Source organism: Amphiprion ocellaris, chromosome 4 (assembly GCF_022539595.1).
Source record: "Amphiprion ocellaris isolate individual 3 ecotype Okinawa chromosome 4, ASM2253959v1, whole genome shotgun sequence".
Classification (NCBI taxonomy): Eukaryota; Metazoa; Chordata; class Actinopteri; family Pomacentridae; genus Amphiprion; species Amphiprion ocellaris.
Genome location: NC_072769.1, coordinates 6,150,475 through 6,201,377, shown reverse-complemented (window position 1 = coordinate 6,201,377; position 50,903 = coordinate 6,150,475). Strand labels below are relative to the sequence as shown.

The 50,903-nt window shown below is 39.6% G+C and overlaps 5 protein-coding genes across 10 annotated transcripts; 4 read left to right on the top strand and 1 right to left on the bottom strand.

The window, feature by feature from the left end:
• Positions 1-396: 396 nt before the first annotated feature.
• On the top strand, positions 397-11,643 carry LOC111581967 (B-cell receptor CD22-like). Of its 2 annotated transcripts, none has more exons than XM_055009780.1 (10): positions 397-515; positions 614-640; positions 2,311-2,592; positions 2,724-2,972; positions 5,103-5,375; positions 5,475-5,804; positions 8,040-8,150; positions 8,258-8,282; positions 8,362-8,443; positions 11,067-11,643. In XM_055009780.1, the coding sequence occupies exons 1-9, from the start codon at positions 476-478 to the stop codon at positions 8,441-8,443; spliced, it is 1,419 nt and encodes a 472-aa protein (XP_054865755.1). In that variant the 5' UTR covers positions 397-475; the 3' UTR covers positions 11,067-11,643. The 2 variants fall into 2 exon arrangements, with proteins under 2 accessions (XP_054865755.1, XP_054865754.1); XM_055009779.1 differs by having other exon boundaries at positions 2,676-2,972.
• si:dkey-93h22.7 (Fc receptor-like protein 5) lies at positions 11,564-18,146 on the top strand. 2 transcript variants are annotated; one of them, XM_023290396.3, is made up of 13 exons: positions 11,564-11,675; positions 11,766-11,792; positions 11,890-12,016; positions 12,098-12,273; positions 12,814-12,997; positions 14,157-14,263; positions 14,362-14,634; positions 14,736-15,041; positions 15,129-15,230; positions 15,313-15,340; positions 17,713-17,761; positions 17,863-17,928; positions 17,998-18,146. In XM_023290396.3, the coding sequence occupies exons 1-13, from the start codon at positions 11,645-11,647 to the stop codon at positions 18,070-18,072; spliced, it is 1,551 nt and encodes a 516-aa protein (XP_023146164.2). In that variant the 5' UTR covers positions 11,564-11,644; the 3' UTR covers positions 18,073-18,146. The 2 variants fall into 2 exon arrangements, with proteins under 2 accessions (XP_023146164.2, XP_035813203.2); XM_035957310.2 differs by having other exon boundaries at positions 17,863-18,146.
• Positions 18,147-18,279: 133 nt separating this feature from the next.
• syngr2b (synaptogyrin 2b) lies at positions 18,280-32,065 on the top strand. Its single transcript, XM_023290399.3, has 4 exons — positions 18,280-18,518; positions 22,422-22,659; positions 27,063-27,199; positions 29,902-32,065. Exons 1-4 carry the CDS (start codon positions 18,408-18,410, stop codon positions 30,160-30,162), a joined length of 747 nt encoding a protein of 248 aa, XP_023146167.1. The 5' UTR covers positions 18,280-18,407; the 3' UTR covers positions 30,163-32,065.
• A 374-nt stretch (positions 32,066-32,439) lies between these two features.
• On the bottom strand, positions 32,440-37,161 carry tk1 (thymidine kinase 1, soluble). The gene is made up of 7 exons (XM_023290406.3): positions 36,956-37,161; positions 36,755-36,786; positions 36,247-36,360; positions 35,200-35,293; positions 34,928-35,017; positions 34,558-34,677; positions 32,440-33,085 (listed from the first exon to the last, which is right to left on the bottom strand). The coding sequence occupies exons 1-7, from the start codon at positions 37,019-37,021 to the stop codon at positions 32,906-32,908; spliced, it is 696 nt and encodes a 231-aa protein (XP_023146174.1). The 5' UTR covers positions 37,022-37,161; the 3' UTR covers positions 32,440-32,905.
• Positions 37,162-39,041: 1,880 nt separating this feature from the next.
• Positions 39,042-50,568, top strand: afmid (arylformamidase). 4 transcript variants are annotated; one of them, XM_055009786.1, is made up of 12 exons: positions 39,042-39,172; positions 39,409-40,585; positions 41,512-41,602; positions 44,099-44,203; positions 44,287-44,335; positions 44,411-44,496; positions 44,602-44,674; positions 44,809-44,906; positions 46,053-46,131; positions 47,882-48,017; positions 48,177-48,281; positions 49,672-50,568. In XM_055009786.1, the coding sequence occupies exons 3-12, from the start codon at positions 41,554-41,556 to the stop codon at positions 49,699-49,701; spliced, it is 810 nt and encodes a 269-aa protein (XP_054865761.1). In that variant the 5' UTR covers positions 39,042-39,172; positions 39,409-40,585; positions 41,512-41,553; the 3' UTR covers positions 49,702-50,568. The 4 variants fall into 4 exon arrangements, with proteins under 4 accessions (XP_054865761.1, XP_023146171.1, XP_023146170.1 ...); XM_023290403.3 differs by lacking the exon at positions 39,409-40,585 and having other exon boundaries at positions 39,104-39,172; XM_023290402.3 differs by lacking the exons at positions 39,042-39,172; positions 39,409-40,585 and adding an exon at positions 39,179-39,361.
• The last annotated feature ends 335 nt before the right edge of the window (positions 50,569-50,903 follow it).

The following is a 50,903-nucleotide window of genomic DNA, read 5'->3' as shown; positions in this document are numbered from 1 at the left end:
AATACAACTGTGAACCTTTCCTGCAAAGGTCACATAAGTCTTCATGTAAACTAAATAGAGAGTTTTTGTGTGTGTGATGAATAGTCATTTTATGTCCTTTTGAGTGTGTTCAGCTTGATCTATTCAGTTTAGAGACAACGTATGACATGAATGGATGCAAATGAACAGTCATTTCATATGCAGACATAATAATCTCAATATTGTTTCAAAATGTCACTTCAGCTGACAGTGAATGTTTTTCAGATGCGATGCTCATTGGAACCTTTTCATTTTCTGCATGTTTGTAATCTTCATTTGTATGTGACATCACACTGTTAGTTAAATTGAAGGAAAACATGCAGCCAACATGTTATCTACTTGCAACATATGTGTAACACCCCTTTGCGTTGACGTGTACACACATGCATGCACAACGAGACACATACGTGCAACAGAGCTACAGAAACCATGCCCTAGATACGTGCATAGCACTGCAATGAAGAAACACCAAGGTCTTGATTTTTGGCCAATTTTGGGTAAGTTGGATGTATTTGTTTAAAATAATAAATTAAATAAGTTATTTAATGGACTAATATTCTTACTGCAATGTATTGTTGCTGTTTTTTAATTTCAGCTACCGCAAGTTTGCTCATCAAGATAAGTAAGTGTCTTAAAGCAGTACTTAAGATATGAAGCTCAGTTTTAGATCATGTCAGAGAGCATTAGTTCAGGAATTTGATATTCTTAGGTTTAATAAAATGTGCAGAAATGATCTAAAAATAATTTGGTGGGCCATTCTTATTGGTACATTTCAGGGATTCAAGCACAATTACAGTGTCTATTATAAGTTTTAACCCTCTTAGAAGTTTTACCCTTTTATTGCCTTTCAGTATTAAATCGTGGTCAATATATTTTTGGCTTTTTTGACAAGAATTTACCAAAAAAACCTATTTCATGTCAAAGTGAAAACATTTCTACAAGGTAATGTCAAAAAATGTAAAATATAATATGCAAAATTAGCAATTTCATCAGTATTCTCCCCTTTAAATATATTCACCTGATTCAACACAGGTGAAGCCAGTTGGTGCTACAAGTCACGTTTAGTGAAAGAGATCATCTGAGTGCAGCAAACGTGTCTAAAGTGATAACAGGATCAAGATCCAGTCACTGGTGAATCAGTACTCCTGGATGTAACTACACCATGAGCACTCCAAGCAACTTTATGAAAACATTGAAAAGCACACGTCAGGGATGGATACAAGTACATTTTCAAGTCATTGGATATCTTTTGGAGTGCAGTTTAATCCATCATTAAGACATTAAATGAACATGGCACATGTATAAATCTGGCTAGAGCAGGCAATCCTCGCAACCTGAGTAACTGTGCAAAAAAGACACCAGTGAATGAGGCCACCACGACACCTATAACTTCTGAAGGAGTTACAAGGTTCAGCGACTGAGATGGGAGAGATTGTTCATATAGCAAATGTCGATATTTTTTATCAGTCAAAACTTTATGGGAAAGTGGCAAAGAGAAAGCCACTGTTGAAAAAGCAGACATTAAATCTCCATTCGAATTCACCAGAAGGAATGTGGGAGACTCGCAGGTCAACTAGAAAGAGGTACGTTGGTCTAATGTGACTAAAATTGAGCTTTTTGGCTATCAGACTGGACACTATATTTTCAGGACACCAAACATTGCAAATCATCGCAAACACACCATGCCCATTGCGAAGCATGGTGGTGGCAGCATCATGATGTGGGGATGCCTTTCTGAGGCAGGATCTTGAAGGTTTTTAAATGTAGAGGGTACAATTAATGCCGCAAATTATAGGGAAATCTTGGAGGACAACTTGGTGCTGGGTGCAAAAGAACTGCAACTTGGTAGAAGATTTGTTTTGGGGCAAAACAATTACCCAAAGCAAACAACCAAAGCTACAAAGAAATGGTTACAGACAACAGAGTGAATGTCCTGGTGTGGCCGAGTCAATGCCCAGGCCGAACAGGGTCAAATAGCACCATCCAAATGTTCAGGCCGACTGAGATCTGTCTGCACAGGCTTATTGCTATAATTGCATCCAAAAGTGGATCTACTAAATACTGCCTTGTTTTATTCACCTGTTTTACATTTTACATTTTAATTAATTGACATGCCTTTGTAGAAATCTGTTTTCAATTTTGTCAAAAATGAGTCTTTTTCTGTAAATTCTTGTCAAAAAAGTAAAATGGACCAAGATTCAATATTTAAAAGCAATTCAAAGAACTTTCAAGGGGGGTGAATACTTTCAATAAGAGCTGCTTTTATTTCCACTGTTTTATTTCATTCTTTAGGTGGATCAATTCCTCTTCGTCCAGTGTTGACTGGTCCTGATAAGGCTTACCTAAACTCAAGGGTGGCTTTCCGATGTATTGCGCCTGACTCCCCTCCACCTGTCACCTATGAGCTGTTGAAGGACAGCGATGTGCTGGTTGGCAGAGATATCGATCCCATAGGGGGCCAATCTGTAGCATTCTTCCTGAAAGTCTCTGCAGCATCAGACGGGTCTTACCATTGTAGGGCGACAGCTGGAGGAAATACAGGAGTCAGCAACAGCATCCAGCTGAGTGTTGTCAGTGAGTATTAACTGCTGGGTATTTCAATGAACACTAGCAAACTAGAACTCCTCCCCAAACCTCTGTCATTCCCTCTTTACCAGCTCCAGCATCAAACACCAGAGTGACCTCTGACCCCTTCCCCCCGGTAGCGTATGAAGGGTCACGCCTTGTCCTGAGCTGTGATGTCCAAACAGGATCCCACCTTTCCTACACCTGGTTGTTCAATAAGAAGGAAGTAACATCGTCTGCCTTGGCCTTCTTCCACCTCGCTGGGAACAAGCTAGTGATGGAGAGCGTGACCCCAGAGCATGCTGGAGATTATTCTTGCATGGCTTGGTCCATGGTGAAGGACATCAGGAGGTTTTCTGGCAGCCAAGAGGTTCAGGTGACAATCAAAGGTATCTATCAACAAACAAACAAAACAAAGCAGAGTACACTGAAGACATAAAGGTCCCATATTAAACTAATTTTCTCAGCTCAAAATACTGTATGAAGATCTTTGATTCTGCCATGCCATTAATAAGTTACTAGCCAGTATTCATCTTTCCCAGAGGATTAATCCTACTACTTTCTACTAGTGCCACTGTAAGATTGACATTTTTGGTTTTGTCTAAAATCAGTTTTTGTGAGATTGCCATGAATTAAGAACAAATATTCACTTGTCTTTCAACATGATTCATTCACTTTTCATCAAGGGCTTTGATTCACAAAATTTGACTTAATTTGACCAAATCGCTGTAGACTATTGACATTCCTTTAAGCCTGTGGCTTAAATTTTGTACTACTTACCAAATATTAACACGACTGCTCTAAACTAGGGCTGCAACTAATGATTATTTTGATTATTGATTAATCTTGTATTCATTTTCTCATAAAACAGTTAAAAATATTCATCACAATTTCTGAGAGCACAAGGCAGCGTCGCTAAATGTGTTGTCTCCAATCAACTGTTTAAAACCCCCAAATATTTGCTGCACTATATAATGTAAGACAAATAAATGCACCAAATTGTCTCATTTGAAAACATGGATCCTTCCAATGTTTTGCTTTTTTGCTATAAAAAATACTTAAATGATTAATCAGTTATTAAAATAGTTGGCAACTGCATCCCAAGTGTAAGTACTGGCAGCTACTGGTGTGAGTTAAACCAGCAGAGGGTGACAGATAGATGGTTCACCTAATATTATTTCTTAATGACTATCATTTTCCACACAGTTTCCAAGGATGACTTATTAGATGGTTCTGTGGAATAAACCATCTAGTATGTCATGTTATGGCTTTTCCAGGGGTTGAGGTCTGAGCTTTGTGCAGACTAGTGTTATGACCTGAATGAACGAGCCCCTGTTTGTTATGACCTGGCTCAAAATAGCCACAACAAAATAAGAGACAAACCAACTATTAACTTAAATCCAACCAAATTAAGGTCAAAAGAGCACGGGGTTGTGAGAATCAGAAGAGTCTATGGTGTCTGTGTGTGTGATGCGTGTATGAATAATGTGTATGCAGGTGTTGTAAATGCAAAACCAAATCCTAAAGGAAGAACTAAAACACCATAACCAGACCTGGGTGTGTGGCACCTGCAGAGGGAAGCAGAGAGAATGATTAGACTGCAGCCAGCACTCAAGTAACCCAGAAACACACTGGGGCCCGCAGGCGCTCATCATTTCATTAAGCAGCAACAGGCAGAACCAATAGAAACAAACGATTAGAGGCACCCTCAAGATGACTTAAGGGGTCATCACACTAGTCACTACACTCATTTGGGGAAGCATTTTTATGGACCTGGGTTTGTGACTGGTAACACTGTAACTGTAGGTTCCAGTTAGAAAAGCTGGCAATGAACATTCCTCTACCTACAAACCACATCCGCGAAAGAATCCACTGGGCCACTCAAGAAAGTTAAACAGTTTACTTAAAATCACACACAACAAAAATACAGTGTACAAGATAGTTGTTCCTTTTCCAAAATGTTAATAATATTCCAAGACAATTAAAAGTAACAAACAGGTCCAAAAGCTGTGTCGCTCTCAATGCCCGACAGCTGAACTGGTTAACCACACCCCCTATTCCTGGAACTCAACAAACAATTAAAGGTGCATGCTAGATGACAGATGAATGAAGTTGTAACACTCTAAATCAGTCACATACCTTGAGTTCAAAAAATAAAGTCATCTAACTACTATTCAAATAAATGTAAATAACTCTTGATTTATCATGAACTCAAATTATTGCATTTTAATTGTTACACATTGAGTTAAACGCATCTAGGTGCCTACAGTCACATCCAAACATGACAGCACCTTCCCTGGAACAAACTATAGTTTAACATATCATGTATGCTGTGGCATTAATATCTTCATAACTGGGAATAAAGGTCCAACTTAAAACTATTAAAACATCCCAAGATAAAGACACACAGTCCTTGTTCTCATTCTTTTGGCCATATAAACTTGACTCAGGCACCTGATTTGTTTCAGTTTTACTAAACTGTATCATCTCTCCCCACCTTCTTCTCTCCTCTCCACCAGTCTATGTTTCGAAACCGAGGATCTCCTTCTTCATTTTCAAAGAAGGAGACAGTTACCGTGGCAACGTAACCTGCTGGTCTTCCAGAGGGAGTCCTCCGGTGAACTTCTCTCTTCTGGTAGACGACAAGGAGGTGGGATCTATCACAGCAACAGACTCCCTCGCTGCCTGGTTCCAGGTCGCCGTGGTACCCGGACTGGACATGGGTGTGGCACGATGTCGGGTAAAATCTGAGCTACAGGAACTGATAAGTGAACCGGTGAACCTGGAAGTAGGTATGAGCCACTGACATGTGAATGGCATGACGTATCTTTCTGTAATTTCCAACCTTTAAATCTTCTTTTCTGATGCTCTCTTTGCCTCTGTCTGTCCAGTGCCAGTTGGGGGTGATGTGAAAGTGGAGGTGGAACATCTGTACACAGCTGAATCCAAACTGGCCGCCGCCAGGCTGAGCTGTCATGTCAGCAGAGGAACTTTTCCTTACTTCTCCTGGCTCTTAAATGACACCATCCTTCCCATGTCACATGAGGATTCCCACATTCAGACCACCCTGCCTCACTTTGCCCTCGCTGACCAAAGACGAACCCTAGTCCTCACTAAGCTCAGCCCAGAGGAGTCTGGGTATTACCGCTGCAGGGCCAGGGACCAATACGATGACTCTGGGCCTTGGGTGGAGAGTGCCGCTGAGCTGGTCCAAGTTACAGGTGAAAAGATGAGGAGTAGGCAAATAATAATAATCTCAACACTCTAATTCCCAAAACCAACTGGTGGGTTTGAAAGGCAAGTTATCTTTAAAAAAATCACCAAAATTACACCATTTTTTACATCATTCAGAGCCAGAAACCAAAAAACAGAAAGAATCGTTGGATTTTCAATTTTCCAAATGTCCTTGAAATACTCACCAATGACGTGTTTCCATCAGAAAACATAAGCAAATTTACGCTCAAAATTGTTGAATTTTACTCTGCATGTCTCATTTAAAATTTTGCTAAAAATTCTTGCATTTGTTCCAAGTCCAGAAAAAAAGGAAAAAGTCCTGCTTTCCTCATTGCAACCATTAAGCCATTTTTCACTCAGTTGTGAAAAATAGTCACTTGGCAGAAATTCTGAGACTTTTTGGATGAACTGGACTAACTGCAGGTTGTGTTTTTACAGCGTAAGTATGAAAACAAATACAGAAAGAAAATGTAAATAGTAAAAAATCTGTAGTATGTAGAGCCAGAGTTTATTTCAGTACTTGCAACACCTGTGAGTGCTTGGAAAAATGTGGTACATTTATGCCAAGTTTTTAAATTTTTTGTAAAATATATTGAGTTCCGTACTTTTCACCTCTTTGCTCTGTGTAAACACACACAGCAGTTAACTGAAGAGTCCCTACACTCTAAAACATGTTTGGAGAAAATAAAAATACAAAAACTGTAATAGTAAATACAGCAACAGTATGAACTTATGAAGAAATTTATTTGGTGTTTGGCATCCCAAAGTCTGGTGTCCATGCCTTGTACAATACTTTCTGCTATTCCCCAAATCTGTAGTTTAAAGATTAAAAAAAAAACTACTGTTGTGCAACTCAACAGCTTGTGGTGGTGTTGCAAAATTATGTCTCATGAATGTCTGAAATCTTTATATATTTCTCACTGTTTGTAAACTAGACAGTAAAATATTTAGTGAATAGAAGATGAGTGAATGAGGGAGTGATTTCATGCACAAAGACTCCAAGACAGTTTGACTCAACTTCTTGTAAAACGACACATCGCTGTTTTTACACTTAAGTTTTTGGTCAGTTTAAACAAACACCATGCACACTGTTAATCAATGAGCCCTAAAGGAACTAGTAGGTGGACTCTGGTAACTTTTATGCAAATAGAAGTGACAGTCTTCAGATGTGAAAAGTGGATTGAAACAACACAACCATGACTAGAAGTAAAGAGAACTCAAAAGTGTGTTTTGTGCAGAACAACAAAGTGACAACAAAATCTAATTTGTAATGTTTTTCCATACTTGTCTCCTATCTGCTTTATGTAGACACGGTCTACGGTTTAGCCACAAAGTCCCTCAATATTTGTTGTGTGGTTTTTCATTTTAGTTGAGTCTCTAATGGATTCTTGGTTGTGGAAAGGTGCACAGAATTTTTATTTTTTTAATATAATCTGGTTAATGCAAAAGATTTATTATTTAAAAGAGACACAAAGAATAAAGTGATTCTGATGAAATATCACGATTTTAAGCGTAAATTCTATTTAGTTTTCTGGAGGACGGGCACATCACAGATGAGTAGTTCAAGGACCACGACAAAGTTAAAAACGTGATGACAAATGAAGAAAGGTGAAGAAAATGTGATGTAATTATTTCATAAGAATGATTTTCAGATCTATGTTGAAAATGATCATTTTTGCACCTCCAAACTTCTAGTATAGTAGTATAGTATATATAGCTTCTTTACGGGCTTCTTTTAGGCCTCTATATTGCTGGCCTCAATTTAAGAGGGACATTGAATGTAATGGTGACATTACATTCCAAAGTGTACAGCTTAAAATCACAAAGTTTTTCAGCTCAAAACATTGCAAAGATGGTTCATTTCACCATGACTGTATGAACCCTTGTTTCAAGTTTGTTCTACATAGATGGCTTGACATTTTTTCCAGTTTCTGGTTCTGATAAATGCTGTAGCTCTAGTGATTTTTTTTATAGATAACATGCCTTTCAGACCCACCAGTGGGTTTTGGGATTTAGAGGGCTCATCGTAAAATTGTTCATATTCTTTTTTTTTTTTTTTTTTAATCTGCTCTTTGTGTAAAATCAGACAGTCAGAAGTATTAACTACATGCAACATCCTCTACTGAAACTCCACCAAGTAAAAACACCATATTGTATATTTAATTGACTTACATGCTACATCTACAGTATGATCAACTGACCTTGCCTCTTCTCTTCCATAGAGGTTTTCTTGACCACCATTGAGGTGATCACTGTTGCATTCTGTTGCTTCCTTCTCCTGGCGCTGGCTGCGGGTTCAGCCTGTGTATACAAGATGTTTGACCACAACCAAGGTATGTTTTTCTTTGTTGTGCATGCATATGTTTCAAGGAATTCACAGAAATCATGTAGCTCAATTTATAGTAAATATTCTTATGTCTCCGCCTGACTCTGTCCACAGCTCATGCCCACATTTCTCCAGCAAAGTAAGTTTTATCTCATCGATGCTTAGACAATTTAACTCAAATCAACCTGCTGAACAAAGTCTGTATCCTCTTATCCCAGGTCTGAGGCTCTTCCTCTGTCCGAACTGACGTCAGGAAAGCTGACTGATAAGTCCTCTACAGATTGTGATGTCTTGAATTAGGTAGTTTGGATCAGTAAGATACAGCCTACTGTGTAATTATACTGTCATTTACAGGTCACTTAGTTTCCTCTAAATAATAAATACACAAATGTAACTTTGTGGTAGGTTTCCTTTGAAGGACTGTATAATTTCACACTAATTATATTGAAAATAGGTTCAGTGTTTTGGGTAGAAATCACAATATTTCTAAAGCACAGCTGTAATACAGTTGAACACTATGTCAGTTTTCCTGTTGTTAGTGCAAATTTACAAAAGCTTCTGAGAGAAAACACACACACACACACACACACACACACACACACACACACACACACACACACACACACACACACACACACACACACACACACACACACACACACACACAAAGTGTGAACAAATTAAAAGATTTTTTCCTAAGTAAAGGCAAAAACACTTTGAGATAGGCAATAAACCCAGAAGGCTCCTCAGCAGCAACTCAGAGGCGTCTAGGCCTCAAGGTCAATTCACTGCATCAAATCAAAATTAGGCTCACTGCTGACTGACCCCAAAGACATCAACAACTGCTTTAAAAATTTTTACAGCGAGCTTTACAGCTCCAAATCCTGCCCTTCACGCTCAAATCTAAGCAACTTTTTTGACTCCTTTACACTACCTAAGCTTGACGATATGGCCGGGAAAGACTTAGATTCTGATTTCACTTTGGATGAGATAAAGTCTGATAAATTTCCATCAGGCAAAGCAGCTTGGCCAGACGACTTTGGCTGCAAATTTTATAAAAGATTCTTTGATAACCTCGCCTCACTCCTTCTCAGGATGAAAACCAGCTCTAAGAATGATGACGCCCTAACTAAAATGTTATACAAAGCGAACATATCATTGATCTTAAAGAAAAGCAGAGATGAGACAGACCCAGGTAGCTATAAACCCATCGCACTCCATAGCTTTGATAGAAAGTAATTACTAAACTGCTGGCTCAACAAACATCTATCATCTATCATTCACCCTGATCAAACAGGTTTATCCCAGGCAAATTTTCCTTTTCCAATGTAAGGCGCTTCCTTAATGCTATCTTCACTGGTCACAGCGGTACCAGTAGAGCAGCTATTCTTTCCCTAGGCAAAAGGCCTTTGACCCTATATATTTGAGTCATTACATAGGTCTGGATTTGGCGATTCATTCGTATCCTGGGTAAAACTAATACATGCAAGCCCAGTGTGCTCTATTCTAACGAATGGTGACAAATCAGCTTCGTTCTCTCTTCACCGCTCCGTCAAACAAGGCTGCCCCTCTTACCGGTCCTTTTTGCAATTGTGCTTGAGCCCTTTGCTCACAGAAGAGGAAGAAGAAGTCACCCAAACATTGTTTGATTAAAAGTGGGTCGCGTGGAAACCCTTTGTCGTGGACCAAGCAGTCAAGCACAAAAACCCAGGTTTAAAGTTCCAAAAAAAGATGGATTTATTTTCCAAGGAAAAAGTACCTTTTACAAAACAAATAACTGAAGACAATGAAATCTAAGTTACTGGGCTCTTAAAAGAAGTCAACCAAATATAACTACTGAAAATAAGGTTAACAAAACCTAGATACAACTCAACTGACAGACCTGCCAGAATGAGACATTGGGGCAACATATATAGTGGCTGATCAGGCCACATTTAACACACAGGGGGAAAACTATATACAGAATATTTAAAACTAACAGAATGAAACCCTGATCCCCCCTACAATGTAAACGCACTTGGTTTGGTCTGTGGGAGGGAATTCATCGTAAAGTCATGCTCCGCCCTCAGCAGTCTTTTGTCTGTCCCCAAGCAGGAAATGCTACACAGCAGCCAGGTAACTCAAAGAAAGGAGAAATGAATTAATACAAACAAATAGCAAAATGACAAACAATGTAAACTAAATGCATGTGCTCCACCCAGAAAACAGTGTGTTGTCAAAGTGCTAATAAACCAATTTTAAACAAAACAAACTGTGTGTTGTATGTAATTTAAGTGACTGCAATTCAAAGTAACTAAACATGTAATGGTGTTTGTGAGTGTGTAAATGCTACAACATTTTGTGTGGCTGTGGGCATGGCCGTCACACCCTTATCAGCTTGTATGCAGACGACTTCATACTGTACTTGCAAAATTCTGAGGAATCAGTCCCCTACCACCTCGACTCAATCACTCTTTTTGGCAGACTATCAGGTTACACCATAAACTGGACAAAAAGTGAATTTATGCCTCTCTCCAATAACTTCTCACAAGGCTTTTTGAAAAGTACCCCATTCAAGATAGTTAAAGATCACCTCAACTACCTCGGCCTGACCATACCCAAAATTCCCATATCAATCGTTAAACTGAATTTCGGCTAATTTAAAACAGTGCATAGAGAAATGGAAAGCCTTACCGCTGTCAAATATCTGCCTTATAAATTAAATCAAGATGGTCTCCCTCCCTAGATTCCTTTATCTTTGTCAAAATCTGCCCATCTTTCTTATACCAGCAGAACTTTTACGGAAATTCGTGAGGAAAATGGCAACTGCCCAGCACAAATAGCTATGGGCTGTCCTAAAAAAATGTATTTTTTAAGACATGAATTAACCAGTTATAAACAAAAACACATTATGACCATGACTTTCTCTCTCTCTCTTTTTCAGGTCATGGACGTACAGTGTGATCCTGCACCTCTTTTGTCATTTTTTGAATTTAAAAACAAACTATCTGTTGCTGTTCTTGAATTGCCAAATTGTTTCAAAGACATCTTTGCAACATTTAGTTATAAAGAGTAGGTAATTGTGCAGGCCAACTGCTGTATGCTGTTTCTTTGCAAAAATAAAAATGAATATAGATAGATAGATAGATAGATAGATAGATAGATAGATAGATAGATAGATAGATAGATAGATAGATAGATAGATAGATAGATAGATAGATAGATAGATAGATAGATAGATAGATAGTAGTGCTGTTTCTGACTTGTGTTTCTGTAATATTCTTGTACTGTACTGTACTTTATGGCTGTTAGAGCATGAACAAACCAGTGTGATACTACAGAGGGAGGGGGCAGCAGGGAGGTGTAGTTCAACACTATCAGTTACTTGCACATGTCTCTGTGTGTGCATGCTTTTTGCACATACAGTGCTTCAGCCCTTAATTTGAAACGGTCAGGACTCATCTGCCCTGTTTTACACAGCTTACCATGTTGTTGCATTAAAGCCTTTTATTTTACAGCAAGATGTTTGCTTCTGTCTTTGTGGTCATACTGGGTAAGCTGATCAAGACAAACTGCACGACAATACAAGTAATATTTCACAGTTTTAAACTCTTGTAAACTAATTTCTTCTTCATTGCTTCAGGCTTGTTCTACTGCAGCAAAGAAAGCAGTAAGTTGACTTCATGATATGCATGTGTGTAGTAAGTTTATATAATTTCGCAGCTGACGATTGTTTGTGGTAAATCTTTTTGTTTATTTTCTAACAGGTCAGTCATTTCTGGGGCGTCCACAGCTGTATGGCCCCTCGGAGGCTTTAGCTAAAAAAGCTGTAGAATTTGAATGTGAAGTGCTGGACTACCCAGAAGATGAGCTCATCTTGTTGCAATTATTCAAGTGAGCATGTTAAATATGATCACGGTGTCAAAATGCATGAAGAAATGATAGCAAATTCCTTTAATTATCAACCTTTTCTAGGGTGGGTGACCATAATTGGTTGTTGGGTGAATCCACCTCACTGGACGGGGAGGTTGCAGTCATTCCCATGATAATCAAAACATCTCATGAGGGATACCTGGAGTGTGTTGCCAGTGCACAGAACAACTCAGAGATAACGCCCACTGTGAGCCACCCACACTACCTGAAGGTTGTTGGTGAGTCTCTTGCATGTACATAGCATCCCTGTAACAGTAACATAAAGCATTTTACATATTTATTCTTGTCTAAGTTTTATGCTGTCTGTTGTATTTATTCACTGCTTTTACTGTAAGCTGATTTTTGGCCAAGTCTCTTTTAAAAAATAGAGCTTTTACCATGTCAAATAGAAACAAGCCAGAGCATGGTTAACCCTAAAAGATATTTTTCATAAAATTACCCAGTGTTAAGCTGGCCTGCAACTGACGTCAAAATATGTGGTTTCATCAACCTGTAGCTTGATGATGAACAGTCAAGTCAGGATGATGCTCTGTGGGCCAGTATGTCAGACTTAAAGTGCTCACGTTAATAAAAAACTGCTCACCTACTTCCTAGTATTTGGGTCCGTGTTGCGTAGCCCACATCATGAAAATAAAACCGCATGTCCACTAGGGGTCCAAATTTAGAAAACTGGGAATCTTCACTGCCCAAACAAAAAGACTTCTTCTTGTTTTGAAGTAGGATAAGGATATCAGCCTGTTATGGTGTCTCTCCTGCAGAGCCAGTGGAAGGTGCAGAGATCATCCATTCAGGTCCAGTGGAGCTCTATGAGGGGAATCCACTGAAGCTACGGTGTGAACTCAGTGCCGGAACTCACGTTTCCTACAAGTGGCTGCTCAATGGTCAGCCCGTCTCGCAGTCTCCAGTCCGCTATGTTGCAGATGACCGCCTCATGATCTACAGGTCAGAGGAATATTATTGAGACAATCCAGCAGGTGCTACAGTTCCAGTTTTTTTGTGAGCATGTGTAAATCTACGGTGGTGCCAGCTGGTTGCTAAGTGGTTGATGGAGTGTTGCCAGGTGGTTGCTATGGTGTTTCTGGTGGATGTAACGGTGCATTCATTTAACATTTTTAAGGGAAGAATGTCCTTGGCCTTTTTCCTTGAGTTACATTGAAAATTGATACCAGTCTGAGATCTCTGTGTTTTTAAAGTTTCAGTGTTTGGAGGGGGGATTTTTCTCTTCCTTCACTAAATTACATAGATTATTCCTTTGCGCCTATAAAAGTTCTACATATTTACTATACAAACCCCAAGTCCACATCAGAGGAAATGTTTCCCCCATAGAAAATACTGCCTGAAACACCTCTTTTTAAGACTTTTCTTCTGTTACTTTTTTGCGACATTATTTTATAATGTATTTGCATACTGCCTACTTAGTGAAGAATGAGCAGCTTCCTTGCAATCCGCCATTATTTCATACCAGAGTTATTGTACATAGTCATGTTGTTTTCCTTTTGTCAAGCCTGTTAATCAGTTAGAGCAGAATGGAAAAGGGATTCTCAAAGAGACAGGAGACAAAACAAATCTTTTCAAACTAAGGATTAAAAGAAGTGTGGTAGCAATGCACAGTCTGATAAAAAAAAAGTGTTTCTGGAACATTGAAGCATGCAGACATATTCTAGTTGACAACAAAATAAAATAACAAACCTGTAAACGTGTGTACTATGGGCTTTTTAAGTTCTAAGTAGCTTAGCTTAGCATAAACATACAGGTGGAAATAGCTAGCCTCACTCTGACCAAAGGAAAAAAGATACAGTTACCACCTCTTAAACTCACTATATATTTTATCTCATTTGTTCAATATATAGATAAGCAGAAATGTTAAAATAACTTTTTATTTAAGGAGTTACATGTCATGTACCAATGAGCAAAAACACATAAAGAACTGTAAAGCTGAACTTTTTATGAAGAAATAGTACTTACAAACATAACATAAACTAGTCATTGGCATGACATAAGTACTACAGTGACACAGGTTAAAGAACTACAAATCTATCCAACACTGCCCAAGTAAAAAGTCACAAGTGCTCTACGAATAAAAATCCTTGTCACCCATCAGAACTTCTTCTGGAGATAGCGGCTCCTACGTGTGTGTGGCGACCAACACTTTCAACAAAACAAGGGTCTTCAGCTCCAACAGCTCTAAAGTTGTATTCACAGTTAAAGGTTAGCTGTCATCAGTGGTAAACTTTCTTGGCATCCATTTTTAATAAATTTATTTCAAATATAGCAAAATAACATCCTTCTACTTCCCATCCCTTCAGATTTGGTGTCAAACCCAAGCATCACGTTCACTGTGTTAAAGGAGGATTCCCAAAATTATTCTGCTGTGGTCACCTGTGAGTCAACAAGAGGAACTCCACCCATCACCTTTTCCCTCTACAACAGGACAGAACTGGTGTCAAATATGACAACTGATGATAGGCAAGCTACATTTAAGGTTCCACTGGTCTTGGACCGCCACTTGGGATGGCTCCAGTGCCAAGCAAACAACAGCGACCGAATTGCATACAGTGATTGGTTGCCTTTAGAAGTTGGTATGTGGCTTGTTCAAAAGTAACATTGCAGCAGGCATTACTTTTTGAACAATAGTCCATTTTTCACCATATCTCTTTTCAATCCACAATGTGTCCAACAGTTCCAGTTGGTGGGCCGGTGACGATGCATTACGATTTTGACCTTGGAGAAAACTATGCTATTGTAAGTCTGAGGTTCTACTGCAAGGTAAAGAAGGGATCTCATCCACGGTACCAGTGGTTCCTCAACAAAACACTTCTACAAGACCGAGGAAGCTTCTACTATGTGGCCAATGAGCCTCCAAAACAATCTATACTGCTGCTGTCTGTAGGGAGGAGCAGCACTGGGACGTACCGCTGTGAAGTATCCGACAGCTTTGACAACACCACTGCCATAAGCAGCAAGAAGCACTATTTGGATAAAGACGGTACAGTTGATCTGCTCCTGTTGGTCTGAGTAAAACATCCTTGTTACAGCTGGTCTCAGTTTTCCTTTCATCTTTCTGCCCCTCTAGTGCTGAATCGCCTTCCCATCTTGCTGGTGGCGGTTGTCTTTGGATGCTTCACGACCCTGATTCTCCTGGTGTCCATTTGTTGCTGCATTGGAGTGATGTTCAGTGAGTTGAGAGCCTGTTTTTGCCTGATGTTACTCCTCTTCATTTTGGCACTGAGAAATAACACGATTTGCTCCTCTTTCAGGGCGGAGGCAGTATGGGGAGAAGTCTCTGTGAGTTATTTCTTTGCTTACTTCCGATACCTTAAAATGATGACCACATCCAAGAAGCTTCAGTAGAAGGCAACTGAACTTCTCTTTTTGGTTCTTGAAAGATGTTTCACGTCTCACCCAAGAGGTTTCCTTCGTTTTAATTGACTGATGGAGAGTCCCAGATACACAGTATATGTGACCCCCAAAATCATATTGGTTGTGAAACTACCAGATAAGGGATGACTCAAGGACTTAATGGTGGTGAAACTTTTTAAGGAGAGGTCTCAAGACTGCTTTATAACTGATGAGTGATAAGTGGTGCTGTAGACCTCCCTCCTCTGTTTAGAGATCGCTGTTTTAGTTTAGCAAAGATGGCCACCTGCAGTCCTCCCTCAAACCATCAGTCTTCCAGAAACTAAGCATTGCCATCCTCAGAGGAGTGGCCCTTGTCTTTTAGATGCAGGTGGATTTCTGAGTCTTGTGGGTTATAGGCCTGTGCACTGCTTTATACAATGCTGATTAGCTTGTGTTTGGGTGTTTCAACCTTAGGATGAACTCAGAGTGGCTCTCTTCAGTTAGAGGTGAGATGTCATCAAGAACCTAAATACAACCAAAAACTTTCTAGAATCAAGAAAGAAAAATCCTGTTGCCTTCCGCTGAACCTCCTGGACGACTGAGACCTGGATGAATCTGCACAGACATGATGACCACATTTCATATGAAGTTTCTACCTTCTCTTGCAAAGAGAGCTGTGCTGCTTGATTCTCAGTCAGGTTTTCTTTTTCTCAGGAAAAATAACATGTTAGCAGTCAATGGGCCTTTGAGAAAAACAATGGTCACTGCTGTAAGTGACAAAGTGCAGTGGCCCTTTTCCTGTTTTCCTTGTCAACATAGTGGCTTTCATACAAAAGCCCACAGCAACGAATGACATAAAATATGGGTCAGAGGTCTACTTTGTTATCACATGTAGATAAATATGAATGTAGTCAACTATACTGTGTGTTAAAATGCTGCAGATTAGAGCTCTAAGTCTATGTCTCTACTCTTACAATCCAAAACATTAACAGTTGGCGGGAAGGACATGTTTTAATATTGTTTATGCCATGCCTGCCTTCATTAGACAGCATGAAACCTTAAGTGGGGACCTACAAGGTCAGCAGGTCACATATCTTTGAGCCTAAATATCTTTAATGACAAAGTAACTGTTAGTGGTTAGTGATGCAGCGTACTGTCACATTTTACACAACTTATTTTTTTGGCCTTATTGTCACATTTTTATGATAAAAATAAATAGAGACTGCAGAAATCCACCTGTCTCATCAAAAGAGTATACAAAACAAGACATTTAATGATTTTGTGGGTAGTGTTCACATGACAAAACCAAAATGTAGAAACAGGAGATACCTGGAAAGTGTGTTGGAATCTGAGAAATTTGAGAAAATAATCTTATTTCTCAGTTGATTTCCCTCCTCAGTAAACATTTTCTGAATGAATTTATGGTCTCAATTGCTAGTTTCATATCTTTTTCAATACAGCATGATGTTCACTTTATAAATTATGGTCTAATTTAGAGTAAAATGAACATTAAATCAGTGTGTGCTTTAGGGTGGGGATACTTTGTGACTGACAGGTCACTACTGTAGTGTGGCAGTCAAAATGATGGTCAAATTACAAACTCAAAAATTTAGAGTGGCAGTCCACAAACCAGTGGGTGACGTCACGGTTGCTCCATCCATTTTTATATACAATCTGTGATTTTCTTAAACAATCTTTACATAGACATTTTCATTTACAGGCTGTTGTAGTAAACCAAGTAAGCTGGGAAAAGTCAAATTTTTTAGGTTACAATCAGTTTGCGCATTAGAAATTAAAATAATACATGCAAACTGCTTCTTATGTCAACTTTAATACGTCTGTCTATTTTGACTTGAATATAAGGATTCAATTGTCAAATAGCACTGTTCTGTCAGTAAGCAGCTAAAAATGTGAATGAATAGAGTTTATAGTATAAAAAAGTTTATCATTAAAAGAATTTTAGCTCAGAAAATGATTCTTCTCCCACATTTTATTTGTTTAACTGTTTAGTTTACAAACTTGCTAACAATGACGCAAACATAATTTAAATTTTGTGGAACAAACATTATGTTCCTTTCACTTTATTGAATTTGATATTTTTGCCAGAGGTCATCAAATTAAAATATAAATAATCAACAGAAATCTATAAATCACCCCCCGAAAAAATGTTTTATTTGAGTGTCATTGTGGATCATACACTCCTCTTCAGCTTGCTCATTATTTCCAGAATCAACAGTGATTTTGGTGTCATCAGTGGTAGTTGTTACATTCCTTTCATGCTGACTATGAGTATAAAACTTGACTTGTTTTCCTCTCAGGTTGAACCTGGAGATGGAGAGGATGACCGTTGCATATGAGGGCGACCTGGTTAGTCTTCAATCTTTCATCCACTGACAGAAGCCAGTGTACATTATTTCACCATATTTGTCCTGAGACAGTAAGTGTACTTAAATAATCTTCTCTTGTAGGACTTGTCAATGTACAATGAGGACCCTGATGTGGTCAACACAGCCAGAGGAGATGAATTTGATCAGGTGAGATTAGATGGGTTTATTATTGGTTACAAACAGCCAGTCAAACTCTTGTGTTTGTGTCCTCCTCAGACATCTGAAGCTTCTTTGGATGAATGGCTCCACATTGAAGAAGAGAAGACGACGTTGGAAGATGAACATGTTTAAAGTGCCACGGGGACGTTTGCTCTGCAAACACAGGCTGTTGTGGTTAAATAAACATCTGATGCTCTGTCGTGTCATTTCAGTGTGAACATGAGTGTTATTTATCTCTAAAAATACATTGCTGGAGAGGTTAAGTAATGATAACAACCGCACATGTTTGTCTCTCTCGTTGAGCTCCGCCCCTTTTACGCACGGCCTTTTGCGCAGCTCCTCGGAGTGGCTCCGGTGAAGCAGCGCAGCAGGAGGTGGCAGTAGTTTCCAGTTTAAGTTTAGTTAGCAGGAAGGCTGAGCTGTCAGATCGGTCCGAGCCGCACGGAGAGCCCCAAAGGATCCGAGAGATGGAGGAGACGGGCGGCGGTAGTGCTTATGGGGCTGCGCTCGCAGGAGGAGGCTTCGACTTCTTGAAGTTCGTCCGACAACCGCAGACAATCGTGCGGCTGCTTAGCTGGGTGAGTGCACCGATCAGGCTGGGTTTTATGCTTTAAAGTCGCTGTAAAGTCTCCGATGAGGCTCAAGGAGTGTTCGGCCTGGTGTGTGAACAGGTGCGTCTGGCCCGGAGCCCCTGAACTGCCCATGCGGAGCGGTTTAAGGATATATTTTTATTTCGGCTTTAAGGCAGCGTGTCCACCGGGAGTCGCGTTACATGCAGCTGCTCGGTGACAGCAGCTCGGTGACAGCTCAGGTCAACACTGCTGCTGTCAGAGGACAAAGACACAAAACTGTCGCAAACACACAGAGGTTCTCACTTCCTGAAACACAACGCCAACCACATATAGACTGCGTGATCCGCTTCGGTCGCGTTTTAGCATGTGGTGTTGGTAGTTTCATTCTGAGGAGGTCACACAGACACGTTTGCACAGAGAGGGGAAGTCAGGCACCTGGGAAAGTTGTGGGAAGTTGTCGCACACCCCTGATCACATGTTGCTAGGCAAATTTTATGGCCCAGATTTGTTTTTGTGATTAGGATACTGACTTGCAAAGTTCAAAATGACTTGATGCAGTGAAATGCACAGTGAGAGCAGAGACTTGAGTTTGTCCTTGACTTCAACTTCTTGGTAAAAATGAAATGTCTCCTCGCAGCAGCTACATGTGCTTTATTGCCATCTGCTTGGCTTGAACTCCACAGTTTATTTTCTACTGTCTAATTTTTACCCTGCAAGGGCAATTTTTCACCTCAGTTTTTCATAAACCTTTGTGTCTATAGAAGAGAACTCAAACATGCTTTCTGTGCAGTATGACATTAATCATAAAAAAGCTGAAAACAAAAGTTGCATTTGTTTATTTATTTTACAAACATAAAAAACCCATGATATCAATATGCACATTATTTGTCCAAGTGCCCACAGGTGATACAGTACTGGTGGGAAAATACTGACTCTACATACAATAGATGTTTTCTTGGTTATATTTTTCATTTGTTTCCATACTTGTCTCCTGTCTGCTCTGTGTAAACATAAACACTGGCTGCAGTTCAACTGAAAAATCACAGAATTTTTGCCAGGTGACAGCTGGTTGCAGCCGAGTCACCCAGAATATTTGCCTTTTTATAGAATTTGGTTGGAATAAACGGTTCGTCTTAGGTGATTTTTTAAAAAATGTGACATGTATAGGGCCGAGTAATTTTGATGAAATGCGGTTGTTTTTCCCAACGAAATCGCAAGTCACATAATTTAAGGACAATTTTTGGCTCTGTTAAGTGGTGTCATTTTGGAAATTTCATTAAGATAACAACCTTTTCAAATTTGCTAATGTCTTTTGGGCTACACAAGGGTAACTAACTATAAACAATTTGTCCGTCTTGCTGCTAATATGCACATATTGTGAGCACAAATGGAAACAAGACACACAGCTTAACCCAGCTAGTGTATCCAGTGTGGCAGATGAGGCCTCAGGACAGAATGTGTCCTTGGTTGTAACTGGTGTTTGGGAAACTGTGCAAGAGAGATTATGTGTGTGTTGCTGGTAAACAGCGACTGATGGGCAGGTAAGGTGATACCTGCTTTTCCTCAGCTGACCCTCACTCTTAATCTTAGTCAATGCATCTCAGTGATCTGCCTGTCAGCTGTGCTCAACTCATCTCAGATTCATTCCGGCTAGACCATCGTGTATCTCTGGTGATTTTAATCCTGCTTCTGTAAGCCAAAACCTGTGGCGCAAGAGTGGATTGTTCGCCCTGCAGCCCTGCCTACAGCTCCCATTATGCACCACACCTGCTCTTGTACCAAGGAAAAATCTGCGCACTGAAAATGTGTCAAGTCAGAGTTATTTCTGCTGTTTAGTAAGCCAAGCAACATGCACTCAAAGAAAAAACATACATATAAAGTCTGTCCCTCGGCGCACCAATGCTTTCTCTGTGCTTATTTACAGAAACATCCATTTGCTCCTGTGAAAGTCCCTATCTCACTTCTGTCTCATATTTAGGAAGTCCCCTTGTATTTGCTTCCTTAATGTCTCCGGCTCATTTTCTGTCGTTGGGCTCATCCCACCGGCAGGACCGCGGCCTCTCTTCCTTCCCACCGGTTAAACAGTCCCTCTCTGTCCTGCTCCCAGATCTCATTATGAGTGTTGTTAGGGAGCTGGTGGCATCTCTGGAATCACATGGCAGGCAGCTGTACTCAGAAGTAGGTCACATGGTTAGGTGGGTAATCAGAGCAGATATCAGCGGCCGACCACGGGACAGTCAAAGGAACCTGTTAGCAAGACGAGCACAAGAGCAGGAGAATATTTTAGGAGTAACTAATAAGAAAACACATTTTTTTTGTGATGTTATACAATGATGCAGTTTAACCAGTTTGTAACAGTAGAATTGGATACAGCTTCATGATTTAAATGGTAAAGGTCCCAAGTTGTGCCACTTATCTGCAAATTAATGAAAGTCTCACATGTCCCCAGAATGTATCTTTAGATTTTTTTTTTTTTGCCTCAAAATACTTCAAAGATGATCCATTTTACAATGACCGTATTACTATATTTAGCCCTGTTCTAAACAGGCTGTTTCAGTGTGTGTAGCTTCAGATACAGCTGAGTTGTTGCTGTCCACGCCCCTTTCAGGAAGAAGACTCTCCCTGTGTCTGTGATTGACAGCGCAGAGCAAAACAATTAACACAGATGTGAATGTCTTTATAATACCAGGACTGTATATCTCTTCTAACTTTCTCTCTGAGCGATCATTTGACGTGTAAGTATCACTAAATTCACTGTACAGCGTTTGTTTTTAAACTCCTGTATTTAGACACTGTTGTGGTGATAAAATCAGCAGTTCAGAGCAGCAGCTTGAAAAATGGCTCTGATGTGACTGCTGGTTAACATGTAGTCTGTTTCATTTGTTTTGTTGTCTGACAACAGAAAAGTAAGAGAAATGATATCAGCTTTCTTGGGAATTTGACTCTATTAAAATACAGTATATGTGAGCACAGAGAGCAGGAGAGAAGTAAACAGATACAACTACCTGAATTTAGGTTGAACTGAAGCAAAATAAGCAACATTGAAATGAAAAATAATTTTCAAAAGAAATAAAAAAATTTATTTCACCATTTCTGAATGTCTTTGAGTTCTCCAACTTCAACAAAGCTCTGACCTGTGGACACACGATCAAAGCAAATGGTATTCTTAGCCACATTAGCCGTGCAACATGCTAACACATGCTAACACCAGGACTTACCTGTTGTTGTGGGCACATTGGCATCTATAATAAAAGAAATCCACTGGGTGTTCAGTTCATTTGATGCAGGCAGTGCATGAAGACTCTTGTGGCCAACAGCGAAACATTTGGTGAGCTTTGCTGGTGGCTGAGATCTTTCAGAGTTAACAGAAGCAGCTCTAGAAAGTAAACAAACCTGGTGGACTGGTAGACGCTGGTGAGCATCTTGATATTCTCACATTTTTTTTATCTTCATTTTTCTAAATTTATTTGATGTTGACCAGGGTTTTTATTTCTTTCTTTGAATGTTTTTTTTTTGACTGCAGGGCACTGGAGCCAGTGTAAATACCAGATGTACAAGTTACTGCACCACGAAGGAATAGTTTCATAAAGCATAGCACCTCTTAACTGAAAATATCAACCAAAATGTAAAGTACGTGTTACGCCTACTAGTGGGTTTTCAAAGAGTGCTTTTATGAACTGAAACCAGACACTGTCTGGAAGTCAGTAGGTTGTTCTGAAAATGTTTAGCTTTGCTTTTGAAAAAGGTTGACAGTTATGTAAAGTATGCAATTTTTAGTTAATGGGTGAACTTGAAAAGCCTTTTTAACTAGATGTTCTCTTGCGTGTTTGCAAATCAGTAAAGGTTAAAAACACTGTTCCTTAACTTGTCCTTCATGGCTGCTTTCTTCTTTTCTCTGTTTCACTGCAGATTTTTGCTGTTGTGGTGTTTGCCTGTATCACGACAGAGGGATACATCAACCCCGTCCACAGTGCTGAAGCTAAATGCATCTTCAACCAGAATGACTCTGCATGTCAATACGCTGTGGGCATCGGGGTGATTGCATTCCTGGCATGTGTGGCCTTCCTGGTGTTGGATATTTACCTGCCTTTCATGAGCAACGCACAGGAGAGGAAGTATGCTGTCATGGCTGACTTGGCATTTTCAGGTGAGCAGGATTCATACTTCATAAGGGCTTTATTATATTAACAGTGGCACATGTGTAATTTGAAAAAATGTCATTCACTAACCTACAGAAAATTATCACCAGACTTTGCTGTTCCTCACAAGTCTGTGTTTTAGCTTCTTTCAGCTCACTGTTTTGATTTTATAGCTTGCAGCTTTAATGCTCTGAACTCCAAAACCTGACAGGAGGTTTAAAAGCATGTTTTCTTCAAAGAAATTGGCAAAATTATACTATTTATCAGAGCCCTAAACTGTAAAACTAGAATCGTGGATTTTCAGCTTTCTGATTGTCCTTGAACTCCTCTGCAGGGTGCCGTTTAGTCAGCAAAATGATAAAGTCTAAGCTTAAAACCACATAAATGTACATGTGTCAGCGAATGTGCCAAAAATAACTAACTACATTCTGTAGAAAACTAAAAATTCTGTGCTCCTCTACACAGCTGGGAAGTAAGTAATGATTCAGCTGCGACCAACAGCTGTAGGTAACTGAAAAATGCTGGACAAGCTGACTCCGTGGTTACTCAAAATAAATAATCAAAGAAGTTCGACTTTTGTTTCTGTTTTTGAAAAAGCTAAGATAAAAAGTGCTCATGTTGGCATTAGTGTGGTATCATACTATGCAACAAACACTTCTGAGTTCTCTATAGTTCTGTGCTGTTTCCATAAAGGTGAAGATGCAGTCCACAGTGAGTAAAAAATGCGACAGGATTTTAAAAAACAAACAATTCAATTCAATTCAATTAAATTTTATTTATATAGCGCCAATTACAATCAAATTGTCTCAACACGCTTTACAGAACCCATATGCCTGACCCCCAGAGCAAGCCAAAAGGCGACAGTGGCAAGGAAAACACCCTTTTAACAGGGAAAAAAACCTCGAGCAGAACCCGGCTCTAATGTGGGGGGACCCATCTGCCTGCTGGCCGGGCGGGTTGAGAGGGACAGAAGAGGTAGAGAGGTAGAGATAGAGGGATGGAGGTAGAGGGGAAGAGGTAGAGGGATAGAGATGGAGGGGTAGAGGTAGAGATAGAGAGGTGGGGGGGGGGGGGGGGGACACAAGGACCATAAAACACACAGTATAATACATGCATGATAAGACAGATGATACATGCAAAGTACAACTAACATGGAAACTAATTGTAGTTTACTGCTATGGTGTACAGCTCTGGCATTAAATATACTACATATATAGCTGGTGGTAAATTCAAAAATATGTAGATGAGCAAATCAAGTATAGTAAGAGCAATGCAGAGTAGATCGGTGGAAATGGGCAGCTGGAGGTGGGAGAACAACCACACATCTGAAGCATCCAGCTCTGGGACCAGGGACACTCAGAGAAAGGACACAGAAAGAAACAGAGTGAATGTAATGCAATAATGGTATATATAGTAAATACATAGGTAGTTAGAGAAGGGCTCAGTGCATCAAGAGAGGTTCCCCAGCAGCCTAGGCCTATAGCAGCATAACTAGGGGCAAACTAAAGGGACGTCAAGAGGGGAAGTCAGTTGTGCAAATGAAAACACCAGCTCACCCCGTCAGGGTCCCCCAGTCAGCCCTAACTATAAGCTTTGTCAAAAAGGAAGATTTTAAGCCTGGTCTTAAAAATAGAGAGGGTGTCCGCCTCCCGAACCCAAACTGGGAGCTGGTTCCACAGGAGAGGAGCTGATAACTGAAGGCTCTGCCTCCCATTCTACTTTTAGAGATTCTAGGAACAACAAGTAAGCCTGCAGTCTGAGAGCGAAGAGTTCTGCTAGGATAATATGGTACTATCAGGTCTTTAAGATATGATGGAGATTGGTTGTTAAGAGCTTTATATGTCAGAAGAAGGATTTTGAATTCTATTCTAGATTTAACAGGAAGCCAATGAAGAGAAACCAATATAGGAGAAATATGATCTCTCTTGCTAACTCCCGTCAGTACTCTGGCTGCAGCATTTTGGATCAGCTGTAGATGTTTCAGAGAGCTATTGGGACAACCTGATAATAAGGAATTACAGTAGTCAAGCCTAGAAGTAACAAATGCATGGACTAGTTTTTCTACATCACTCTGAGACAGGATATTCCTGATTTTCACAATATTTCTCAGGTGGAAAAAGGAAGTCCTACAGATTTGTTTTATGTGTGAGTTAAAGAACATGTCCTGGTCAAAGATAACACCGAGGTTCCTCACAGTAGTACTGGAGGCCAATGTAATGCCATCCAGAGTAACTATATGCTTTGAAAGCAATTCTCTAAGATGTTTGGGGCCAAATACAATGACTTCAGTCTTGTCTGAATTTAGTAGTAAGAAATTATAGGTCGGGGCTGCACAGTGGCATAGTGGTTAGCACTTTCGCCTTGCAGCAAGAAGGTCCCTGGTTCGCGTCCCGGCTTTCCCGGGATCTTTCTGCATGGAGTTTGCATGTTCTCCCTGTGCATGCGTGGGTTTTCTCCGGGTACTCCGGCTTCCTCCCACAGTCCAAAAATATGCTGAGGTTAATTGATTATTCTAAATTGCCCGTAGGTGTGAATGTGAGAGTGCTTGTTTGTCTTTGTATGTGGCCCTGCGACAGACTGGCGACCTGTCCAGGGTGTCCCCTGCCTTCGCCCGAGTCAGCTGGGATAGACTCCAGCCCCCCCCCCGCGACCCTAGTGAGGATTAAGCGGTGTATAGATAATGGATGGATGGATGGAAATTATAGGTCATCCAGGTCTTTATGTCCTTAAGACAATCTTGCAGTCTAGCTAGCTGATTAGTTTCATTTGGCTTCATAGATAAATACAACTGAGTGTCGTCAGCATAACAATGGAAATTAATACAGTGCTTCCTAATAATATTGCCTAAAGGAAGCATGTATAATGTGAACAGTATTGGTCCTAAAACAGAACCCTGAGGAACTCCATGATTAACCCTAGTATGCTCAGAAGAGTCATTGTTGACATGCACAAACTGGAACCTGTCTGATAAGTAGGATTTAAAGCAGTCCAGTGCTGTCCCTTTAATGCCAATAGAATGTTCTAGTCGCAAACAACAAAATAAAAAAAAAAAAACATAAGAAACTGTTCAGGGTTCAGAAGGCTGATGTTTTGTTTCACTCTTACTGTTCTCATCAACCTCCTCTCCAACTCTGCACCTGTTTCTAGTGAAAAAATAACTCTGAACTCTCACTTCTTTATCTGTACTTTATACTGTACAGTCATGGCAACGAAATCATTTGACACAATTTATTGCTTTTGGAAACGTGTACATTTAACTTAGATTAGGGGTTGAACAAGTATTGCATTGATGATCTCATCTATTTTATTTTCTGTTTTCACTGATTCCCAATAAAATAAATTCCCTTAAAATGTGCTGCTTTGGCTTTCATGCAATCGCCTCTCAGTTTGTAGTCACTCTGTGGTCTCAAGCAATTTATCACCCAAAGAGCTATTTCATTGGCCAAACTTCCCTGGTAATGGCCTATCAGCACTGCAAGATAAATGTTTAAATGTGTCAAAAAAGACATTACAACAAAGTTTTAAAAGTAATGTTTGTGCACATTCTGAATTTCATCTTTAATATTTTTATTTTTACTTCGTCACGGCTATATCAAGTCCAAACTTTGGTTATTGGTGTCTTTGATTACTAAAAACTGATATCAACCCTGAAAAAAAACAAAAAAAACATACCAGTTGGCTGAATAGTATTACTGCAAATATGCACAACGATCAGGGCAATTGATTCTCTTGAAATTATCTGTTTAATATTTAAAGTCCTTCTAATTTAGGATGCTAATGCTATATTAAGATCTTTGTTATTTTGTGTAAAGTTGCATATGTTGACACATAAATAATTCAATCCACAGATTAACCTAGTTTAATATGACTGGTTGCTTTTGATACAAAAATGGTGATTATGGTTATATTAATGGTGGTTTGAAGGGGATATTTGGCAGTCATTGTGCAGTGTTGCTTCATATTTTTGCCACAGTGTTGTTTTCCTCTTAGAGGGATTTTGTCCTTGTTATTCTTTCGTTTTCTCATTTGAATATGAGCCTTTTCATACAGAAGCCTCTGAGATTTGACGTGATGCGGGACAGACCGCTGCCTGTTCTCCTGACATAACGTATTGTTCATCGTCACACACAGTAGACGATGAGTTCGCAGCGGGGTGGAGGGGGAGGGTGACCTCACAGATTCTGATGAAAATAAACATTCATCAGCTGCACACAGCTCAGTTCACAGTCAGCCATTCTTCCTGCAAACAAAGGAGTGGTAGTTTGAAAAAACAGCATGTGTCCATTTTAGCAGATGGCAACAGGAGAATTTTTATTCCGTTGTTTTTGTTCTGTTGTCAGGATTTGTGTTTTCAGCTGACCTGTTATAATATAATGAGGGAAATGTATCTGTGTGTTTGTGTGTTTTCTAGGGGTCTGGACCTTCCTGTGGTTTGTGTGTTTCTGCCTGTTGGCCAGTCAGTGGAGTCGCACTCATGATGTTCGCAGCATCCCTGAAGATGCTGCACGAGCCTCCATCACCTTCTCATTCTTCTCTATCGCCACCTGGGTGAGCAGGAACACTGCTGTCCTGATTTCATAACTAATGCTCGGATACTGTAGGCGTCTTTCAGACTGGGGATATGTAAGACTTGCAGTTTATCATTCAGACAGAGGTTACATTAATGTTAATGTTCCTCATGGCTTCAGACAAACCCATGAAAGTGACAGAGCGCCACAGTACCGTACTTTTCATAAGCGTGAAACTAAACAGTACATCGAGTGACATAATGCACTAATAAAAAGATTAGATCTAAATCTGCTGTGTACAAAAAAAGAGCATGCTACAGCTTATAAACTGCAACTCTGTGACTGTGTTGGGAGTATTTTATAAGTAATTAACAAAGTTGCTTCTATTCCATTTGCGTAAATGCACACACTTGCAGACACTCGTATAGATCCAGCTGCTAAGCTCAGAGAAAAGACTGCAAGACTGGAAGCAACAAACTAAACTCAAGCTCTGGTTCATATTTAATCATAACGTAGATCACATTTATTATTGGTGAAAGATTGATAAGAAATTATTGGAAATTTCAGTTTGTGATAGAGTGAAATTGCAGATTGAAGTGAAAGAGGACTTAGTTTTTCTTATTATTTTGGCACATGAACTGTGTCTTTGGTGCTTTCCGTGATGTTTCCGGCCATGAGATAAAAGCCTGCCTAAAATGGCTTCATGTAGCTCAAAGTATGTGGCTTGTGCGTGCTTATCCTTAATGTGATGACATGCAGCTTGAAGTTGTGCTGCATTGAGACTGATGAGATATGCTGCTATGTTTGACCAAGCAAGATTGCCGTTGCAAATTTCACAGAAAAATGACTACAATATTCATTCAGAAAAGAACCCGAGATGTTCGGTTGCCATCAGATTAATAGAACAGATCTGAAAGGGGCTTTAGAATAAGAGGCTGAATAAGATTATTTATGACCCAATGTGTAAATATAACTGATTATTAGTGCTTTTTGATGATGAAAATATGCATTGATATTTTCCTCTTCTCGTGGAGTCTAAAATATAGTCCCACATTTAAGAAATAATTCAATATTTAAGGAAGAAGACTCCATTTCTTGTCAAGACTTGCATGAAAAGACTGAAACTTCATAGAGGAGTTATGTGCAACTTGTCCTACATCAAAACTTGTTTTTCATGCTTTGGCTTTTGTCTGAAATTGCAAACAAAATATATGTGCTAATTAGCTTGCTTTCGAGGTGCTGGTGGGCTGATTTTGTTTACAGACTAACAGTTTCTACCATGTTTGTGTAGCTCGCCAGCTGCTGGCTGTAACTTCATATTCACTAAATGCAATGTACCATTAAGAAAGGAGTCATTTTCAGTCTTGTCATCTAATATTCAGTAAGAACATGAAGACGCATATTTCCCAAATAGCAAACCATTCCTTTAATCGTCTGAGCTGCAGGCAGATTGTAGATATTTTTATGCTCTTGTCACATTTTTACTCACTGTGGACTCATTTCTCACCACAATATGAAGTCCTACAGCTCAGTGGAAACAACACTGTTGTGACTAGAAGTAGAGCGAACTCAAAAGTATCTTCAAAAATAAAAGATTCTGTCTGTTTCTACAGATTATGGCTCTGATTAGGGGTGTAACTTTGGTAGTTTTTAAAAGGCAGCCTGCCATTCAAACCTGCAGTGGTGCTTGGAGTTCAGAGGATTAAAGCAGCCTTTCGCCTGTATAGAACTAAAACTGAATCTAAACTGCCTGGGATACTTCCATATTGTATTTGTTGTCAAAACGTTTGCCTGGTAATACCCAGGTCAAAACAGTCACTACAGATGAGGTGAATATTATTGATTATCTGTGTGTCAAGATCTGCCACATATTAGTCTATAAGAGAACAGCTGGTTCTCTCAGTCAGTGTGTCGAATGCAGGAGAAACTGGCAGGTGTAAAGACCTGAATGACTTTAACAAGCGTCAAATCATTGTGGCCAGATGACTGAGTTGAGGAGTCTCTGAGGTCAATCCACTTGTAGGGTATTTATTTGTCATTGCTGACCACTCATGTAGTAAATTGTATTAATTTTGCACAGCATTCTCCTCCCTGTCCACTGTCTGTGTCTTACCGTTTTAAAAATCCCTTTCACTACCGGAAACAACAACAAACACACAACAAGTTTTAATGAAGATTTGGATTGTGAAAAAAGGCAGAAGTGCTTGGTATTTTTGGTGAATTACCCATTTTAGTGACAATGTTTTTGTCTCTGTGCCTAAATGTTCCACCAAAGCAATTCCTACTGACACTATTGTGCAGTGACACTGCATCCTAAGCTTAGCACCACCTAAACTGAATATGATTGGTTTAAAAAATAAACAAATAAACCAGAGTGTCTTTTTCCCCCCTATGTCAGAATGATAATGAAGTACAGTCAGACCGTTGTCCATTGCTTTATAGCTAGGTCTGGCTATTCAAGGCTAGAATATGTCTTATCTGCAGCTAGTCCAACCTGCACCTTCCAGGATTTAAAGGCTTTGCTGCCAACATCTCTGTGCCAGATATCACAGGGAACCTTCAGAGGTCTTGTAGAGTTCAGGTGTCAGCACAACACAGGTCAGTGTTTTGGCTCATCAGCACATAGGAAGGTTGCGGCACCAGTAATATAAATCTAAGAATAACCATTTTTCTATTGTTGACTGAGTGGAAAGGTCTTGAAAGAAGCTCATGTGACCCTGATGTTTTCATCTCCTTGTGCAGGGAATCCTCACCTACTTTGCCTTCGGTCGTTTCCGCCGTGGTGTAAATGACGGCGCCATCCCAACGTACACGGAGCCGCTGCCGGATCACCACACCCCCTACCCTCCCACGTACGCCCCCACATCCTACAACCCCACCACCTACAACCCCACCACCTACACCCCCTATCCCAGCGGCATTCCCGATCTGAGCCAGCAGCCTGCCTTCACCCCGAACATCCAGCCGCAGGTCGACTCCGGCTACCAGCCGCCCAACTACTGAGGCGAAGGGAGGTTTACGTGGAAGTGGTGTTCCAGGTCATCTGTCGGTACTCTGACTGCAGCTGCACTGCCCTGGCATGCAGCTATATCATATCGATGTGGTTTTGTATTTCATGTAACACTCTTTTCCAACATTTGAGAACCAGAGCAGTGCAGCTTCAGGTTAGAGATGAGGGACGCTGCTGTTTACGTCGAAGGCTCTGAGATCAGATCTTAAGACATCAGGCTGACTGTTGAGATTAGAGCTGGTGGTTGAGTAATCTGACCTTAGACCTGTGTGCAAAGACGCAACTTTTACCTCAAAAGGGCTGATCCTGCAGGGGTAGTGGTAGAATGTATCGCACAATGTGACTTTGTGAAGAATACGACAACGCCAATCAGAGAACACACGATGCGTTTCTCTTTGCTCTGGTGGAACCTGAGGATGTACATTTGTACATATATTTCACGGTGCAAAACTGCGATTTTAATGGTTGTATGTGCCTGATTGTTTTTTCTTATTCGGTTGAGTGGATTTTTCCTTCTCTGTTTGTTAATCTTGAGAATTATTAACAGTTTAGTATGCATTGAATTAATTTAGCAATTGGGAGTTCACTGTCATGGGAAAATGTAAAGTCAAATGTCCCTAGTTATAATTTGTGAAGCACAGAGTGTGTTCACCATATAACCATAAAATCATCTTTTGCAAATATTTTCTGTTAGGAATCCATCTATACTGTCTATAATCATTAAAACCTGCATATTCTTAAATCTGATCGTTGCAAATGTAACAGATTTGTGAAACCAGGTTAGATGTGCCAAACTGAAGAGGTGTCCTTTGTACATTCATAGTCACCTTTACACTTTAAACTTTCAGATCGACAGGAGGGAGGGGCAGGCAGATAGCTGCACTTATTGAACAGGTTTATCCACTGAGCATGTCCTCATACATACAAGTAACTCATTAACTGCCGGAAACAATACTTCTTCTTCAGGGCAGACTCGCACTTCCTCCGAGGACATCAAGCTTTCTCAACACTGATGTTTATCTCAGGCTTTTCACTCTAAACTGTTAAAGGCAGATTACAGCCAGAACTGATCACACATTAACGACCCAGCCTGTAATTATGAGAATCAAACACATGTCCTCAGAAAGACTGCTGGTTTGCTTTGTCACTTTGTGCCCTATAGTAATATGTTTGTCAGTTTAATACCTCGTCTGAATCCAGTTCTGCCTTCTGTAGATCAAATGACACTGAGAAGTTGGCCTGACATCAGTTTCGGCTCATTGTTCCAAGGTTGCCACAGGGGTGTACGCAGAGTCTGGATCTGTGGTTGTATTTGTCAAACACGGTGTTGTTGTGATAGTAGACTTGTTGATAATGTTTGTCCTTTAAAATGTGCCCAAATTGCTGAAGCCAAAAACATGAAAAACACTGCTGTTGATTTGTCATTTGTGCCTCAAGGACAGAAATAAACTTTAAAGTGGTTTTGGAAGGGAAAGTGAATGAGAGTAAAATGTGCCATGATTGAATCTTGAAGTTATACTTAAACAGCTGTGTATCACAGCTGCCCTCGCTGCTGTGCTTGAATGATTTTTACTAATTTTCATGTTCTGGGAAATCTGTTCTTAAAATAATATTTAAAATCAGTGAAGCTCTTTGATGACTACCAGCTTAAATGACTCAAATTTTCTTCTTAAACTGCACCTGTACCATTTCTAGCTTCAACTTTTTTGGCCTTAGAGGTAAAGAAAAGCTAAAATGTGATGATTTACTTCTTTAAAGTAAAAAGTTGTCCACTTTTAAAACTTTGCTCAAAGATAAATAAGAAGTTAGACTAATGTACATTTCATTAAGGTTCATGTTGTAGATGTGAGACCAGAATGATTTGTGATGCCTACATTAAATGTTTTATAAAAACTGGTCAGATTTTGCTTGGATTTTCTTGTTTGTATGTTTTTACCACTGAGTTGTGCAGTTACTTTTCTCATTTGTTTTGATTTTATGTCATGGGGGGCAGAAGCATAACTGTGATCTGCTTTTGTACATAGAATATAAATCACATCATGTTAAGTCTAATCATCCACTGCAGTAATACAGGTTTTATATAGAGTACAGAGGATACACTCAGCTCACTGCACAACAGAGGAGCATGCCAAGACATAAACTGGTTATTTTGGTCTACTGTTGGATGTGAGGGCTCTAGATTACATATTACAAAGTTTGTGCAGCAGTTAAAAACATTTACATTATGAAAGGAGAATTTCTCAACCATCTCTATGAAAACTAATGACAGATTCAGTGTTTTGAAACTGTAGATTTTATTTTATACCATTTCTGATCTGCAATACATAGTTTTTACCTTTCCTCCTTATGAATAATAGCAAAAGTACATTTTGTTAAACAGGAAAATATTGCAACACCTTAGATTTAATAAAATAATGCTACAGTTAAAGATGTAAAAAGCAACCCAAACATAAATTACAGATATGAACACCACAATGTAGTGAAACCAGTGAGTTGGTTGCCATTGTCCTTATATCCAGAGTTATTAAGTGCTTTTCAAGATATTTCAAGTAAATGATGCATCACAACAATTAGACACCAGAAGAAATTAACAGGCTGATTATCAAATAGTACAGCAGAAACTGATTCAGCTTTAAAACAAAAGTTATTATTAAGAAGATAAAACAGTTTCACTCATTACTTTCACACACAAACACAACCAATAAAGTTTTCCTGTGCCAAGTCTTATTTTTGTCTTCAGAGGTGGAGAGAAGAGAAAAGCTTCCTGGGAACTCCGGGGTCCACAAGTTTTCCTGTGAGGGCATTTTGTGGAGTTTCATTCCTGAAGAGAAAACTGTTCTCTTTGTCCACCGTCAGACCTCCGTAACACTTTCTGCACACCGCCTGATATTTGTCAGCTCCACCGATCACCTCCACCTACAGCACACACAGTTGATAGTTAATTAAAATTTAAGTAAAAAAGAGAAACACCTCCACTTTCATCCTGCCAAACAAATTAACAGATTTGCTTCACATTCTCCCCAATCTTCTAAACCTACTACACAGAGTGGGAATATGGACACAGTGGCTCAGTAGAATGAAAGATGAGAAACCAAGCACATGTTCATCCCACTGGAATTTTAGTTTAAGCCTTTTAGACCCAGGCTCTGTCAGGTTTTGGTAAAATGAACATCTAACAGCTTTTTTTAACATCTCACAGTCCACATCATTGTTAGTCCAGTTGCTCTTGATTAAACCCTTCTTGGATGCTTGTTTGAATTTATCTATTTCACACAGGAAATAAACCCTAGTAGAGTTATTAACCCCGTCCTGTCTCATCAAAAATTCACTTAACCCTTTGAACCCCAAGTAGTTCCTGGGTGTGTTTCGTCACTGTGGGCTCATTTTTCACTGGAATAGAAAGCCTTGCACCTCTATGGAAGCAGTAGAACCATGAGTAGCCGTAGAGAGAACTGAGAAACATCTTCTGTGCAGTATGAAACAGTTAACCCCACCAAAAAAAAGAAAATCTGAAAGTATAATTTGGTTTGTTTTACAAAAATTGGAAAAACCTGGGGTTGGCATTCTTTCAAATTCCCAGAGGTGTTAGTGATAATGGGAGGAAAAACACAACTACATAATGTAGATATTTAACCATTTGTATTTCGTCTCCCATCTGCTCTATGTTAACACAGAATGTAGTTCAGCTGAAACGCCCCTGAATTTTTGTCACACAGCTGTTGGTTGCAGCCAAGTTGCTATTGACCTCATTGTTGTTAAAAGAAGTCTAGGTTTTTTTGTTTAAAAAAAAATCTGCTTAAATGGTTTATTTTTTTAGCTAATTTTTAAATGAGATTAATGAAATGAAATGGCATGTTCAGGCAGCACGGTAGTGAAGTGGTTAGCATGGTCGCCCCATAGCTTGAAAGTCCTGGGTTTGGATCTTGGTCTGGGATCTTGCTGTGTGGAGTTTGCATGTTCTCTCTGCGCCTCTGTGGGTTCTCAGCTGGTTCTCCAGCTTCCTCCCACAGTCCAAAGCATGCTGAGGTTAATTGGTGATTCTAAATTGTTTGTCTGTGTGAATTTGAGTGTGCTTTGTTGTTTGTTTCTCTATTCGGCCCTGTGATAAACTGGTGACCTGTCCAGGGTAAACTCTGCCTTCTCCCCAAATCAGCTGGGATAGACCCTACAGAGGATTAAGTGGTGTATAGATAGTAGATGGACAGATGGCATGCTACATTCCGTGATCATCCTAAATTTAAGAATATGAAAATTCTTAATTTCTAGCTCCAATAAATGGCATAATCACCTTCTAAACATGCTAGTAAGTTTTGGGGTTCAGAGGATTTAGCAGCGTTTGACCCGTTTTTTCCCCGCCAAAACTTTCTTGTGGTTCTTTGCCTCCTCACCTCCTTCTCTGCTCCTATCCTCTTGGTGTAGGCAGCTTCTTTGTAACACTGCATGCAGACGGCGTGGAGCTTCACGACGCTCTCTGCTAGAGGCACGAGGTTCAGGATGTTTCCAAATGGCTACAAGAATGCACAGGACAGCAGAAAAGCAGTCAGCACCGCAGACTAGATGGAGGTATAATTGCATTACAATGACAGCACAGACACAATAGAACGTGTTAGTGTTACACGGGCAGATTGTTCAGCTCTTCCTTAAAAATGTCGCCTGTGTTTTGGACATCTTGTTATGTCCGTTTTCAGTCATGCTCAGAGTCACACAGAGTTCATCTGTTGGACAGCAACACGCTGACGTAGAAACTAAGATATTCACCTTTCTCTGGAAAGTTCCATCCAAGGCAGCTACGATGACTGTCTTCCCTAAATTGGCCATCTCCTCACAAAACTCCACAGTGTCTGGAAACTACAACACCAAAGATGCACACACTAGTTAGTGATGACTTTATTTACTTCTATGTAAACACCAAGATCTGATTGCACACATGGATAACTCTAATTAGCACCATTTACTAGTTCAGAGAGCATGAATGTGAACTAGTTAACACCAAAGAAAGGGAAAATTAAAGAGTATTTATAGAAACTTACAAATTGTCCCTCATCAATTCCAATGACACAGGCTTGCAGTGCCAAAGACCGCAAATCCCCCAGACGATTGGCCGGTACAGCTGCCATTGTGTTTCTGAAAGATGAACAGAATAAGGAGAAAAACTTAATTTCTATCAGAAAAAGGGTGTATTGTGTTGTGTTAGTCTGTTCTTTCACAAATCAATAACATTCCAAACATCTATTTGTAAGACTTCCTTGTTTTATTCCAGGTCAACCATAACAACCATTGGCAGGAAAATCTACTGAGGATTCTCATCACTAGAGGTCAGCTTTTGCACAGACATCATGACCCAGATTTATAAAGAGGCAGATTTCTCTCTGACTGCACGGTTTCAAAAGCAGCAAATCCAGTTCCTGGTTTCTATACCTTCAAATTTCAGTTTTAGATAAGAAGTTAAGTGCTGTGCTTGTTTATGTTTCACAGAATCTAAATCAGCTTTATTAGCCTAATGTGCGTACAGATACAGGGAATTTGACAGTTTTTCTCTGCTCTCAATGTACTTGTACAAAAAAAAACATGTATTTAAATTAAACAAGGGCAACAGGTGTAAGAGAGGAGGACAAATGCTGAACTCCTATGTACAGTTACAGATATGTTTAATGGAGCATGTTTAGTAAGAGCAAATTCTGGTGACAGGAATAAATACAGTTATTAAACAGACATACAGCGTTACTGACACTGTATATGCATGAAGTAGGTAAATGATGTTGCTGGAATAAAAACATCAACAAGGCAGGTGATATACAGTATACACAGTGGTTAAAGGGCAGCAAATAAACCTGTGATACTGTCTTATCAGGGACTATATTTCAGATATACATTATCAGTATTATTCCATGTTATGTTTCCACCAAGAGTCCTTTATGCCTGTGCTGTACTTGTTAATGTTAAGTAACTGCATATAGCTGGATTACTGCGTTAATGCCTCCTTTTGCACCCATTATTTCCCCCAAATGCTAACTGTATTTGTGTAAATATGAGCAGCATAACTAAATACAAAGAGTAAAAATAAACAGAGGGCTTACTTGTCATGTGTGGCCATCCCTTGATCGGAATAACGTGTGTCTTTGGCATATTTGATGACCAGGCAGTTGTACTGGGCTATCTGGAAACGACGCACTCTTCTCATCAGTTCAGTGCTGCAAAGTAAAAATCAGTTTTAGTCAAATCAATATGCGTATTTTGCACATTAAAGTTCACTTTTAGACATGACACTCCCAGTCTCGTTAAATTCACAAGCATGTGGCAATGCATACTATTTGTCATGTTTACTAAAAGTTAAAAAGGGGGCAAAATCAGTGTGGCATGATCCTAAAGTTGCAGATGCTGATGTACAGTTGTTAACATTAAACATGTCAGCTGTAGGTTTCACAACAGATGGGAGCTGGATGAACAAAGCAGAATTTGGCGGGATGGTGAAGTGTGGGCGGAAAATATCACTTCATTATTGTTTTAGCATTACTTTAAAAACGTATCACGAATAACAGCGGTTGATCACAATCCTATAAACGTGCTGTTTGGACTTTTTTTCACCTTTTGCCTGAAAACATCGGTCCGAAGATGACCTGCGAAGAGCAACAAAGGGGTTGTTAGTCAGACTCAGGACGACGTTCAGATACGAAAACCAGTAAATAAACATACAGCACGCCTTCAGGTATAGAGCTATAGTTAGCAGATATTGTGTCCTGTAGGCTTGGATTATCCTAAGAAGTGTTTAATCAGTCAGATACGAACCTGGATCTGTCCCCGAGCTTTCCTCGGCGAATTTGGCAGAACTCTCGGAAAGTCCACGCAGTCCATTTTGATATAAATAAACTATAATAAATAACAAAAGCAAAGTAAAACGGTTGACGCCAACACTAACTAAGTGTAAGCTATTGTCGATTTAAGTTCTGTGATATTTTGGAGCTGAACCAAACAGTTGAAAATGGCGCGCCGGCGTTTCACGGCAGATTTATCGGGAAATACACCAATAGGCGTTAAGTCACGTGACGCTCAGAACCAATCCGACTCCGCTATTTAGGACGGCAGAGAGCGCCGGCGCCAGAACTGACCAATCAGAGCGTAATTCTGGTGAGCGAGCGCTTTTTTTTTTTTTTAAAGGATGAGTGTTTTATTGTTTTTAAAAGGACTAAGTTTTGAAAAGTGCTCAGTAAGTCTAGAAATAAAGACGCTACACGTCTGTTAATGAGCAAGTGCACTGAGAATGACTTATGCAGTGCCAAAGAAGGTTAAACAACACAAAAAGCAAGTTATTGTCTCTTGTTATCTGTGGTGTAGAAATAAATCTGAATGGAAACATTAACATTAACATTAACAAGACAACGGCCTTAAAAAAGTGAGTCTTGCTTCCTGACTGAACTTCAGGACCTGCCTTAACCCTTTGATGCACAACATGGGTCAAGAGATACCCATTTTCCATTGAATACGGGTCACTTTTGACCCATGTTGTGCATCAAAGGGTTAAAGAGGGGGCCTGTGTCAAAATAAGTCAATCAGCTGATACTCTTCTGATGATCAGATAATGAAACAACAGGTCGTAAAGGCCGTTCACTTTTCAGCAGAAGAGCAAGACACCCAGCCTGAAAGCCACAAAGATGTGACTTATGATTACTTTGATCTACAACTTTTTGTCTTCTTGTCTGATAGATAGATAGATAGATAGATAGATAGATAGATAGATAGATAGATAGATAGATAGATAGATAGATAGATAGATAGATAGATAGATAGATAGATAGATAGATAGATAGATAGATAGATAGATAGATAGATAGATAGATAGGTTTCTTTATTGTCATTTCTCACATGGTATTTCCAAAATACGCAGGCTGAAACAAAATGCTGTTTCCCACTAGGATTTGATAGTGCAAACAATGTCATATAAAAACCTTTATTAGTGAGCATTAAAAACATTTAAAAATAAATAAAACACACAGTGACTATAATTTACAAAATGTAAAACCATTCATACATAAGCAGCAGCAGTCCTCTCAGAGACGGTTGAATGTTGATGTGTGTGTGGATGGGGAGTCACATATTTTATTCTACTTTGTCTCATTTTGATTGAATTACATCTCTGCTGTGTCCATTTGAGATCAGTTTATGTCTCATTTCTGTCTTTTTGTTGCTATTCTGTCCCTCTTTGGGATAATTTTGTATCTTTTCATGGTTGTCTTGTGTCTCACACTGTTCACTTGTTTGCATTCTTTTGCATCTTTGTGATCATTTATATTTCATTTTGGTTATTTATGTTATGGTCACTCTCTTGGTAGCCATTCTATGTCTCTTTGAGGTAATTGTGTGTCAATTTGTTGGTCATTTTGTCTCATTTTGGTTGCTCTGCCTTTCCATCATGTCTCATTCGAATCCTTTTGCATCTATGCATGTATTTGTGGTCATTCTGTCTGTTTGTAGTCAATTTGCGTCTTGTAATAGTTGCTTTGTGTCCCATAATGGTCATTTCTGTATGTGTATGTGGTCATTTACATTTAATTTTGGTCGTTTTGTGTCACATTTTGGTAATATTGCATCTCCTTAGGAGCTTTTATTGTGGTTCTGAGGTATTTCTGTCTCACGTTTTGGTAAGAATTTGACAAGGCATTTCAAATGTGACACAAAAGAGATGCAAATCAACCAAACTAGGAAAACACAACTTGAACAAGCCAATAATCTAATGCAGACACACAAAATATCTACATAGAGATACAAAATAAACAAAATTAGACACAAACAATCAAAATTAAACGTTAAATACCAGAAGAGAAGCAAAACAAAAGCTTCCCACTCAGCAGCTGCACTGTAGCATCATCAGTCACGTGGTCTGTCAGCTGGTGGATGTAAATAAAGAGTAAATAGCTGCTGGATGTTTCTCTTCCGCATTTGTTTTTAGCTCGGCTGCTGACAGTTCCACCACCTGTCGAAGAGTTCACTGGAAGCAGAGTCATGGAGGTAAAGAAACAGGAGCAGTTTTGCAGTTTTTAAAGTTTGCTCCGCACACAGCAGCGGATCGATGTGTTGACTCTTCTGAGCTGAGAGTAAAGTCCAGCAGATCAGCTGAGCACATGTTGCTTCATTCAGGCAGACAGTTCGATCACTTCAGCAGAGAAAATGACGCACTGGACTAAAATGGAGAGAGACGTAAGAGTTTGACTTTTACTGTTTTCTTGTTCTTTCTGCATTATCAGATCCGCGGACGTAGAAAAATCGCAGGATTATACGAATTAACCGCACCAACAGGAAATCAGGGACCGTCTGCAAATGGCTGTCTAATACAGAGGGCGCACCTCCTTATACTGGATATCAGTACTTTGTCAACAGTATATAGTCATGGAAGAAATGATTAGACCATCCTTGTTTTCTTCAGTTTCTTGTTCATTTTAATGCCTGGTACCACTAAAGGTATATTACCTGAAGAATACAATGAACATGACAAAAAATGTAGATGATTCCATAATACTTTATGTCCTATTTGACATGCTCAAGCTTAATTATATTCCCAGGGTCTATAAGAGGCCATTTCATGTCATCAGCAGCACTGCACATGCAAAGGCCTACAGTGGTTTCCTGCTGACATTCAAGCTGTAGCACAACTCAGAAGTTGTCAGCGCTCACATAACCCCTAAAACTAAAGAATTATGTGAAGCCACAAAGGCAGCCATCTTGGCACTGCTGGGAATTGGCTTGAGTGAGAGATCTGAGAAAAAACTCAAGATCTCCAAGACGAGTTCATTACACCAAGGAAAAACAAGTCCAACGTGGTTCTACCAAACTGCTGGCTGGTCGTGGCAGGAAACGTCTTTCTACCCACCAGATGACCGTGCATTCATCTGTTCCTGTGTCAGAAATCGTCATCAGACCTCCAGGGACCTTAAAAATGAGTGACCACTCTCGAGAAATGTGACTTGTTCGGCAAGGACAGTTGGAAACCGACTTGTTGAAGCTGGTCTAAAGTCACACAGGGCACAGAAGAAGCCCTTCATCGGCAAAAAGCAGAGGAAAGCCCAGTTACTCTTTGCTCACAAGGATTGGACTGTTGATGATTGGACTAAGCTTCTGTTCAGTGATGAATCCAATTTTCAGTTGATGCCCACTCCAGCCAACTTACTGGTTAGGAGGAAACCTGAAGAAGCTACAAACCAGACTGTCTGCCCCTACAGTAAAACGTGGGGGTGGATCAGTGATGATCTGGGGTTGTTTCAGTATAAGTGGAACAGGGCAAATGCAATTGTGTGAAGGGCCAGTGAACCAGGTCATGTACAGGGCTACTTTTGAACACAGTCTTCTTCCATCAGCTGGAAAACTCTTACCTGCCTCCAATGACTGGATTTCCCAACAAGACAATGCTGCTTGCCACACGACAAGGTCAGTTACAGCCTGGATGGAGAACCAGAACACTGCAACCATGCCTTGGCCTGCTCAACCACCAGATCTAAATCCAGTTGAAAACCTGTGGAAAAATCATCAAACACAAAATAGAGACCCATAAGCCCAAAAACAAAGCAAATTAGTTTGAATTTGTGCAACAGGAATGGGCTGCTGTGACAGCAGAACAATGTCAGAAGCTGGTGGAGAGCATGCCAAGATGCATGGCTGTAGTCATCAGAAACAATGGTTATGAATCAAGTACTAACCCCTGTGTGTATCATGTGACTAAAACAGACAGAAAAGAAAATATGGAATGCCTAAAAGCACTGTTTATGGCAGCACAATGCCATAGCTATTGATGTAAGAACTTAAGTGATTTTGGTTGTTAGCAAGAAAACCATGGAAAATGGCTAGATATCAGCTCAAACTCTTTTGAGCTGTTTTTGTTGTTATCATTATATTTGTCCAAACAAATGTACCTTTACATTGTTTGTACCAGGCATAAAATGAACCAGAAATTGAAGAAACAAGACTGGTCTAAGATTTTTCTATCTATCTATCTATCTATCTATCTGTCTATCTGTCTATCTGTCTATCTGTCTATCTGTCTATCTGTGTATGTGTATGTGTATGTGTATGTGTATGTGTATGTGTATTTTTTAAGGAATTAGTTTTTTTCCCTCCCGTGCCACGTGGCCCTGTGTTTTCCTCTGTTTCCCTGTTTTGAACGTTATTCCATTATTCCTGTTTTGGACCAAACAATGAGACAGTAACTCTGTGCTCAGACGGCAGCAGCAGAGGGCGCTGTGCTGCGGCTTCTCTCCGCTGATCTGCTGCTCGCTGCTCGGTGTTCGCTGCTCGGTGTTCGGTGTTCGGCTTGGTTTCGTGGCCGCTCGGCTCTCAGGACTGTCCGTGTGTTGCAGGAGCTGGAGCGGCAGTATTCCCCCAGCAGGTGGTCCCACAGGATGTCTGCAGACGACGTGATCAAGGCCCATGTGAAGGCGCTGAAGGAAGGTCGGTTTGTTTTTAAAAGCTTATCTACTTCACTACACAGAAACCGGCCGCTGGAGGCGATCAGGAAGCCGGCAGGGCAGGTGTCGAGCCAGATATTGAATACCAGAGAAAATCTGTCACTGTCGAATATTTGTAAGAGCTGCCACTGTAAGTTACCTTTTAAATGTGCGTTTCTGAGGTAAAAACTGCACTGATTAGACTCATATTAATAGCAGATCTTGATTCTAGTCTTGTACTACCAGCTCCTGCATCTGCTCCACACAAATTTGTTCATATTTTGGAGCATACATTAAATTAGGTCAGCACAGTGTGGCAGGTTTGTAGTAATTTCAACAAACTGACATCAATTGGATATAGTTATAGCTAGATGGGTAAGTTAGACACATCTGGCAGAAGTGATTCATTTGTTTTTGTGGAATAAGAAATGTTGATATATTCTTTTTTCACTGTAAGCAGCGTACAGACTTCAATGGATAAGATCTCTGTGATTTTTTTTGTTGCATATGCAGTTTTTACCTTGCTTTTCTTTCTACCTTCACCATCATGGGCTGTGTATAAAAATAGGCTATTAAAAATATATGATTCCTGTACTTAGGTCATTAATTACTGATTCACAATAATAAAGATGCAAGCTGCATGCTGTTCTTGTCTCCATGCCAGCTGCTGTAAAGTAAAACAGAAGAACAAACTTAACACTCTGAGGTGGTGCAATCAGGTTGCTTTTTCGATATTGATAAATAACAGCTAAATGTAGTGCTTTATAAATGTTGTATCTGTCATATCTAACCACTAAGATGTGAAAAATTGAATAGTCTACACACTAATTATAAGACTACATTTATATGGAGATACCAGTTGAAATAAAATTACTTCTTTGGGGAACTGAGTCTTTCATTATAGTGGAGATTAAGTGGAGAGATAAAAATAACAAGAAACTGATAATGCATTTAAAAACTACACAAATTTGTTTCTTCTTGATTGAAATGCAGACTCACAGGAACATAATATATAAGGCCCTCTGCTTCTCTAAAGCGCCATCAGCAGTTGAAGAACCATTTTATTTAAGGGGAAGGGTTCTTCTCATACTTTATGTGCTTCTTTAATATAGTAAAGGTTATTAAATATTTATGCTTGGTGGCTGGTAAAAGCATAAAACTACAACTAACCACTATTTTCTCATTTAACTGATTACTCATTGGGTCTGTAAAACATCACAAAATAGTGAGAAATGCCAATCCAAATTTCATAAATCTCCAGCTCATGTCTTGCAATATGTTGTTCTGATATTATGACCAAAAAAAACCTAAATATTAAATTTATTGTACTGGAAGACACCCAGAAATGCTTCCTTACTTTTTTGTCTGAAAATTGCTTCAACAGTTATGTAGATGTGTTATCAAGTTATAATGAGTGTCATCCACAAAGAACTATCAGGATAATAGTTCCATAAAGGACATATTTTCTTTTAAGTTCTTTGGAAGGCCATTTATGCAGCCTGAAAAAACAATTTTTAAAATTTTTTTGGAGGCAAATTTGTGGATTCTTTAAAGTGTCCTTTGAAGAAATCATTCTTTAAAGGACTTATTGCTAAAAGATGTTTTTGTGGAACTGAAGATGGTTCTTCTGTGTCATCAATTTGAAGAACTATTTTTGCTCCCAGCTAGCGCCTCTATTTTCCTGAGTGTAAAAAAAATGAAGAAACCTCATTACATAGGGTTTGGATTTGTCAGGTTTCACTGTGTAAATTTTGTCCCTTGTGTGAAGCGACACATGTTGTGAGTTGACCCAACTAGTATATAAATAGAATAGCATAGAACTGAATTGAATAGGGGGCTGCACAGTGGCGTAGTGGTTAGCACTTTCGCCTTGCAGCAAGAAGATCCCGTCCCGGCTTTCCCGGGATCTTCCCTGGATCTTTCTGCATGGAGTTTGCATGTTCTCCCTGTGCATGCGTGGGTTCTCTCCAGGTACTCCGGCTTCCTCCCACAGTCCAAAAATATGCTGAGGTTAATTGATTATTCTAAATTGCCCGTAGGTGTGAATGTGAGAGTGATTGTTTGTCTTTGTATGTGGCCCTGCGACAGACTGGCGACCTGTCTAGGGTGTCCCCTGCCTTCGCCCGAGTCAGCTGGGATAGGCTCCAGCCCCCCCCCGCGACCCTAGTGAGGATTAAGCGGTGTATAGATAATGGATGGATGGATGAATTGAATAGGCCTGTTTAACTGTAGACCACTTGAGTTGTCTTAGCAGGAAAAGCACAAGTGCATTAATGATAGCTGCATTCTACTTACCTGCTGTTGTGGTTCACAATTGTGACTTCCTGGGACACTTATTGAAACTGAGCCATCATTCATGTTGTTACTTACAGTGTCATAAAGATCTAATAATGCAAAAATCAGTCTAATAGCCATCTCACAGTGATTTGCAACATTGGCAAACGGAATAGTTACAATCACTGTATTGATCACTATGACTTTGATGCTGTGTGTTGTTCAGGTACTGAACAAGCCCGAGATCTGGCTCAGACTTTACTCAATGTGCCATATGGGGAAGGAGATGGTGAAAAACTGGACGTCTACATACCCAAAACCAACTCTTTGGGTATGAACATATGCAGCTGGCTAACAGATGCTGAAGCTGGAATCACACATGACGATTAACAGGCCTCATTTGCTCTTTTTCAGACGTCCATCTAGTCGTTTACCTACATGGAGGCTACTGGCAGTTCCTCAGGTAGAGTCTCAAGCTCTGTCTACATTTCATAATGAGATTTCTCTTTGTGGGTTTTAATTTTGGCGACTTGTGCAGCAAGGAGGAGTCTGGATTCATGGCCGTTCCTCTTATTGATAAAGGCGTAGTGGTGGTTGCCGTTGGTTACGACATCGCGCCCAAAGGTAGGAGTCCTTTTATGTGTGCTGAAGTTCTTCTTGGGGGAAAGAGGGATCATTCAAGAGGACAAAATGAAAATGTTATCCTTCTGCCTGTGGCCTCATTTTCAGGTAACATGGACCTGATGGTGTCACAAGTGCGCAGGAGTGTTGTGTCTGTGGTGCAGCAATATTCTCACATCAGGTAGCAGTTTTCTTCCTCGACTTCATCACCCTGTTTGAGGAAAGTTCAGCTCCATGTGTCACATTATAATGAAATTCTGTTTCATAAAATGTCACCGTCCTCAGTATGAACACACTTGTGTTTCTGTCCTTCAGTGGTCTGTACCTGTGTGGACACTCTGCTGGGGCTCACCTGGCTGCAATGGTTCTCTCCACTGATTGGTCGCAGTACAGCATCACACCTCAGATCAAAGGTGAGGTGTACCTGGTGAAACAGGACAAGTCAGGGGTCAGTTCAGACCTGAAACAATTCTAGCTGAATTTTAAGAATTTCATGTGTCTTCAGACTGGTGGATGTTTATAATGCCTGCCTTCAAAAAACATCTACCTGGGAAGTAATTTTAAGAGTTCAGTATGTCCACAAATACCATTTCCACAGCCATGACATTTGCTGAGGACACAGACAAAATAATTTCTAGCATATCCAAATGATTGAATGGCCTCAGCTGAACTCTGATATTAAATTGTTGGCCCTTAAAAATGGTGCAATATTTTCAAACAAGGGTAGTATTTTGGCCCTGGAAAGTTCCGGTAAACGTGTATACATGGATGCATCCATATTTTCCACTGAAAACAGTCTTTGGTTGACATTTCACCAACTTTTGAGGCCTCTAACATCTGTAGAATATGATGTGTGGCAAGCCAAGGTTCCATTTTTTGCTATTTTGATTTGACAAAATGGTGACATGGACTCAGATAACAGATGTGCATTGAAGTTTATACATCAATGTCAATACATGTGCAACATACAGGTTGTTTCCATGTTGTCTTCAAGCTGGAATATAACAAGCGACACTTACTTTGCCTTCCAAAATGTTTCTATACATATACTTGAAATGCACACTGAACAGAGAAACTGATGATAATTTGACAATATTCACGATAAATCTCATGTTTATTGTCAAGTGCTGTCACAACTATATTTGCCACACATCAGATACTACTAAAATTAGAGGATAACACTGGTGAAATGTCAAAAAAGACAGTATTTTTACATTTAGACTTTTTTTAAAACACATTTTTACAATACTAAGAACTTTTCGGGGCCCTGCTGCTGCTCTCTTCTGAGATTTTAATCTTATCTCCATTTTGAAGGGTCAATAATTGAAAAATCTGAACCTATGAAATTACTCAAGATTCAGCCAAAAAATATTTTAGAGTTTAGTTTTGGGTACCAGATAACAAATTGGCAAATTCTGGACATCTGAGACGGTGGACCGATGTATGAGATAGTGGTTTGCCTCTTTTTAATATTAAGTAATGAGATGCTCAGAATTCCAAGGTTGAGGCACATGTGGTGTAACTGATATACTTTTATTTATTCTTTAAATGTCTTTTAGGTGCTTTCCTTGTGAGTGGCATATATGACCTCCTGCCCATCCTGTCCACCTACGTCATGGAACCCCTGAAGATGACAGAGTAAGTATCTTGCTGCAGAGCATAAAATAGCACCTTTTTGTACAATGACATGCACTGTGATGTGTTTGTTACATACTTTTGATGAAGAAATAGCACATCTTTTGCTACAGATTCCTTCTAGTGTCACATGCCACGCCTTCATTCCATTACCCACTGTTATTCACAATTCTCTTATCTTTTGTTATTTGCTAGTTTTTGTCAGATCCCTCATCTCTTCCCTTTTGTTACCTACTGGACTGCTTGATTCAGTCACCTTTTGTTCTTCGTTGTCTTACCGTTTGTCACTGATTAGCAACTATAGGCAAACTAACCACTATTCACCTTGGTATTTACATACAGCCCCTCCCTACCCTCTGACCCACTCTCCGACCATCCCTATAAAATGGACACTCTGCACATGTTCTGGGTTTGCTTACCTTCGCAGACTAATGCTCACTTTGTTAGAGTAATCAGACATCAGAAAACACCAGTGAGGACACAGAACCCGTGCATGTTACTTTTAATTAATCTGAAAGACACTGATTACAGACACAGAGAGAGTCTTCTTCCTGAAGGGGTTGTGGACAGCAGCATTTAGAGCTACAGACACTGAAACAGTCTGTTTACAACAGGACTAAAACCAGGGGTTGTACAGTCACGGTGAAGTTAACACCATTTGTGGTATTTTGAGCTGAAAAATTGAAAGACACATTCTAGGGACATGTGAGACTCTGATTAATTTGCTTAAAAAAAGGGGGAGACGCAATACGGGACTTTGAATTCACTGTCTTCAGCCTCCAAGTTGGTCTTAAAGGTGGAAAGTGGAAACAACATGGACGCTCCAAAGTTTATGTGTTTAATCGCTCATCAACATGTTGATAGCTGATCGCCACTAAATATTTCTTTGCCTGATTTGTTATCTGGATTACTGATAATAAATAGCTTTTTAAGCTAATCTAGGCCACTCTGTGTCCACAACTAACACTAACAACCGAATACCATGTTACAAAATAAATGTTAGCAAAAAATATATGTGCAACAGATGAATTTGCATCATTAATAAAAAGTCTCTTATTATCAAGCAAAAATGTACTTTCATCAACTTCTCACAAAGTTGTGTACCAACATTTTTGCCAAATTCCAACACTACATAAATGCACTATAACACACTGGAATCTTCACAATGACAGTGAGGAGTTGAGCTGCGTTGTGGATAATGTAAACTGCAGGTTTTGACAAGGAATAGTGTATGTAATAAAGATAATTCTGCTCGTGTTTGGTTGTTTTGAATTATCTGTCATAAGTGCCGCAACGCTGCGGGAGTAATGGTAAACTAAAGAGTGCCCCTGGATGGGAAGGGATGTAATATTATTACTTACCAGATAAACTCAACACTCTCACAACATGTAAACACATTAAGCAATTTCCTTCTCAGTCTGATTACTCTCGGTAATCTGTAATTTCTCAGCTTTGGACACTGGAGTTGTTGGATATACAACTTTGCCTTCAGTCTTGAAGTATACTTTGTATCTTTTTGTACATATAATCTCTTCCTCAAACTAAAAATTCCAGATCTGAACATTGGCTCATGGTCTGGTTAGGTTGAGCAACCCTGCAGTAATCTACTTGTATGTGACCGCCCCTTGTTCAGACTGTGTGCTGCGATGCTCAATGTGAAGCTGTAGATCTCTTTGTGTGCCTCTTTGTAATTGTCCTCTGTTGTACCAGTCGGTGCCTCACTGCTCTGTTTCCTGGTGTCTGCTGTTGGCAGGGAGGTGGCGGTGAGGAACAGCCCTAGCAAACTGGTCCCTCAGCTCAAACTCTCCTCCTCCAGCTGCCAGATTGTTGTGGCTGTCGCTGAGAACGACTCGCCGGAGTTTCGCAAGCAGTCCGAAGAATACTATAAAGTCAGTACTTATGACTGAGATAAATGCTATCGGGTTCATCCAACTTGTAGTTATGTACTCCTGAGATATAAAGTTTAAACTCTTTCTGAAATGAATGTGTATATGTACTAATTCCTTAGCTTTTTTCACATTACCCTTCTTTTTATTTTGTCTGTTTAGGCTTTGGAAGAGTCAGGACTGAGTGTGACCATGGAGGATGTGGCGAATACAGACCACTTCAATATCATTGAGCAGTTGGTAGATGGAGAGTATCACCTAACAAAGGTACACCGATAGTTTAGATTCATCATTGACTCGTGCTTTTTCCCAGGATGTCCTCTGTCTTTCCTTCTAGGACTGACAGCTTTCTGAAATTATTTTACCAAATTAACTTATTTGATCCCATTTGAAATGCGCCATGAATCCCACATATACTGATCAGGCATAACATAATGACCACCTGCCTAATATTGTGTTGGTCTCCTTTATGCTGCTGAAACTCCTCTGACCCAGTGGGGCATTGAACAGGACCTCTGGAGATGTCCTGTCGCATCGGGATGGTGGCAGTGAATTCTGTGGGTTGCAGGGTGGGACCTACCTATATCAGGCTTATCCTGGTACATCCCACAGATGCTCAGTAAGATGTGAATCTGAGGAGTGAGGAACCTGGGTGAACAGTGTAGCTCTGTCATGTTCCCCGGACCACTCCTGAGCACTTTCTGTGGTGTGTCGGGTGCATTGCCCTGCTGAGGGTGGCAACTGGCATAAAGGACTGCTTTTATCATGGGGGGTTGGGGGTTGATTGACCTGCATTGTTTAGGTGGGTGGTACATGTCAAACATCCACATGAATGTCAGGACTCAAGGTTTCCCAGCAGAACGTTGCATTATTACCAGATGATCGATGTTTTTCACTTCACTTCTCAGTGGTCATATGGTTGTGGCTGATCAGTGTATGTTTGTCTGTTTAAAGGATAATTTTGCAAGTCAAGAAAGTTGCAGGTTGTCTCAGAAATGTCGACACATCCAACTGTGAAAGTATATGATTAGTGTGCGATTCTTTAAGCTTGAGATGAAATATACCAAGATAACAACCTTGCTGGTGTTGGTAACATACAGTTGTGGACAAAAATGTACAAACACTTGTGAAGACCATGTATATCACGGCAGTTTCCAATGATTCCTATAACTCTGAATTTTCTATGATGGAATCCTTGAAACTCACAAATCTTTGTCACAAAAACAATCATGCATCTTGTTTCTGTCATAGATTTATTATGGGTCTTCTGGAAATATGGCAAAATTTGTGCAGTTTCACAGAAACATATAGTCTTTGTTGACTTGCAAAATTATCTTTTAAATCGACAGATGTCATATGTAACGGGAACAAAACATTTTTTTGTGTCTCTCCGTTGACTACATACCACACATATTTTTGCTGAGATAAGGTGCCATGAGGCTGACTGGAATAGGCAGGACTTCACCTTCACTATAGACAACAGTGTTTCAAGATCCTGGATGCTGTCAGCCAACTTTTTAACAAATACTTCATCTATTTTAATAGTTTTTCACAAAATTCAGCATACATTTAAGGATTGTTGATATCTTTTTAGATTTTAAGGTTATGTCATATTATACACTTCTAAAACCAGTTTTATGACCTTCTTTCTCTGTAGCTTCTCCTGAAGATGATGGGGAAGAACTGACGTGTTTGAGTCCTTGTCTGCATACGTTTGTACCCCTGAACAGTCCTTGTGCAGGATACTGATAAAATATGCATTGAGTCAGGTTTGTACTATAGTACGTGTACAATTTCTGTCCTTTTGAATAAACAACAAGGTGGCGTGGCTTGTTGTAACTGTTTAGTGCACTATTTCAGTATTTAGAATGAACTTTGTAGTTACTGTTGTCAAAAAAAAGGCCTAAATACATGTTGTATGTTCCAATGACATTGACATCTTTGTGCCTAAAACCTTGTCATTTCAAGGAATGGTGACTGTAGCAAATTTTACTGCTCATATGTAGTTGTAAACAGAGCATTTTAATCATGCACAATGTTATTGTCAGGAAACTCAATTCAATTGCGTGCTGAATGTTGTAGAGTTGGTTGTTAGTTTTGGCATATTTCCAGTGTTTTGTAAATGGGTGAGATTGTCTGGTGTGTTTTTTTTTTTCCTGTGACAATCTGCACCTTAATTTAAGTCCATGGTTTGGACAAGAATATGAAATCATGTCAAGAGTAGAGACATATCTTCTGCTATCTGAATGTAGCTTTTAATTGTAACTTCCACAATGCGGATATCTCACCCAGGGAACTTGACTGTGATGTTGGTCAAAGATGATAATGAAAAGTATATATTTTCACTTTTTATTTGAGCCTAACTCTAATATTCAAATAGACATCTTTTTAGACAGAAAATGTAACTAAATTTTACTTGATGCACATCATTACTGGTCGCCATTAATATAGCATCTTACATGATTGTTTACATTATTATTTAGTCCATGTTCTAATAATCATGATTGTAGATTATAAAGAGAACAATCACAATAAATATTTATATTTGACAATGGATGTGTTGACAGTTGTTTATGTATGCGTGTGAATATTGGATGTATTTGATAATGACTGCGTTTTTAGTTGTGTCACTTCCAAGCAAAATGCAAGACTATATTCTAGCTTATTTTACTTCAGTTTCACATCTGCCAGCAAAAACCTCCTAATAACTGCATGACAGGTGGTTTTGGTTAGTTGATTAATTGCAAACTTATTGTAGCACTCCTGTGCTGAATATTAACTCAAGGCTCACCCTGCTGTCTCAAAATCTAATTTCAGAGTCTTTTATTTACTTTTTATTAATTGGACTTACATGGTATACATTCACAAAACGGATATATTTAAACAAAA

Bases quoted from the DNA above. Each gene is read 5' to 3' on its own strand.
- LOC111581967 (XM_055009779.1), top strand. From the start codon at position 476: ATGAAGAAACACCAAGGTCTTGATTTTTGGCCAATTTTGG. The intron at 2,593-2,675 runs GTGAGTATTAAC...CCTCTTTACCAG, and splicing joins CATCCAGCTGAGTGTTGTCA to CTCCAGCATCAAACACCAGA. The intron at 8,283-8,361 runs GTAAGTTTTATC...CTCTTATCCCAG, and splicing joins GCCCACATTTCTCCAGCAAA to GTCTGAGGCTCTTCCTCTGT.
- si:dkey-93h22.7 (XM_035957310.2), top strand. From the start codon at position 11,645: ATGTTTGCTTCTGTCTTTGTGGTCATACTGG. The intron at 11,676-11,765 runs GTAAGCTGATCA...TCATTGCTTCAG, and splicing joins TGTCTTTGTGGTCATACTGG to GCTTGTTCTACTGCAGCAAA. The intron at 15,341-17,712 runs GTGAGTTATTTC...TTTTCCTCTCAG, and splicing joins CAGTATGGGGAGAAGTCTCT to GTTGAACCTGGAGATGGAGA.
- syngr2b (XM_023290399.3), top strand. From the start codon at position 18,408: ATGGAGGAGACGGGCGGCGGTAGTGCTTATGGGGCTGCGCTCGCAGGA. The intron at 22,660-27,062 runs GTGAGCAGGATT...TGTGTTTTCTAG, and splicing joins GGCTGACTTGGCATTTTCAG to GGGTCTGGACCTTCCTGTGG. The intron at 27,200-29,901 runs GTGAGCAGGAAC...CTCCTTGTGCAG, and splicing joins TCTTCTCTATCGCCACCTGG to GGAATCCTCACCTACTTTGC.
- afmid (XM_023290402.3), top strand. From the start codon at position 39,332: ATGACGCACTGGACTAAAATGGAGAGAGAC. The intron at 39,362-41,511 runs GTAAGAGTTTGA...CGTGTGTTGCAG, and splicing joins GGACTAAAATGGAGAGAGAC to GAGCTGGAGCGGCAGTATTC. The intron at 44,907-46,052 runs GTGAGGTGTACC...AATGTCTTTTAG, and splicing joins CATCACACCTCAGATCAAAG to GTGCTTTCCTTGTGAGTGGC.
- tk1 (XM_023290406.3), bottom strand. From the start codon at position 37,021: ATGGACTGCGTGGACTTTCCGAGAGTTCTGCCAAATTCGCCGAGGAAA. The intron at 35,018-35,199 runs GTAAGTTTCTAT...TTGGTGTTGTAG, and splicing joins GAATTGATGAGGGACAATTT to TTTCCAGACACTGTGGAGTT. The intron at 33,086-34,557 runs GTGAGGAGGCAA...TGTGTGCTGTAG, and splicing joins GGATAGGAGCAGAGAAGGAG to GTGGAGGTGATCGGTGGAGC.